This window comes from Amia ocellicauda, chromosome 2 (assembly GCF_036373705.1).
Source record: "Amia ocellicauda isolate fAmiCal2 chromosome 2, fAmiCal2.hap1, whole genome shotgun sequence".
NCBI classification, from domain to species: Eukaryota; Metazoa; Chordata; class Actinopteri; order Amiiformes; family Amiidae; genus Amia; species Amia ocellicauda.
Window position 1 is genome coordinate 54,737,410 of NC_089851.1, and position 72,089 is coordinate 54,809,498.

General features: G+C 42.4%; 1 pseudogene; it reads left to right on the forward strand.

Moving 5' to 3' along the window:
* Nucleotides 1-10,792: 10,792 nt before the first annotated feature.
* LOC136713215 (ADP-ribosylation factor-like protein 13B pseudogene) lies at nt 10,793-44,723 on the forward strand (annotated as a pseudogene).
* Nucleotides 44,724-72,089: the final 27,366 nt, after the last annotated feature.

Genomic DNA, 72,089 nt, shown 5'->3' on the forward strand with positions numbered 1-72,089 from the left:
TCCCCACAAACCTGGGACCAAAGCCAAAAGCCCTAAAAACACTAAAAAGGTAGGAATGATCTACTCTATCAAAGGCCTTCTCCTGATCTAAGGATATAAGACCAGCATTAAAACCGAAGAGACTGGAAGCGGCCAATATATCCCATACTAAAAAAATGCTATAAAAAATGGACCTATCGGGCACACAGTACATCTGATCCGGCTGCACCACAGAAACCAGCATTGTATGCAAGCGATTGGCCAAGGCTTTGGACAGAATCTTAGTCTGAGCATAGGAGACTGATTGGGCGCCAGTTTTTGATGTCAGAGAGCTCCCCTTTCTTGGGGAGTAAAGTCAGCACCGCACGCCGACAGCTCAGAGGCAGTTCACAGTCCTGTACACACTCAGAAAAGACAGCACACAGATCTCCTCCTATCTGTGGCCATACAGTGCGATAAAACTCCACTGGTAGGCCGTCAATGCCTGGTGATTTCCCAGTGTGCAGTCCACTGAGGGCCTCGGAAAGTTCCAGCAGTGTCAGCTCCCCCTCAAGCTTCTGCCTCTCCACCTCAGGAACTACAGGCAGGTCCATGAGAAAACGGCGAGCCTCCACCGACTTGTCCACAGCCTCAGCTGTGAACAGCTCTTTCTAGAACTGGACCGCCAGCCCACGAATCTCCCCAGGCTCCTGCAGCAGCTGGCCAGTTGCAGTCTGTAAACAGTGCATCATCTTACGCTGTGCCGTCTTCTTCTCCAAGGCAAAGAAATACTGCGTAGGTGCATCCATCTGCGACAAACTCAGAAACCGGGAGTGAACCAGCGCCCCCTGTACCTGCGTGCCCAACAGATCCGCTAACCCTTGCTTCTTCAAAGTCAGGTCTTCAAACAGCCTAGTGCTGAAATCAGACTCCAAGGCTCTGTGGAGCTCGGAAATATCAGCCTCCAGTTCTCTCATCGCTGTGCTTATCCTCCGTGTAATATTTTCAGTGTACTGCTGACAGAGCAGTTTTATCTGAATTTTGCCCATGTCCCACCACTCCCTCAGGGAAGGAAAGGTATGTTTTTGCCTCTGCCACCTTTCCCAAAAAAAGGCAAAGCATTTCAAAAGCTTAGTATCATGTAACAACTGAATGTTTAGATGCCAATGAGAGGACTGAGCCCGTGCAGAAGGAAAAACCACTTCTACTGCCACTAAACTATGATCAGAAAACCCAGTAGGAGAGATTTTCGGTTAAATGAAGCTATTTAGTTGGTGTCTAAAAATATACAATCTATCCAGCCTGACCAAGGAGACCCTTCCTACAATGCATTTAGCCCACATATACTGCCTGTCAGTTGTATGCGTCATTCGCCAAACATCCACCACATCATAAGCTGTCAACACTGATTTCAGCTCTCTAACCGACCCGGGGTTGGGCTCCACAGTATTATCAAGCCTACAGTTTTCAGTGCAGTTAAAATCACCACCCAATAAAAGAGTCAGCGGGCTCACACTGATCTAAAACACCAGGAAGACGTTTAAAAAGAGCAATCCTCTCGTTGCCGTCATTAGGTGCATAAATGTTAATTAAATTAAAAGTCGTATTACCAATCACCGCTTTAACCATTAAGACGCGCCCCGGCACAATTTCAGTCACTGTAACTCTCTCAGGCTTAAAGTCCAGAGCAAATAAAATCGCAACTCCGGCCTCCCCCTCCCACTCTGTAGACCAGTCCGATTGATTCAAAGCATCAGTGTGCGTCTCTTGCAGAAATGCTAGAGACACGTTTCTGCACCAAATAATCAAACACTGTAGCTCTCTTCACGACATCTCGCCCCCCATTTATATTCAGTGTGCAAAATATCGGCGCACGCACTGAGGGAGGAAATGAAAACAAAGTGGAAACACAGACTATGACAAACCACAACACAGCGCCAGGGGAAAACAAACGAATGAGCTCATACATTGGTGCCTGTTTTAAGGGACATACGGACTTTAGCCATCCGGTTTTTCAGGCGATCACACTTTTTTTTCCATTCCCAGCCCTTTAGACTCCCGCAGCACCAACGCCGCTGAACTTAAAAAGTTTAAAATCGGGAAAGTGATCAACAATGCTGATCCCACGTCTCCCCTTAACCGACTCCAAAAACTCCCTTATACTCTGTGTGCTGTAGCCCCCTTTGAGCAGCGGACTGGCAGACAGACAGATCAGAGTCACTCCCCTCCTCATCGCTCTCGCCGGCCCCGCTGCCCTCCGCAGTCCCGGCCTCAGCCAGCAACTCCCACCTGCTCGCAGTGCAGACACCGCGCTCCACGTCCTGCTTTTCTGCGACAAAACTGCGTTTCGCATCACTGTCAATGGGTCTACCCTTCTTCTCACGTTTCCGTTTAGGAAGTTTAAACTCCCCTTTCTCAGCCGTCACCTCCCCCTCCATTGCCACCTCTGCTGGCCGAATCTCAAGCGCCGGATCCGCCATAGACCCCTCACGAGCAGCGTCGTGGGAAAAACCTGCCTCCTGCAGAGCAATCTCACTCTCAGGCATCACAGTAGCAACCACAGCCAGAGCCACAGTCTCCCCACTCTCATGTCCCACACACCCCAGTACAGCATGTACTACCTGTACCGGCACCCCGTTCCCACAAAGCACCCCAACACCACAAATCCCAACCTTCGCACCGACACCCGACGGTCCAGCCCGCTCCCCGTCCTGCACACCCGCCGGTCCGGCCCGCTGCCCGTCCTGCACACCCGCCGGTCCGGCCCGCTGCCCGTCCCCGGTCCCTGACCCAGACTCTACGTGCCCTCCTCCACCGCAGCACTGCCACCCCCTTCTTCCCTCGATCTCCTGCAGTTCTTCGCAATATGACCTTCACGGCCGCAGACAAAACACTTCATGAGATCAGACGTAGCGAACACAACATGGTCACAGACATCCAATCGAAAACGAAAGGCAACATTCAACTCCCCGTAGGTATCAGGAAACAACATATACAGCGGCCTACGAAAAGATACACCATGTTTCAGCTCGGGACTTTTACACCCAGCGGTATCATAGTGATATCCGACATAATCTGCCCGTGTCGGCTCAGCTCCGTGATCAAAACGACATTGGAAATATATGGCGGCACATTGGAAATAGTAACTTTCCGAGCTGGGACTGCAAGCGGCAAGACAGACACCAGGACTGCATCGACAACTAAACCCTCCAGAACCACTCTCCGCACTAACGCTTCATTAGCAAGAAAAACAACAGATTTATTCATCCGAGATGCGGATTTAATATTCCCACACCCCACCACTTTCCCCAATTCAATGACGCATCTTTCTACTGGGACGATCGCATCCACAATAAGTTTAATGCCGTGACGGCGAGTCAGGTTACTAAACCCCAGTCTCCCCAACTCGGGTGTAGCCATGGCGATCGCTGACAAAAGTCTGCTTCCCTGCACAAACCCAAACAGTAATACACTTTTGTACCACCCAAACCAACACAAAGAAAGAAAAGGCAAGAAGGAGAGAAGAAAAAACGGGGAAAAACCCCACTCACTCACTCACTCACTCAAGCTCTGCGCACTCCTCCACACTCCCGCCACACATGCACACTCCCGACAGACACCACGGTAGACAGACAGCAACAGACGATAGTCGATAGATAGATAGATTAATAGCATATTAAATAGCCTAATATTGTGTGACCTATAAGACATGGCGCCAAGACAACAGCAAGCCTACGCTCGCTGTCACAGTAAGACATCACTAAAGGTTTGGTCATGTGACTGAGCGAGATGCAGTGCCGATGAGGACAGCACTGCGTGGGTACAGCAGGTTGAAATACCACACGGCCTGTGAAACGGTCATCGGGTGAATTCGGGGAAATGTATCCTGTCCTGGCAATGCTGGGAAAGATTGCCTGCACAATTCCTGCGTCCAGTGTGCCTGCAGAGCGTGACAAGGTGACAAGGTTGATGAGAATTGCAAGTTGTGACAAGGGGTTGCATGGCTTCAACTTTGCACAAGCAGCGGAGCACTTCTATTCAATGAAGTCGCGCCGCAAATAAACGGGAATTTGACAAACGCAGAATTCGGACCGACCAGCCTATTATTTTTTAGACCTAATTTTGTCTTCATTTAGCTTATTTTCAAGTTATTTAATTTGACGGGCTTGGAATGCAAAGAGACGTACATTTAATGTAGGCTAATGTCTTTATTTTATTAACAATAGCAAGGCTATTGGTTTTATTTTATTGTTGTAGCCTATATGCTTGTGAAGAGTTCATTCTGCTGACTAAATAAAATACATTTGTTGGATCATAGTGTTTGTGTTTTATTGCTGTTTAAATGTAAGCTATTATATGGCTATTTAAAACATATGTCCGATAATTGTTCTATATGACCGGAATTCAGGAATGTTATTGGCCATGTTGCCCATAAAAAAAAAAAGGCTAGCACAAACTCTGCTTAGATCACGGTATTCAGATATGAATTCTGTGAGGGAAATTGCAAGAAAACTAATAGTTTTACCTAATGGAATACAATCCTCAATTAATAGATGCAGAGAAAGTGTCAGCTGTGTAAACATGCGGCAGAGGCAGAAAAAGGAACATGCATTACAACACCTTGAAGATCAAAGTACATTTATAAAGATACATGAAATGCATTCCATTTTCAGCTCTTTCGAATAAACAGTATTTGAGATGAAAATCAAATCAGAATTTTACAGTGCCATTAGTAAACGCCAGCAGAACAGCTATTCATCGGGTAAATGAGATCAGCAATGCTGGACTTCAAGATTGTAATGTGTTCTTGACACAAAATACCTTTTACTGGAATCCCATCCCTTTCCAGGGATTGGTAGTGGACAGCTCACAGTGGAATGTGTGTCCAGTGATGAGACAGGACAGACTTGTGCTACCCAGACAATTGGGCTGTGATTTGATCCAGCTTCTGAAGTATTATCTATACTGCCTGTAGTGCTCAATAATTACTATACTACTACTACTACTACTACTACTACTACAACAATTTTACCCAGCATGTGTGCATTTACCTTTTACCCTCAGCCTGCTCCCGCTCCATTTCCAGGTGGGCCAGCAAGGACCTTGCCTTTTTCTGTCTCCTTAAGATTTCAGACCTATCCCCGTTGATCTCATTTAAAGAAGAAGAATTCTGGCATCTTGTAAGATGTTCCCTCATTCATGGATATATTCTGATGGCTCTTCTCAGTCTAGTGCCGAGAGAGAAAAAGATAAATTGAGCAAGAGATGCTGACAATTCAAGTCAAGCAGAAGGTAAAAGACAACACTTTAGGTAGTGGAACAGTGCTCATTATGTAGGCTACAGAAACCTGTTACTGAGCTTGTATTACCTTAGACTTGAAAGAGCAGTCAACCTCGAACCAGGAGCCTGGCCTTTTGGATAATTCTTTTGGATTCTTAACTTACTGACTGTGGCCCATTCATCTTTGGGATTCCCTTCATTGTCGTACACAGACCCTGTGCTAGTCTTTACTCTGACAGGATGAGCACCACATGCCTGCTTTAAGCTGCAAATAGCATTTCAAGCAGTTTTAACACCCCATTATGAGGCCTCATGTTAACAGTTCCTGAGAGGGGACAGCCTTGCAAACTGAAGTGTGTCTTAAGCACATGGACTTGTCGGGCTCAACAGTGTGGCAGGGTTTAATTGATTGTGCATGACAGTGATTAATGCATTAAATGGGCCAAACAATCTTGCAATAATAATTTTGCTCTTGGGACTTCTTTGCATTTTTGGTTTGGAACAACGCAAGACCGAGTTCTCGAATTGCATAATCTCTTAGTAGCTCATTCTTATGTGAGGTGGGATTGCATTGCACAATAATAATATCCCCTCTCAAACTCATTAGATAAGTATTTTCTGATTTACCATGCACAACGGAAGCTTCCCTGGAGACTCATTAGCCTGTCTCATTTATTTATTTATTTTCTACATTTTATTCCCCCCAGTTTCTTAACTATGGAGCAAAAATGACATTTTACAGCCACAAGGGGATCTTTGCTGTTTTTCTAAGATGTCCCATGAGATCTGGAAGGCTCAACTGGCTGATTGGTGCAGTTGTCAATTATTTTCTTTGGAATTAATGCATCAGGTTTTCACATTTGGAAACTTGACTTGCAACCTTTGTATTCTTTATTTAACAATTTATTGCGAAAGCATTGTAAAGTTTTAGCAGTCATTATTATTTAGTTACTTTATCTTCATATGTCTTTTCAATGGTATTTTATTTTAAATCGGAATGCGAATATGATTAGTTTTGGTTTCTCTTGTTTGTAGAACTTAACTGTTACGGTCAGATGGAAAATGCAATTAAAATCCTAAAAAACAGCTTTGGTAAGCTTTGGTCCTGTCTTTTAGGTTAGCTTGTATGTACTGCTTAATAAATATTATAACAAACACAAAGTAAAAACTGCTTTACTGGTCAGACATGTTCCTTTTAGTTATTTATTGATTCCTACCAGTGAAGATTAAAGGACTATTGTACTTGAACCATAACAATGCCATTTCCTGTACTGTTTCTTCAAGGGCAGGGAAGTTAAGATGGGCAGAATGTCAGCTAGATTAAAACGCTCCTTCTTTCAGAGGAGGGCAAGGACACTAAGAAGAGGGTGCATAATTGCAGTGCGACTACTAGTTCCTTATCATCTTCCTGTGTATTTGACATCTAATAGCTATCCTCGTCTCCCCTCTACAGTTCAGATTCTTTAAAGTGTGGCAGGGACTAGATTAATGGATGACTGATTACTGCAGAAGGATAACATTGCTGCAAAGGTAACTAGAAATATGAATAAATAAACTATATCCACGCATGCTCATTTCCCACTCCCTTCCCAGTAGGTATTCTTACACAAATGTCTATATAAATAGTTTAAGTTAATCCTGGACTTCAATGATTCTCCATTTAAAACTGCTATAATCAAACAGGGCAGACTGTAACATTATTGTGGCTGTGAGGCTGAAACCATTTTATTAGAATTGCTTTGTGCAGCTGCTTACCTTGTTGACTGACCATTCACAATTTATAACACTTCACATATGAGGTCCTCCAAAAACATACCTCAATAACTATAATATAATCCTGATTCAAAAATTCAGGAGATTCAGGTGAAGTCTGAATTTCTAAAAAACAATGTTTTATATAGAGAGGACAAAAGAAAAGGTAAGTATTGCATGTAGCACAAAAGTTATTTTAAATATTTAAATAGAAGGTCAGTCTTTCAAACAGCAAACACAACATTGTTCTTTCTAGCAGATACAGATACAATCTGCTCAACATAGCCAACAAAATCATTTCAGATTCTCAGACACAGAAAAATGTACATAAAAGCAACCCAAAAAATAAGCTTCTGCAGCTACTTCTATTCATTAGAAAGAAATGCCCAGAATCTAAAAAAGGATGTACACTTTGTCTGATCAGTGACAGGAATCATGAGTACCGGTTTGTACGTTTGTTTCCGGTTAAGGGGAACTTTGCAATCCTGTCCGGTCTCAAAGTTGCCTGGTGACTATTATTGTTATTATTTATTAGTTGACACCATTTCCCAAGGTGAATTACAGTCACCAAATATACAGCTTTAAAAATAGAGCAAGAGCTATTAAATTACAATGTATTTCTTAGGCAGGGCAATTTAAAAAATGTGACAATATATCACATTATGTTTTACATACAATTTCCCATTTAAACATGTTCTTTTTTTACTGGAACAATCTAGGTGAGGTACCTTGCTGAAGGGAACAATGGCAGTGTCCCGAACCTAGGAATGATCCCACAACTTTCCACCCAGGAGGGAGCCCTGACCACTACTCCACTAGTAATATATTACTTCACTCCCAATAAGAGTAAAATGAACTTGGGGCAGGTTAGCGGTAGTTTATCATGCCATATTATCATGCCATCTTTAAAGGCACACCGACCAATTGTTAAAACCCACTGGGAGCATTGAATTGGTCTCAGACCTCAGGACTACATGTTACAGGCTATATGATTCACCCTGCTTTCCTTGTGTGGATTTTAGCCGCATAAGCCAGGGTGCTGGATCCTGGTCCTCTAGGGCTGTATTGGCTTAAGGTATTCATTGTACGTCAACTCCTAACTGCCTAGTTCAACTGATTATTGGCTTAATTGGACAAATTTGACCACTTTCCTTATTATTAAATTATGGGTGATTGAAGGAAACCTATAAAACCTGCTGGACTGCAGCCTTCCAGGACCAGACATCAGCCAATTAGGAGTCGGTTCTTTGATATTTTGTTAATGTATATTATATTTTCATCTAAGGTGCTGGTGGCAGGTTTTATATTAGAATGGTAGAAAAGTAAGTATTCAGATTCACAATTATCCCAAGTCTGCCATAGTTAGAAAAGGATCTGCACATTCCTGTCAAGCTGAATGTTAACAGGAGATGTACACAGTACATCTGATCCGGCTGCACCACAGAAACCAGCATTGTATGCAAGCGATTGGCCAAGGCTTTGGACAGAATCTTAGTCTGAGCATAGGAGACTGATTGGGCGCCAGTTTTTGATGTCAGAGAGCTCCCCTTTCTTGGGGAGTAAAGTCAGCACCGCACGCCGACAGCTCAGAGGCAGTTCACAGTCCTGTACACACTCAGAAAAGACAGCACACAGATCTCCTCCTATCTGTGGCCATACAGTGCGATAAAACTCCACTGGTAGGCCGTCAATGCCTGGTGATTTCCCAGTGTGCAGTCCACTGAGGGCCTCGGAAAGTTCCAGCAGTGTCAGCTCCCCCTCAAGCTTCTGCCTCTCCACCTCAGGAACTACAGGCAGGTCCATGAGAAAACGGCGAGCCTCCACCGACTTGTCCACAGCCTCAGCTGTGAACAGCTCTTTCTAGAACTGGACCGCCAGCCCACGAATCTCCCCAGGCTCCTGCAGCAGCTGGCCAGTTGCAGTCTGTAAACAGTGCATCATCTTACGCTGTGCCGTCTTCTTCTCCAAGGCAAAGAAATACTGCGTAGGTGCATCCATCTGCGACAAACTCAGAAACCGGGAGTGAACCAGCGCCCCCTGTACCTGCGTGCCCAACAGATCCGCTAACCCTTGCTTCTTCAAAGTCAGGTCTTCAAACAGCCTAGTGCTGAAATCAGACTCCAAGGCTCTGTGGAGCTCGGAAATATCAGCCTCCAGTTCTCTCATCGCTGTGCTTATCCTCCGTGTAATATTTTCAGTGTACTGCTGACAGAGCAGTTTTATCTGAATTTTGCCCATGTCCCACCACTCCCTCAGGGAAGGAAAGGTATGTTTTTGCCTCTGCCACCTTTCCCAAAAAAAGGCAAAGCATTTCAAAAGCTTAGTATCATGTAACAACTGAATGTTTAGATGCCAATGAGAGGACTGAGCCCGTGCAGAAGGAAAAACCACTTCTACTGCCACTAAACTATGATCAGAAAACCCAGTAGGAGAGATTTTCGGTTAAATGAAGCTATTTAGTTGGTGTCTAAAAATATACAATCTATCCAGCCTGACCAAGGAGACCCTTCCTACAATGCATTTAGCCCACATATACTGCCTGTCAGTTGTATGCGTCATTCGCCAAACATCCACCACATCATAAGCTGTCAACACTGATTTCAGCTCTCTAACCGACCCGGGGTTGGGCTCCACAGTATTATCAAGCCTACAGTTTTCAGTGCAGTTAAAATCACCACCCAATAAAAGAGTCAGCGGGCTCACACTGATCTAAAACACCAGGAAGACGTTTAAAAAGAGCAATCCTCTCGTTGCCGTCATTAGGTGCATAAATGTTAATTAAATTAAAAGTCGTATTACCAATCACCGCTTTAACCATTAAGACGCGCCCCGGCACAATTTCAGTCACTGTAACTCTCTCAGGCTTAAAGTCCAGAGCAAATAAAATCGCAACTCCGGCCTCCCCCTCCCACTCTGTAGACCAGTCCGATTGATTCAAAGCATCAGTGTGCGTCTCTTGCAGAAATGCTAGAGACACGTTTCTGCACCAAATAATCAAACACTGTAGCTCTCTTCACGACATCTCGCCCCCCATTTATATTCAGTGTGCAAAATATCGGCGCACGCACTGAGGGAGGAAATGAAAACAAAGTGGAAACACAGACTATGACAAACCACAACACAGCGCCAGGGGAAAACAAACGAATGAGCTCATACATTGGTGCCTGTTTTAAGGGACATACGGACTTTAGCCATCCGGTTTTTCAGGCGATCACACTTTTTTTTCCATTCCCAGCCCTTTAGACTCCCGCAGCACCAACGCCGCTGAACTTAAAAAGTTTAAAATCGGGAAAGTGATCAACAATGCTGATCCCACGTCTCCCCTTAACCGACTCCAAAAACTCCCTTATACTCTGTGTGCTGTAGCCCCCTTTGAGCAGCGGACTGGCAGACAGACAGATCAGAGTCACTCCCCTCCTCATCGCTCTCGCCGGCCCCGCTGCCCTCCGCAGTCCCGGCCTCAGCCAGCAACTCCCACCTGCTCGCAGTGCAGACACCGCGCTCCACGTCCTGCTTTTCTGCGACAAAACTGCGTTTCGCATCACTGTCAATGGGTCTACCCTTCTTCTCACGTTTCCGTTTAGGAAGTTTAAACTCCCCTTTCTCAGCCGTCACCTCCCCCTCCATTGCCACCTCTGCTGGCCGAATCTCAAGCGCCGGATCCGCCATAGACCCCTCACGAGCAGCGTCGTGGGAAAAACCTGCCTCCTGCAGAGCAATCTCACTCTCAGGCATCACAGTAGCAACCACAGCCAGAGCCACAGTCTCCCCACTCTCATGTCCCACACACCCCAGTACAGCATGTACTACCTGTACCGGCACCCCGTTCCCACAAAGCACCCCAACACCACAAATCCCAACCTTCGCACCGACACCCGACGGTCCAGCCCGCTCCCCGTCCTGCACACCCGCCGGTCCGGCCCGCTGCCCGTCCTGCACACCCGCCGGTCCGGCCCGCTGCCCGTCCCCGGTCCCTGACCCAGACTCTACGTGCCCTCCTCCACCGCAGCACTGCCACCCCCTTCTTCCCTCGATCTCCTGCAGTTCTTCGCAATATGACCTTCACGGCCGCAGACAAAACACTTCATGAGATCAGACGTAGCGAACACAACATGGTCACAGACATCCAATCGAAAACGAAAGGCAACATTCAACTCCCCGTAGGTATCAGGAAACAACATATACAGCGGCCTACGAAAAGATACACCATGTTTCAGCTCGGGACTTTTACACCCAGCGGTATCATAGTGATATCCGACATAATCTGCCCGTGTCGGCTCAGCTCCGTGATCAAAACGACATTGGAAATATATGGCGGCACATTGGAAATAGTAACTTTCCGAGCTGGGACTGCAAGCGGCAAGACAGACACCAGGACTGCATCGACAACTAAACCCTCCAGAACCACTCTCCGCACTAACGCTTCATTAGCAAGAAAAACAACAGATTTATTCATCCGAGATGCGGATTTAATATTCCCACACCCCACCACTTTCCCCAATTCAATGACGCATCTTTCTACTGGGACGATCGCATCCACAATAAGTTTAATGCCGTGACGGCGAGTCAGGTTACTAAACCCCAGTCTCCCCAACTCGGGTGTAGCCATGGCGATCGCTGACAAAAGTCTGCTTCCCTGCACAAACCCAAACAGTAATACACTTTTGTACCACCCAAACCAACACAAAGAAAGAAAAGGCAAGAAGGAGAGAAGAAAAAACGGGGAAAAACCCCACTCACTCACTCACTCACTCAAGCTCTGCGCACTCCTCCACACTCCCGCCACACATGCACACTCCCGACAGACACCACGGTAGACAGACAGCAACAGACGATAGTCGATAGATAGATAGATTAATAGCATATTAAATAGCCTAATATTGTGTGACCTATAAGACATGGCGCCAAGACAACAGCAAGCCTACGCTCGCTGTCACAGTAAGACATCACTAAAGGTTTGGTCATGTGACTGAGCGAGATGCAGTGCCGATGAGGACAGCACTGCGTGGGTACAGCAGGTTGAAATACCACACGGCCTGTGAAACGGTCATCGGGTGAATTCGGGGAAATGTATCCTGTCCTGGCAATGCTGGGAAAGATTGCCTGCACAATTCCTGCGTCCAGTGTGCCTGCAGAGCGTGACAAGGTGACAAGGTTGATGAGAATTGCAAGTTGTGACAAGGGGTTGCATGGCTTCAACTTTGCACAAGCAGCGGAGCACTTCTATTCAATGAAGTCGCGCCGCAAATAAACGGGAATTTGACAAACGCAGAATTCGGACCGACCAGCCTATTATTTTTTAGACCTAATTTTGTCTTCATTTAGCTTATTTTCAAGTTATTTAATTTGACGGGCTTGGAATGCAAAGAGACGTACATTTAATGTAGGCTAATGTCTTTATTTTATTAACAATAGCAAGGCTATTGGTTTTATTTTATTGTTGTAGCCTATATGCTTGTGAAGAGTTCATTCTGCTGACTAAATAAAATACATTTGTTGGATCATAGTGTTTGTGTTTTATTGCTGTTTAAATGTAAGCTATTATATGGCTATTTAAAACATATGTCCGATAATTGTTCTATATGACCGGAATTCAGGAATGTTATTGGCCATGTTGCCCATAAAAAAAAAAAGGCTAGCACAAACTCTGCTTAGATCACGGTATTCAGATATGAATTCTGTGAGGGAAATTGCAAGAAAACTAATAGTTTTACCTAATGGAATACAATCCTCAATTAATAGATGCAGAGAAAGTGTCAGCTGTGTAAACATGCGGCAGAGGCAGAAAAAGGAACATGCATTACAACACCTTGAAGATCAAAGTACATTTATAAAGATACATGAAATGCATTCCATTTTCAGCTCTTTCGAATAAACAGTATTTGAGATGAAAATCAAATCAGAATTTTACAGTGCCATTAGTAAACGCCAGCAGAACAGCTATTCATCGGGTAAATGAGATCAGCAATGCTGGACTTCAAGATTGTAATGTGTTCTTGACACAAAATACCTTTTACTGGAATCCCATCCCTTTCCAGGGATTGGTAGTGGACAGCTCACAGTGGAATGTGTGTCCAGTGATGAGACAGGACAGACTTGTGCTACCCAGACAATTGGGCTGTGATTTGATCCAGCTTCTGAAGTATTATCTATACTGCCTGTAGTGCTCAATAATTACTATACTACTACTACTACTACTACTACTACTACAACAATTTTACCCAGCATGTGTGCATTTACCTTTTACCCTCAGCCTGCTCCCGCTCCATTTCCAGGTGGGCCAGCAAGGACCTTGCCTTTTTCTGTCTCCTTAAGATTTCAGACCTATCCCCGTTGATCTCATTTAAAGAAGAAGAATTCTGGCATCTTGTAAGATGTTCCCTCATTCATGGATATATTCTGATGGCTCTTCTCAGTCTAGTGCCGAGAGAGAAAAAGATAAATTGAGCAAGAGATGCTGACAATTCAAGTCAAGCAGAAGGTAAAAGACAACACTTTAGGTAGTGGAACAGTGCTCATTATGTAGGCTACAGAAACCTGTTACTGAGCTTGTATTACCTTAGACTTGAAAGAGCAGTCAACCTCGAACCAGGAGCCTGGCCTTTTGGATAATTCTTTTGGATTCTTAACTTACTGACTGTGGCCCATTCATCTTTGGGATTCCCTTCATTGTCGTACACAGACCCTGTGCTAGTCTTTACTCTGACAGGATGAGCACCACATGCCTGCTTTAAGCTGCAAATAGCATTTCAAGCAGTTTTAACACCCCATTATGAGGCCTCATGTTAACAGTTCCTGAGAGGGGACAGCCTTGCAAACTGAAGTGTGTCTTAAGCACATGGACTTGTCGGGCTCAACAGTGTGGCAGGGTTTAATTGATTGTGCATGACAGTGATTAATGCATTAAATGGGCCAAACAATCTTGCAATAATAATTTTGCTCTTGGGACTTCTTTGCATTTTTGGTTTGGAACAACGCAAGACCGAGTTCTCGAATTGCATAATCTCTTAGTAGCTCATTCTTATGTGAGGTGGGATTGCATTGCACAATAATAATATCCCCTCTCAAACTCATTAGATAAGTATTTTCTGATTTACCATGCACAACGGAAGCTTCCCTGGAGACTCATTAGCCTGTCTCATTTATTTATTTATTTTCTACATTTTATTCCCCCCAGTTTCTTAACTATGGAGCAAAAATGACATTTTACAGCCACAAGGGGATCTTTGCTGTTTTTCTAAGATGTCCCATGAGATCTGGAAGGCTCAACTGGCTGATTGGTGCAGTTGTCAATTATTTTCTTTGGAATTAATGCATCAGGTTTTCACATTTGGAAACTTGACTTGCAACCTTTGTATTCTTTATTTAACAATTTATTGCGAAAGCATTGTAAAGTTTTAGCAGTCATTATTATTTAGTTACTTTATCTTCATATGTCTTTTCAATGGTATTTTATTTTAAATCGGAATGCGAATATGATTAGTTTTGGTTTCTCTTGTTTGTAGAACTTAACTGTTACGGTCAGATGGAAAATGCAATTAAAATCCTAAAAAACAGCTTTGGTAAGCTTTGGTCCTGTCTTTTAGGTTAGCTTGTATGTACTGCTTAATAAATATTATAACAAACACAAAGTAAAAACTGCTTTACTGGTCAGACATGTTCCTTTTAGTTATTTATTGATTCCTACCAGTGAAGATTAAAGGACTATTGTACTTGAACCATAACAATGCCATTTCCTGTACTGTTTCTTCAAGGGCAGGGAAGTTAAGATGGGCAGAATGTCAGCTAGATTAAAACGCTCCTTCTTTCAGAGGAGGGCAAGGACACTAAGAAGAGGGTGCATAATTGCAGTGCGACTACTAGTTCCTTATCATCTTCCTGTGTATTTGACATCTAATAGCTATCCTCGTCTCCCCTCTACAGTTCAGATTCTTTAAAGTGTGGCAGGGACTAGATTAATGGATGACTGATTACTGCAGAAGGATAACATTGCTGCAAAGGTAACTAGAAATATGAATAAATAAACTATATCCACGCATGCTCATTTCCCACTCCCTTCCCAGTAGGTATTCTTACACAAATGTCTATATAAATAGTTTAAGTTAATCCTGGACTTCAATGATTCTCCATTTAAAACTGCTATAATCAAACAGGGCAGACTGTAACATTATTGTGGCTGTGAGGCTGAAACCATTTTATTAGAATTGCTTTGTGCAGCTGCTTACCTTGTTGACTGACCATTCACAATTTATAACACTTCACATATGAGGTCCTCCAAAAACATACCTCAATAACTATAATATAATCCTGATTCAAAAATTCAGGAGATTCAGGTGAAGTCTGAATTTCTAAAAAACAATGTTTTATATAGAGAGGACAAAAGAAAAGGTAAGTATTGCATGTAGCACAAAAGTTATTTTAAATATTTAAATAGAAGGTCAGTCTTTCAAACAGCAAACACAACATTGTTCTTTCTAGCAGATACAGATACAATCTGCTCAACATAGCCAACAAAATCATTTCAGATTCTCAGACACAGAAAAATGTACATAAAAGCAACCCAAAAAATAAGCTTCTGCAGCTACTTCTATTCATTAGAAAGAAATGCCCAGAATCTAAAAAAGGATGTACACTTTGTCTGATCAGTGACAGGAATCATGAGTACCGGTTTGTACGTTTGTTTCCGGTTAAGGGGAACTTTGCAATCCTGTCCGGTCTCAAAGTTGCCTGGTGACTATTATTGTTATTATTTATTAGTTGACACCATTTCCCAAGGTGAATTACAGTCACCAAATATACAGCTTTAAAAATAGAGCAAGAGCTATTAAATTACAATGTATTTCTTAGGCAGGGCAATTTAAAAAATGTGACAATATATCACATTATGTTTTACATACAATTTCCCATTTAAACATGTTCTTTTTTTACTGGAACAATCTAGGTGAGGTACCTTGCTGAAGGGAACAATGGCAGTGTCCCGAACCTAGGAATGATCCCACAACTTTCCACCCAGGAGGGAGCCCTGACCACTACTCCACTAGTAATATATTACTTCACTCCCAATAAGAGTAAAATGAACTTGGGGCAGGTTAGCGGTAGTTTATCATGCCATATTATCATGCCATCTTTAAAGGCACACCGACCAATTGTTAAAACCCACTGGGAGCATTGAATTGGTCTCAGACCTCAGGACTACATGTTACAGGCTATATGATTCACCCTGCTTTCCTTGTGTGGATTTTAGCCGCATAAGCCAGGGTGCTGGATCCTGGTCCTCTAGGGCTGTATTGGCTTAAGGTATTCATTGTACGTCAACTCCTAACTGCCTAGTTCAACTGATTATTGGCTTAATTGGACAAATTTGACCACTTTCCTTATTATTAAATTATGGGTGATTGAAGGAAACCTATAAAACCTGCTGGACTGCAGCCTTCCAGGACCAGACATCAGCCAATTAGGAGTCGGTTCTTTGATATTTTGTTAATGTATATTATATTTTCATCTAAGGTGCTGGTGGCAGGTTTTATATTAGAATGGTAGAAAAGTAAGTATTCAGATTCACAATTATCCCAAGTCTGCCATAGTTAGAAAAGGATCTGCACATTCCTGTCAAGCTGAATGTTAACAGGAGATGCCTATACTTCAGTAGGGCTGCGTTTTTCATGAGAGCATGGATTCCATTTAAAGTCTTTCTCATGCAAACATTTATTTCAGTCGAGAACTTTAGGGCTTTAATAGCCTTCTTCATCTTCAACGACACCACAGCCAGCTAGAAGTGAACTGGGAATTTCATGAAAAAGGACAATTATAGTACCCAAAGAAGTGCTTCCTTGCTGTGCTACTCTGCAGAAGAAAGTAGCAGTCCCTCTATCTGAAGAACTGCTAATGAAATGGCCCAAGAAGAGAAAACATCAAGCTTTATGTAAGGTACTCCTCCAGACTGCTGGAGTGTGTCTGAAGAAAGCTGGAGAACTGCCACAATAGCCACTCCTAGAGCTGTTGAACCTCTGATAGAAGAAGCAACAGTAATTAACACTTCTCCATAGGAAATCTCTCAACGTAGGGAATTAATCTATGTCTCACTCCAAGTAAATTAGGATTCTTGTCAAGTCTTGTTTGGCAGCCCTAATTTATTCTCCTTTAGTTGTCTGTGATAACGGGCAAAATCTAAGCCTGTTCTCCTCATTCAAGAACTGCAAATACGCACAATCAGTGTTTAGCATCTAGAGTCCATTTCACACTAGCATCCTCAACCCGTGTCAACCTGGTCACATGACATTACTGCGAAACAAAGACCACACCGACATCACTGTGAATCCTATTACAGTGATGACAATAAAAGTGCATGCCAACAGTAACAGCACCAGTCCTACAAAGAGCATCCCTGTCACAACGTATTATAGACCCAGCTACTTTATTTAAGCCTACTCTTTATTATTGGATAATATTGATAATAATACATTCTTGTTGAATTTGTGTCATGTTAGATGCTGTTTGTTTTGTTTTACAGAAGATGCTTTTAACCTGCATGTTGTGTTGCATAGCAAAGTGATATCTGGAGTAAGTACAATAAAAACATTACTGTTAAAAGAGTAGAATGTGAGTGTTTGAATACATTAAATAACCCTCAGGCTAGATTTTATCTATAACTTATCATGTTCTCTATGAAGGCATCTTTTCTGCACACTTTTTCAATAAAGGCCTCCACATGCGCAATTGTTGTTCATTGCCATTTTCATTTCTAGTTACCGGATCCTCAGATTAGTTAAACCAATAACTGCTCAGGTGAATCAAACCTTTTTAAAAAGTAAAGAAAAAGAGTGCAATCAATATAACTCGCTTACACGTTCTGTGCATTCCTATATACATTTATATCGAGATTTTATACTGCCCCTCAAATAAATAAATAGATACAAACAGCCAGACACTAATCACCACTACATTGATCCAAAGTGTATGATACTGAAGTAAATAGAAAAAATCCACATCTTGTTCATTAAACAATCCTTATACATTTCTTTAATTTACTTGTATTCTTCCCGAAATAGAAAAAAAAAAACACATTACTTCTGGGGCAAAGACAAGAGAGAATTATAAGAAGTTTGTTTGGTGAATAATTATCCAGCTGCTACAACCACTTGTGTTTCGATATGACAGTAAAAAGAAGCTGCATTGAAATTAATTGAGCGATTTTTTAAATGTCATTTTTCAAGCATTATAATACTTTTTAATTTTAAAGTGAGCACTGAGGTTTATATATATATTTATATACATGCCCTGCATATATATTTATATTTAAAAACTGTGATTTCTGCTAACAAGTGTATATGAATATAAAAGGTTTGTTTCAACCAAGCTGTAATTAGTTTAACTGTTCTGAGGATCAACTGAGATTTGCATTTCACTCGGCAAAGAGTTTGAAAAAGCAATTTAAAGACTAACAATCCAAAGTATAACATGGCTGAATAGGAATGTATTATTATTATTCAATAAAAATGAAAATATCGAGTTCTTGGGTCTTAAAGGGGTTAATGCAGTGTAATGGTTGGCGCAGGGATGGAGCTCTTACTTGGATAGGTGCTATGTGTTGCTAATTTACCCAGCTGGACTTTAAGCTTGCTTTGAGATACAGAAAAAGCCAGACTTCTGTCAAGTCATCCTGAAAGGTATCTGGTTAACTGGCAGATCAGAAGACTAAGGGCCGAATTAAAATCAAAACTCTGACCCACCCGCTAATAACAAACTACAAACCTGTACATCATAGTGGTTACATTTGTGATTAGAAGAAAGTGGCATCTAATTGAAAATGAAGCCACAACTGAGTACAGCAGTAGTTTTCTATTAGCGGATGGGTCAAAGTTAATAATGTACATTGTATAAAAATGTACCAGATTAATTAATCAGTCTTATTAAACAGTAAGAGAAATCTAGTTTTAGTTAGCTAAGGTTAGCAAACTTAGATATCAGTACTGTTATATTAACTATAGCTTCTTACTAAATAATGTTACTCTTCTGCCTTGAGTGATTCAGCATGTTATTCGTATGATGTATAAGTTATTTAAATGTAGCCTAAGTTATTTAAAGGTTGGTGTACTGGTGCCTCCATGCAATTTTAAGTTATTCAAATCTAAATTAATTTTAAATTGTCAATGGCTTGGTGTTGCCACAATATACATCTATACGTTTTTAGTACATTTTCTTGTTATTTTCATTATTACTGTATCATAATCTTATTTTTTATTGGATGGGTTTGCGACACACACACAAATATGGAAATGAATCTTTCTCCACTTGGTTTTCACTTAAACTGAATTAAGGATGTCTGCAAAGAAATAAATAATAATAGCAATGATAATACTGTATGAGAGTCTCTGGTTTGCTCAGTCCTGGAATTGTTTACCTCAGTGAGTGAGTGACATCTACATTCGCCATCAATAAGAGCACAGTCCCATCAAGCTCCAGGCCTGGACATAGCAGTTCTAACCACTGGTACAGCTGTGACTGTGATGATGTTTCATATGGATTGAGTAACAGGAGGGGTTGGTTGACTCATATGAAAAAATAAAAGGGGAGAAAATATTCCCATCTTTTTTCAAAATACAGGAGACTAGTAATCCAAGGAAGAATTATACCATTATCTACAATTCTACAGACAATGTTGGAAATGGGTTGCAAATCCAAGGGTAATTTGTGTGAAATTCTGCTACCTGATGTTTTACAGCCAATTGGTCTCATGTTAGATGGTATGTTTGCAAATCAGGCAAAGCTTTATTGTAAACATGTTTTGTTCAAGAATTAATCCAATACACAATGAAGTCATATATGAAAGAAAAAAAACACTTATCATTGATTTGATCATGGCAGTGGTGGGTAACCTAAATTAAGCAATGGGCCGCAAGTCCAGGTGTCAAATAACTGCCTGTGCAACAAGACCCCTTTACCACAATTACAAGCCACAAATGCTACATTTAAAAAATAAAATAGCAATATCATGCAATAAATTCATATCAACAATCTATTAAAGAAGTAACACTGATACAAAATAAACAGTTGTCATACATATACTACTTTATTCTTAATTTATTTTTTGGGGGGTGGAAGTGGATGTACTTTGGGCTACATTAGGCCTGCAAACCACAGAGGGACATGGGGGGTTCAAAGTGGGGGGAGGTTAGCAGTGCATGCAGGTGGCAGGAGGGTGGATGCAGGGGTTCCATCTGTCCATAGTGTTTTGGATTATTCTGTATTGTAGATTGTGATTTGTTTTGTTGGCATGTTTGCTTAATTACCACAAAAAATAAATATAAATATTGTTTAAAGAAATTGCTGTTTAATCCTGAATTAATCATTGGCACCCTTGGCACTTAGTGAATTGAACAAACCAGACTATGGGCACTCCAGCCTAACAAAGGTTCGCCATCCCTGCTCTAGAACTGAGCTTCTGGACACGTGATTCAATTATGACCATCTAAGGCCTGATGCCCTGCCTTTTCCTTCAATTATGACATTAGCAGCAGCTTTAATCAGTGGATGATTAACAGCTTGAGTGCTGCCTCCGGTCCCAGTTATGACATCATAAGCGACAGACGCGTCACATCCCCACATGCTACAGGGTCAGGACACACTTGCAAGTGCAACAGCGCCAGTGGATACACCGAGCTCAGGATTTGCATCATCCTTCCAGTTGTTTTCATTTGTATCACCCATCTCAGCGTGTAGAGGAGCGAATGGAGTAGCTAGCAGTCAGTGAAGAGTAGTCAGTGACATTTTCATTCAGTATGATGGTGAACTGTGGCAAATGGGTGAAACGGTTGTGCCAGCCGGCAAGGAAAGTGACCTTAGTGATGCTGGGTCTGGACAAAGCTGGGAAAACAGTGACTCTGAAAGGAATTTTGGGAGAAAATCCAGAAGACGTGGCCCCCACCGTGGGCTTCTCCAAAATCGACCTGAAGCAGGGGGACTCCGAGGTGACCATTTTTGACTTGGGTGGGGGCAAGTCGATCCGGGGCATCTGTCAAAATTACTACACCGAGTCGCACGGCGTGGTGTTCCTGGTGGACTCCAGCGATGTGGAACGCATGAGTGAGAACAGGGACACCCTGGCCGAGGTCCTGAGACACCCGCGCATCGCCGGGAAGCCCGTGCTTGTCCTGGGCAACAAGCAGGACCGCGACGGGGCCTTGAACTCGTCCAGTCTCTCTCCCTGGAGAAGCTAGTGGACAAGTGTCACTGTACAATCGAGACGTGCTGCGCTGTGATGGACAACAGCATGAATCGGGAGCACCCCGTCAAGAGGGGGCTGGGCTGGCTGCTCCGCATCATCCACTGCGAATACGCGGCCATGAACGGAAGGACACGGCCGAGCAGAGGGCCCTGGAGGAGCAGGACAAGCGCGACAGAGCGGAGCGAGTGCGCCGGGTCCGAGAGGAGCGGGAGCGGAGAGAGAGGGAGGAGGCCGAGCGAGAGGGGAGGGCCGCGCCGGAGGAGCAGGCGGAGGATGAGGACGGCATCATGTCCAATCCTTTCCAGCCCATCGCTGATGTCATCACTGGCAACGAGGCCAAGCAGAGGACGGAGGCCAAGGAGAGGAAACGGTGCAGGCGACGGCAGTTCACCTGGCTCCCGGGCCGGCAGACGACGGGGGCAGAGGAGGGGAGCCGTGAGAAGGAGGACAAGCGGAGGAGAGAGGAGGAGAGGGAGAGGAAGCCGAGGCGGTTCCCCTGGCGCTGGGGCTGGCGCAGGACATGCCCAATGATGACGGGCGAGGCGGAGGAGAGCAGCCCCCGGGAGGCCGACAGCGCTGTGTACAGTAACTTCACAGCGACTGAGAGTAGACTACAGCAACACGCACCTAAACCAGACCCTGTGGCTGTACATTCAGGAACGTCATAGCATGCAATTATTACACATCAACATAAAGAAAGTCTGGAGCTCCGGTTCTGCACAAACTTGAGAAACAAACCCGGTTTTCACACAGCCGGCGTCTTACTCACGCAGGCGATGTCTATTTGGGTGCTTTATCGCCGGGAACAAAAACGCTCCTGCTGTTGTTTTGGGAGCCACACGGATCCTGTTCACAGCGCTTCTGAATCCGTGTGTAAAGTATAGCGCCAGTTCATGCGCGTTTCCCCACGACGTTTCCGTTTCGCTCTCCATCTTCCCCCTCACTTCCTGCTCTCGCTGCCACTTCCCGCCAACAAAACCTTGCATGTCTCTCTAGCTCCGCCGCCCGCCCTTTCACCCGCCAGGCGCTCCGATACATATATCAGCATCAATTAAATAACACTTCCCACAGTGCTTCATTTAGTTATCCATCAGGAGCCCATCTGAACACTAGTCCAATTATGATTGCCAGGCTGCCCTACATGACCCCCTGGAAAATAAAACTGCAATCAAGTCCTGAAAAAACATCATTAAACATAGTTTTAAGTGTAATATGGATTTAGTGTTATTGGATTTAATAATATTCAGATTTACAAAGAGTATAACCAAAGTGCACATCCATCGCTTCCCTTTTGTATGCCAATATACATATATTATGCAACAAATCGTGCATATGTGTATGTGTATCATATATGCAAGTTAATGTGTGTGTGTATAATATATATATATATATATATATATATATATATATATATATATTACACAGTGTAAATAAGCATAGTGTGTTGTCAGTACTGAAGTGTTTTAGGCTTGGAACAATCCCTTCAAGTGTTGTCAGATCCAGATTTAAACACAGAATGCATTGTATCGATTTCACAATTTTTATATCACTGTTAAAAGATACCTACGTTACTATGTCCAAACAGAGGGGAATGTAGAGCAGAGTAGATTTTATTTAGATTGTTTTTGACATGCCCGGGTTAATTGCTGCATACAGTCTAGTCTTTCTACCACCGACCAATACATCTAACTTCTGTACATTGTGTGTTTTGTTTTTGTTCTGTGAAAAGTAGGTAGCCAATCTGGACATACAATCCCCGGATAGAGCACCATTATATCAGTGGCCCCAGGCAGCCCCTCCTCCGCCTCCCCATCAGCAGATTGCCGAATCTCTGCTCAAGCATCTCGGGCTCAGTCTACTGCACAATCTCGTGGCAGTGGAACGACAGCGACCTCCGGCACAGAGGTTACAGCTGAGTCGTGGGAGCTTGCAGATGTGGTCGTGCTGCTCCAGCTGTATAGTGAAGAGAGCAGACAGAGGGAAGAGGAAAGGCAAAGGAAGGAGGATGAGAAATTTGAATGGCTGCTGGCAGTGTTGCAAAGGCAGCATGACGAGAAGATGGAGTTAATGAAAGCATGTCTTAGACATTTTAAATAATAATAAGTAGTACACATTTATCCATTTGGTCATATATATTGCAGGTAACCAAGCGTACAATTTTATTGGGGAGCTGCACCACTTTCTTTTTTTAATCTTAATTCTGTTAGCTGTATATATTGTTTTAAATTGAAAACCTTTCCACCCTGTTTCTGATGAAGAGATTAAGGTTTTCATGGCCATTCAAATCCTCATGGGCATTAAACAAATCCCCATCATATCACGATCACTGGTCTTCCCATGAAGAGCGGAGAGAAAAATAGCGCAGGCTGCTCTGGCACTGATGCTGATGTCCCCATTGTCAATGCAAAATCCTGTTCAACCAGCAATTTCCACATGATAATTTCCTTTTTCTTAGGATGCGCATTATATCTATTTATTTATTCAATGGTAATTTAACACACACAGCCACTTATTATAAAGTCCTACCTTCTTGTCTGTCACTTATATTATTAAGTAATCTTATTCTGAAACAAAGCCATAACACGTTTGGAGCTGAAAATGTGTTAAAGGCCTTATTTATCTCCTACTGTTTTCAATGTAATACTTTTATTTCATCATTGTAATGTGTGTTGGGGCAGATATTGCTCAGGCCTAGTATTATTATTTATTTTGTCTTATTTATTTCTTGGCCGATGCCCTTATCCAGTATTGTGTAAAGACCAAAAGCCAGCTGTTTCCTACAAAAACCTAGTTGGAGAGTATCAGAATGCCTCATTATAACGGACAGGAAACAGTATTGTTACTACCCAATAGGATCTGGCATGGCTGAGGCTACTACCAGCATGGCCAATCTTTGCCATCCTACTCCAAATTGTGTTTGATTAATAATTGTTGTGTATCTGTTTGTTCACATTTCTGGAAAAGTAATGCTTTGAAGTTAAGTTCCCATATTGATGCTGACAGGACAAGTCCTCTCCCACATAAATACCCAATATGTTTTTCATTCAGGGCAATTAAAAACACCTATATGGTAGGCAAGTTGTAGTGAGGTAATCACACAGGGTGAACCCAGGACAATAGTATGAAAGAGCCCTGTGTTATCCCAGGCTTCTCTGGATGTGCAATAGGAAGCTGGGTCTCAGTCGTTCTCCTCCTTCCAGCTGGTCAGTCGGGACACCATGTGGCCTCCAGAGCGCCACTGCTCATTGAACCGGCTGCCCGGGTGGCCGAGTGTCAGCCTGAATTCCCCCAAACCCATCAGAAAAGACCAACCGGTGTTTCTAAATATAAATGCAGCTAGAACACTGCCTAAGACAAACAAATAAATGATACACAATAACAAATACCGAGATACAGACAGAACAAGAACTAAAAAAGAACTGTTCTGAACATTTACAACGTGTTTGTTTCCTTTCAGTCTTTCCCCTCAGTTGGACAGATTCCTTTCTAAGACCTACAGTCATGTGTGGCTCTACACACAGAAGTTCATGTACATACAAATTACTTGGCTCTCAGTACAAGACTTGAAGATATCAATCTGGCCCCTCAGTCAAAACTGATATGTAGATAATTATGAATTAGACCCTAATAAAACACATAAGTGATGTGTCTAATGTAAAATGCAAATATGCTCAACAGACCCTGAAAGGGACTCATGGATCTGATGAGGCTGTATCATTGAAATGAATAAAAAATTCTGTAGTTATTGAATTTTACTTTAAAGCTTTTACAGCTCTGATGTCAGGTATGGTTGATCCCAAAATTATGACATTGCTAATACCTTTTGTTTTAATATTAATATGAATTAATATTCCACTTAGGCAATTAGTTAGGCAATGTACCCTGATTATATTAAAAAACAATATTTAATTTTTTACTGGCTGTTAGATATCACCTGTTGCAGGGCAGCACCACTCATCCCATTGGGATGGCTAATGGGAAAGAATGAGTTACAGTGGCAGTTTTAGGGTTAAATGTTAAATTATGGGATAATATCGAAATGCCCTTATAGCATATACCTGCATTTAAAATAACAAAACTGTTTTTATGTTCTGGTATGATTTGTATTTTGTATTACAGCTATTTAGAAATAAACAAATACATTTTGTCTCCAGGGGTAGGGACCTGGGTGGTCCACAGAAATGTTTGTACTGTATTTGGAAAACACTTAGTAGAATGGAATTGGCAGGAAATAGGTCACAAACGCTGTCATGTTCCTTAAATAACTGTAACAATACATATTATTGAATGTTATAGTATCCTGTATTAAAGTTTGTGTTGGAATTCTGGTATATTCTATGTGAATTTGAGGGAAAACATACAGTAAATTATATCAGTTGATCCTTCAGGGTGGAAGAAAATCAGGACAATAATTTCTTCTTGTGTACAAGACACTCAATTTGTAAGTTGAGTATTACATGTACACTTTCATGAATACTCACACATATAGGCCAGTGTGTTCCTAATCCATTTTCCATGTTGATCATATTTGATGGGCATGAATCACGCAGAATGGTTTTATTAAATTACCCATAAGTCTCCCTTATTATACCTCATTTTGCCCTTGCACAAAGGTGTGTTTTGTGTTGCAATGTTCAGGAATACGTACAAGAATCTGTCTAGAGAACAACAGTCAAGCATTGTAGTAAGTTTGAATTAATAATGACTTGTAAAATGCCTAGTGTCACTTCTGCTGTGTCCTTGGTGGTCATGTAAGAGGGACAATTGTGCATTTCAGAAGGAACCCTTCTTTCAGGATAGTTGGTGTTGGTAGTTGTGTGTCGTTTGTGCTTTCCCTGCCCCTGTGTTCTCTGATTAGGGAGGGATGTGTTTTAGCACACTGCCAACACTGAGATCAGCTGCAGCTAGCCAGCCCACATCAGCATTTCCAGTTGCAATATTTAGGTCTGTTTCAAGGCCCTCCAAGCAATGCAGTGGGAACAAACATGCAGAAGTGACTCCTTTACCAGAGACATTTCCTCTTGAATAAGTCACGGAAATCTGAAAAACCCTGTTGTGTAATACCAAGGCATAGAGCTGTGAATTTCAGCAGCCCTGCACCCCCCTTCCACAGGCTTTCCCTTTGGTGGTAACAGTAAATAATGGACCATGAAAAACAAAACAAAAAAATCCCCCATTACATTTTTCAGGAGAAAACATATGTTGCATTGTGTGTATTTCGTTGTTCTCCATGTGAACCTCTCTGGTAGTTTATTTTAAGGCTATTTTAAGTGACATTTCTCCCAAGTCAAACGTGCCCCTGAAAAGTATCTCGCAAAACCTTAATGATAAGAAAGAGAGTAATGTAGTGCATACTAATGGGCGTCGTGACACTGGACTGTAATAACTTGCTTCCAATGCCATTAGTAACCAAGTTAAAAATAACAAGAGATACATATTGATCAGGGACACATACAGCAGAGATTGAACAGGCTACAGTGGGGGAAAAACGTATTTGATCCCCTGCTGATTTTGTACGTTTGCCCACTGACAAAGAAATGATCAGTCTATAATTTTAATGGTAGGTGTATTTTAACAGTGAGAGACAGAATAACAACAAAAAAATCCAGAAAAACGCATTTCAAATAAGTTATAAATTGATTTGCATGTTAATGAGGGAAATAAGTATTTGACCCCTTCGACTTGTACTTGTACTTGGTGGCAAAACCCTTGTTGGCAATCACAGAGGTCAAATGTTTCTTGTAGTTGGCCACCAGATTTGCACACATCTCAGGAGGGATTTTGTCCCACTCCTCTTTGCAGATCCTCTCCAAGTCATTAAGGTTTCGAGGCTGACGTTTGGCAACTCGAACCTTCAGCTCCCTCCACAGATTTTCTATGGGATTAAGGTCTGGAGACTGGCTAGGCCACTCCAGGACCTTAATGTGCTTCTTCTTGAGCCACTCCTTTGTTGCCTTGGCTGTGTGTTTTGGGTCATTGTCATGCTGGAATACCCATCCACGACCCATTTTCAATGCCCTGGCTGAGGGAAGGAGCTTCTCACCCACGATTTGACGGTACATGGCCCCGTCCATCGTCCCTTTGATGCGGTGCAGTTGTCCTGTCCCCTTAGCAGAAAAACACCCCCAAAGCATAATGTTTCCACCTCCATGTTTGACGGTGGGGATGGTGTTCTTGGGGTCATTCCTCCTCCTCCAAACACGGCGAGTTGAGTTGATGCCAAAGAGCTCGATTTTGGTCTCATCTGACCACAACATTCAGATGTTCATTGGCAAACTTCAGACAGGCCTGTACATGTGCTTTCTTGAGCAGGGGGACCTTGCGAGCACTGCAGGATTTCAGTCCTTCACGGCGTAGTGTGTTACCAATTGTTTTCTTGGGGACTATGGTCCCAGCTGCCTTGAGATCATTAACAAGATCCTCCCGTGTACTTCTGGGCTGATTCCTCACCGTTCTCATGATCATTGAAACTCCACAAGGTGAGATCTTGCATGGAGCCCCAGACCGAGGGAGACTGACAGTTATTTTGTGTTTCTTCCATTTGCGAATAATCGCACCAACTGTTGTCACCTTCTCACCAAGCTGCTTGGCGACGGTCTTGTAGCCCATTCCAGCCTTGTGTAGGTCTACAATCTTGTCCCTGACATCCTTGGACAGCTCTTTGGTCTTGGCCATGGTGGAGAGTTTGGAATTTGATTGATTGATTGCTTCTGTGGACAGGTGTCTTTTATACAGGTAACGAGCTGAGATTAGGAGCACTCCCTTTAAGAGTGTGCTCCTAATCTCAGCTCGTTACCTGTATAAAAGACACCTGGGAGCCAGAATTCTTGCTGATTGATAGGGGATCAAATACTTATTTCCCTCATTAACATGCAAATCAATTTATAACTTATTTGAAATGCGTTTTTCTGGATTTTTTTGTTGTTATTCTGTCTCTCACTGTTAAAATACACCTACCATTAAAATTATAGACTGATCATTTCTTTGTCAGTGGGCAAACGTACAAAATCAGCAGGGGATCAAATACTTTTATCCCTCACTGTATGTAATGGAAATAAATGCAGTATAAAAACCCAAGGAAAACGGAGATGAGATGAATCACACATTAAACTTCAATCTGCAAATAACTGAGACCCAGCGAAGGGCAGTGGTCATGGATGATCAACACTCTTGAGCAAACACAAAGCAAAAAGATCAATATGACTTATTCTCTGTGCATCTCTAGGTAGGATTAGACTTGTATTTTATAAAGGCAAATGCTGATGTTGTTGTTGGAGTATAAATACATAATTGTATGCTCTGGGTCAACATTGACAGCTCTAGGATATGTTATATGTAAGACCCATGCATTTCACTGCTCCTTTGAACTGTAGTTCAATTCATAAACTTTCAATCCAGTTAAATCAATCTTATTATTAATTCAGCAAAGCATTACATTCTGTGATATTAGAAAATACCTCTCAATTATTAGAAAACAGTTTTTATGCTGTTATTATCCAGATCAGTTACATCCCTGTATTACTATACTATAATGTGACAGCTCCAAACAATGCAACAATTACTTTAATTACTGTAATAGAAAATAATAATCCTCTCAAATGAAAACTTTCTCAGCAATAAAAATTGCTCATGAAACAAACAGAAAATTCGAAGAATGCAAGATAAATACAATAAACAAAACACATGTAAATGGCCAAGCTGACAAAAGTCCAACAGTCAACTGTACACAGATATAAAGTAGTAAAGGTAAGCTCCACTTCTTAGGTTAAAAAAACTAAATACAGCTTACACAGAAGGTAGTACAAACACATTCCACCTGCAAAGCGTCTTAGTAACAGCAACTTTTCATATCCTCGAACTAGGGTCTACTAAGGAAGACCAAGAGCAAAGAGAGGAGAGGTGGGTACACACTTAACACTATGAAACTGAAACCTTTTTTGTGTTTTATAATTCAGTATGTTATGTATATACACAATTGTATACTTCCTATGATAACATCTCAATCAACATACAAAGATTTATGATAAACACATTCAAGTTACACCTAGATATAAGCTAGAATGTGACCCAATGCATCGGCTACAGAATGTCATTACAGCCCCCCCCACATAATTTGCAACTATTTGTCATATATATTGCACACATGCAGTACTGTGCAAAAGTTTTAGGCAGCTCTGAAAAAATGCTGTAAAGTAAGAATGCTTTCAAAAAAAGACATGTTAATACAGACGTGCTCAAATTTGTTGGTACCCTTACAGCTCATTGAAATAATGCTAATAATTCCTCCTGAAAAGTGATGAAATTAAAAGCTATTGCATTATGTATGCTTGCATGTCTTTGGTATGTCATAGAATAAAGCAAAGAAGCTGTGAAAAGAGATAAATTATTGCTCATTCTACAAAGATATTCTAAAAAGGCCTGGACACATTTGTTTGTACCCCTTAGAAAAGATCATAAATAATTGGATTATAGTGATATTCCAAACTAATTCATTTTTTTTAATTAGTATCACACATGTCTCCAATCTTGTAATCAGTCATTCAGTCTAGTTAAATGGAGGAAAGTAGTCACTGTGCCGTTTGGTATCATTGTGTGCACCACACTGAATATGGACTAGAGAAAGCAAAGGAGAGAGTTGTCTGAGGAGATCAGAAAGAAAATAACAGACAAGCATGGTAAAGGTACAGGCTACAAGACCATCTCCAAGCAGCTTCATATTCCTGTGACAACAGTTGCAAATATTATTCAGAAGTTCAAGGTCCATGGAACTGAGCCAACCTCCCAGGGCACGGCCGCAAGAGGAACATCGACCCCAGATTGAACAGAAGGATAGTGCAAATGGCACCCATCAAACCTGAGAGCTGGAGCAGTTTGCTCAGGAAGATTGGGCCAAACTACCTGTTAACAGGTGCAGAAGTCTCATTGAGAGCTACAGAAAATGTTTGATTGCAGTAATTTGCCTCTAAAGGTTGTGCAACAAAATATTAGGTTGAGGGTCCCATCATTTTTGTCCATGCCATTTTCATTTGTTTTATTTACAATATTATGTTGAAAAACTAAATCAAAAGCAGTCTGATTTCTATTAAATATGGAATAAACACTGGTGGATGCCAATTACTTTTGTCAGTTTCAAGTTATTTCAGAGGAAATTGTGCATTCTTTGTTTGTTTGTGGAGGGGTGAAGAACCCACTCTTGATGTACAGAGGATAAAGTATTTATTTAACATGCCTGGCCTGAAAGGCCCTGACATGGAAGCTCTCCACATGAGCGGAGTCTCTCTTGGATATACTGGGAGAGGTCCGGTCCTGTGGTCATCATAGCAACTGGCTCTGTTGATATATTGGTTTTTCAAACATTAATATAAAACATTAATACTGGCTCAAGGGGTACCAACAAATTTGAGCATGTCTGTAGATTATTTTTATCAATTAACTAAATGCGAAGTGAGTGAACAGGAGAAAAATCTAAATCAAATCCATACTTGGTGTGACTACACTTTGCCTTCAAAACAACATAAATTCTTTTAAATACACTTTCACAAAAGTCAGGGATTTTGTAGGTATATAGTCAGGTGTATGATTAAACAATTATACCAAACAGGTGTTAATGATGGGCAGCATGGTGGCGTGGTTGTTAGCGCTGCTCCCTCACAGCTCTAGGGGTCCTGGGTTTGAGTCTTGGCTCAGGGTGCCTGTCTGTGTGGAGTTTGCATGTTCTCCCTGTGTCTGTGTGGGTTTCCTCCCACTGTCCAAAGATATGCAGGTTAGGTTAATTGGCCACTCTAAATTCCCCAGTAGGTATGTGTGTTGCCCAGCGATGGCCTGGTATCCCATCCTGGGTGTATTCCGGCCTTGTGCCCTATGCCTGCCGGGATTGGCTCTGGTGTCCCTGTGACCCTTACCAGGATAAGCGGTTTTGAAAATGGATGGAGGTGCTAATGATCATCAATTCAATATGTAGGTTGAAACACAATCATTAACTGAAACAGTAACAGCTGTGTAGGAGGAATAAAACTGGGTGAGGAACAACCAAACTCAGCTAACAAGGTGAGGTTGCTGAAGATAAGTCATACACCATGGCAAGGCTGAGCACAGCAGCAAGACACAAGGTAGTTATACTGCATCTGCAAGATCTCTCCCCGGCAGAAACTTCAAGGCAGATGGGGGTTTTCAGATGAAGAAGCAAAAAGAATTGGGCAACGTTGAGGACTGTAGATGCAGTAGTCAGCCAAGAAAACATACTGCAGTAGATGAAAGACACATCATGCTTACTTCCCTTCGCATATTAATAAATATAAATAATATTACTCTATCTGGGCTTAGTTAAAACTTCAACTCTTTGCCTTAAGGGAGCCAGTTAAAACAAATGTGATGTGATGAATGCTGACACAAGCAGTGCATGTAATATTCAAAATGTAAAAAATGAGCAAAGGAAGAATAAAAACATACATCTGTGTGGTTCCCAGAAAATGGATTACCCAATGATTATTATCCATGGGATAGATTCATAAAGTAGAAGTACATACATACAGAACAAAATGTGAAAACTGTATTAGCTTTTTACATTTTTTGTATATATTTTTTGCAGGGAAAGCTTTAATGGTAGTTTCATTATTGTGGCAAGGAGTTGAATTAAGTTGCAGTGGTTTTTTTTGAGTCCGTGTGTCAGCACTTTTACAAAAGGCTTCCCATTTGAAACAAGACTCCACCCTGTGCACAGCAGCAGAGGGACACAGTTGTTTTAGTAGGAGGGGTGTCAGTTTGACTCCAGTGTGTATATTGTGCAGTGCTATTTAGATTTCAATTTTCAGGAATTTCAGGAGTGGCAGGTAACCAGAAAGAGGTGGGCTTGAAATAGGATGATGTTCTTTCTTTCAGAAAAATCACTTTAAATATGCTGAAGGGGGAATTCATTATTATTATTATGATTTATTTGTTTTTGAATTGGCAGTTTCTAGAATCTTTTTGAATTTTGAAATTATGACAGAAATGTAATTTAAGTTGAATTAAGTTAAGATACTCTTCTATCGTTTACACACCAGCAAGATAATAGTTACAATCAATGCCAATGTGTTCAGTGTGGACATTTGCGGTTTATTTTACCCATCCAACTTCCAACTTCCAGCTATAAAGAAGTCCTGACGAAGGTGTGAGCAGCAGCGAAACATAGATTTTTTTCTATTCAGATGACTTTCTAAACAAAGCAACTGGCTTAATTATTTTTTGATGAACTGGTATAATAATAAATATAGACAGTTGGTCCTCCATGCACGTTGTTCCAATTGACGTCTTTTCGAAAGAATATCACTGTTGGATTACGGCACAGTTGAAAGGGAGAAATCGACTCCCTCAACAGAGAGTCAAGGAACACTCAGGGCCCAATTTAATTAGAAAAATAATAAAGCTTATAGTTTATTCAACTATAATAAATTGCTCCAGAGATGGCCAGTCAGGAAACCTCGTCTAAAGTTTTTCTAATTAATATAATATAGAAGATTACTCATTTGGTTGCTAAGCAACTATATTGATGTCAGTTAGAACATAAGAAAGTTAACAAACGAGAGGAGGCCATTCGACCCATCATGCTGGTTTAGTGTCCATTAATACCTGAGTGATCCAAGGAAACTATCCAGTCTATTTTTAAATGTTCCCAAATTTTCAGCTTCTACCACATCGCTGGGGAGTTTGTTCCAGATTGTGACAACTCTCTGTGTGAAGAAGTGTCTCCTGTTTTCCATCTTTAATGCCTTGAAGCCCAATTTCCATTTGTGTCCCCGGGTCCGTGTGTCCCTGCTAATCTGGAAAAGCTCCTCTGGTTTGATGTGGTTGATGCCTTTCATGATTTTGAAGACTTGAATCAAGTCCCCATGTAGTCTCATCTGTTCCAGGGTGAAAAGGTTCAGTTCCTCAGTCTCTCAGTAGGACATTCCCTTCAGACCTGGAATAAGTCTGGTTGCTCTCCTCTGAACTGCCTCTAGAGCAGCGATATCTTTCTTGAAGTGTGGACCCCAGAACTGTCCACAGTATCCAGATGAGCTCTAACTAGTGCATTGTACAGTCTGAACATTACTGCCCTTGTTCTCTATTCTACACTTTTGACAATATACCCTAACACTCTGTTTGCCTTTTTTATTGCTTCCCCACATTGTTTGGATGGAGAAAGTGAGGAGTCCACATAGACTCCTAGGTCTTTCTCATGCGATACTTCATCTAGTTCTATTCCTCCCATAGTGTATTTGTCCACATTGAATTTCATCTGCCAGGTGTCAGCCCACAACTGAATATTATCTAAATCCCTTTGAATAGCCTGTGCTGCCGAGATTATATCTGCTGAGCCACCTATTTTAGCATCATCTGCAAATTTGACAAGTTTGCTAACTATCCCAGAGTCCAGATCATTAATATAGATTAAAAAAGCAAAGGCCCTAGTACTGATCCCTGTGGAACTCCACTAACAACCTAACTCCAGTTAGAAGCAACTCCTCTAATCGACACCCTCTGTTTCCTATACATCAACCAGTTCATAATCCATCTACTTACATTACCCTGAATGCCTACAGCTTCCAATTTGAGGATCAGTCTTTGGTGTGGAACCTTATTAAAGCTTCCTGAAAATCTAAGTATATCATATCATATGCTTTCACATGATCTACAGCTGCAGTTGCATGTTCAAATAATTCTAATAAATTAGTAAGACATGATCTGCCTCGTCTAAACCCATGTTGACTATCTCCAATAATATGGTTTTCATCAAGATGCTCCTCTTTTTTCTGTCTAATATTTTTTTCCAACATTTTACAGGTGATGCAGGTGAGACTGATTGGTCTGTAATTTCTTGGCTCAGTTTTGTCCCCTTTCTTGTGGATTGGTATGAGATTTGCTGTCTTCCAGTCAGTTGGCACATCCCCTGTTCTAAGTGTCATTTGGAATATTTGAGTTAGCGGCCTATAAATTATTTCCCTAATTTCTTTAAGTACCATTGGAAATATCCCATCTGGCCCAGGTGATTTGTTTGTTTTTAATTCTGCTAGTCCCTTTAGTACCTCCTCCTCATTTATCCAGGTTTCACTGGACTGATTGTTAACCTGTGGCATGTTATCAATTTTTTCTTTTGTGAAAACCTCTGTGAAATACTCATTTAGAACTTTTGACACATCTTGTTCGTTTTCCATGATACTTCCATTTGTGCCCTTTATCTGTTTCACTTCCTCCTTTATTGTCCTCTTGCTGTTGTAATATTGAAAAAAGCTCTTTGCATTAGTTTTAGCTCCTAAAAGAGCTATGTTTCTTTCTATTTCCCTCTTTGCTTTCCTGATCTCTTTCTTAAGGTCTCTTTGCAGCTCAACATATTCTATGTATTTTGTTTTGTCTCCATCCCTTTTGTATGCGCTATACAACATTTTCATTCTCTTGATATTTTTTGCATTCTTCTATTAAACCATTTTGGGCAATATTTGTTGGTCCTCAATTTGCTATGTTTTGGTACAAATTTCTCCTGAGCCTCAAGTAGTATAATCTTAAAATATACCCATCAATTTTCAACTGAATCTGTATCCAGTGTGCTCAGTCTAAGTGCTGCCTCATGCCTTCAAGATTTGCTTTTCTAAAATTGTAGACCATTGTTTTAGACTTGGTCCTTGATTTTTGAAAGAATGCCTCAAAGCTAACCATATTGTGATCACAGTTTGCCATTGGTTCTCTAACTAGTGTCCCTCTGACTCTATCTTGGTCATTTGAAAAGATCAAGTCAATGCATGCACTCTTCCTGATTGGTTCCCTGACAAAGTCCCGAGAAACTGCTGATTTCCAATGAACATGATGTCATTCCAGATGTTCTGCGTGTGCGTCACTGCCAACGCCCCTTTAGCTATTTCCATAACCGGTGGAGTTCTAGAATCGGGGGAAAGGAATAGCCAGTTTATATGTGATGGCAAACTAATTAGAAGTGCTTACAGTGGAGTCGACAGTCAACATGTGGGCAAACAATCTCGCCCGCCCCCGATTTTCTCTAATATTTATTAATGTATCAGCAGACGCCATCATCCAGAGTGACCTACAGTTTACACAAACATTTCACAAAGTACAAAGTGCAGTAATAAGAACCAGTACGACATACAATAAGCAACCCCCAGCAGACTGAGGATCATTGGGTGTCCAACGACACAAGGTTACAAATGTTTTGCAATTGAATGTAACTTTCACTTTTTCAAAAGTAACTCTATCCCTTTATGTGAATAAAATTACAAATTAAACAGTACTGTAACATTAAACCTTTGTAATTGTTAGGCCTACAGCTTAAATGTGAGTGTCATGTGCCCAGAAACCATGTGACAACCAATGTTAGAAGCTGCCTATTGAAGTTGCACTTTGCTTAAAATACATGATTTCCAGTAAATAGTTTTCATTACAGTCTTGTAACAAGGGAATTGCTTCATTCCCATACAAACATTCAGACAAAGATAACCACCCACAACTGATTTCCAAGATGTTTGCATCCAAAGGAACAATAGGAGGAAATGGTCATGAGAATTGTTCCTTGCTAAGACTACTTCCGTTAATTATGGGAGGAGAAGTTCCAGAAGTTGATAAATCTTGGGAAATTCTAATGGATCTAAAAGAGATAGTTGAACTTGCATCATCGCCTAGGTTCACGGATGAAACTATCCAGTACTTGGAATGCAAAATCTCTGATCACAAACAACTGCTGAAATAAGTCTTTCCTGACTTTAGATTACGTCCAAAGCACCACTATATTGAACACTACCCTCACTACTACTAGGACAATGCGCTTTGAAGGAAAACATACATTTTTCAAAAAAGTTGTTCTTGAAATTCTCAAAATGTTAAGAACATATTAAAGACCCTAGCAACGAGACACCAGAAAATGATTGCATTCCACCTCAGCTCACCATCTTTCTTCAGACCAGCAGTGCAAGCTTCTAGCATCACTGCAGTATACACCGATCAGCCATAACACTATGACCACTGACAGGTGAATTAATAAAACTGATAATCTTGTTATCATGGCACCTGTCAGTGGGTGGGATATATTACGCAGCAAGTGAACATTTTGTCCTCAAAGTTGATGTGTTAGAAGTAGGAAAAATGGCAAGTGTAATGATCTGAGCGACTTTGACAAGGGCCAAATTGTGATGGCTAGACAACTGGGTCAGAGCATCTCCAAAAATGCAGCCCTTGTGGGGTGATCCCAGTCTGCAATGGTCAGTACCTAACAAAAGTGGTCCAAGGAAGGAAAAACGGTGAACCGGCGACAGGGTCATGGGCGGCCATGGCTCATTGATGCACATGGGGAGTGAAGGCTGGCTCGTGTGGTCCAATCCAAGAGACGAGCTACTGTAGCTCAAACATAGCCACATAGCTGCAGACCAGTCAGGGTGCCCATGCTGACCCCTGTTCACTGCCAAAAAGCACCTACAATGGACACGTGAGCATCAGAACTGGACCACGGAGCAATGGAAGAAGGTGGCCTAGTCTGATGAATCACGTTTTTTTTTACATCATGTGGATGGCCAGGTGCGTGTGCGTCGCTTACCTGGAGAACACATGGCACCAGGATGCACTATGGGAAGAAGCCAAGCCGGCTTAAGCAGAAACACATTAAAACACAGAAATACATAATAAAACTGTGACAGTGCTAATAATCATGCAACATATCACGGAGAGAAAAATATAAAGGAATAAAATCTATCAAGCAATAAGAAACTTATAATTATAATGAGAATTATCCAGTGTAAGGAGAATTATTCAGCATACCACACTCTCCCCCTCAAAATAAGATGTCGTCCCAACATCAAATTGCTTAGTCAGTAACAGTAATACTCACTTTACAGTATTTCAAGTCTTTGAACTTTACCCAGCAGTTGTTGTCTACAACATCTGATATTACAGCACTGTCATCAACATTTTCCTTGTACAACTTTAGATGCAAAGTGTGGGTAGTGGTTATCACCCACCATCTGCACATTGTACCATGATGGGGTCCCAAGATTGTCATATGTAAACTTATTTGGTGGCCGTCGCTTCCTCCTGATGAACTGGTACCCGTTTTCCTCCTCTGAGGTCCTGTTCCTGGACCCAAGCGCTTCAGTTGTTTCATTAACAGGCAAGTATCGTTCCATTGGGTCAGTAGTTGGTTCATTTTCATGAAGTTCTTGTCTTATGGCCGTTGTATGGGCAGGTTCTAGAAGATCCATCTCTGACTCGGCTGAAGGTGACTGTGGCCTTGGTTCCGACACTGTCGAGCTAGATCGAGGCCCACAAGGTACTAACTGTGGTGGTAACATATCCCTTTTTCCTAGGAGATCACTGCTTTCTAGTGATCTTCTCTGATAAGGCTCCACTTGAAAGTAGTGCTCATCCTCTTCGCTTGCACTATCACACTCTGGCTCACATTCTCTCCCCCTGTTGGGCCGAGTTCTGCTGTTTCTTGGTTGATGTCCTTGCTTTGGTTTGGTACTTTGAGTTGATGTGGTGTTAAGAGGTAAATGGTCACATGGATGGAGAAGATTGCGATGTAAAACTCTTTACTCTGCTCAGGTTTTACTTCGTAGATTGGTCCATCATCTGCCACCTGGCGTGTGACAACGTGAACTTCATCCTCCCAGTAATTCTGCAGTTTCCCGGGCCCACCTCTTGGAGTCAGATTTTTCACGAGGACCCTGCTTCCCAGGAATAGGTCAGTGCACCTCACTTTTTGGTCGTAATTCCTTTTGTTCCATTCAGCAGACTTGGTTGCCTGTTCTCTCGCTATCTCACAAGCTTCTTGCATCCCTTTCGTCCATCGTTCCATGTACTCACTATAACTCTGAGAGTTGTTTTTCTGAGTTTAGCCCAAAGAGCATCGATGGGCAGCTTTGGTGAGCGGCTGAACAGCAGATGGAAAGGTGAAAAGCCAGTCACGTCACATCTAGTACAGTTGTATGCAAATATTAATTTGTTGAGTGCATTCTTCCAATCAGATTTTTGTCTTTCAGTCAGGGTTTTCAGCATCTGCAGTAATGTCCGGTTAAATCTTTCCATCTGCCCATTCCCTTGGGGGTGGTAGGGGGTGGTCCTTGACGCCACTGTACTTTTCAAGTCTCCCCCTTGGTCGTGGTGAATTCTGGATGGAAACCCAAACTTGAGGGCGAAATCATTGAATAACCGGTCAGCCACTGTTTTTGCTGATTTTGAGGTTGTGGCATAGGCCTGTGCAAACCGGGTGAAGTGGTCAACGATTACCAAAATGTACTCGTAGTCCCCCTTGCATTTGTCCAGATGAAGAAAGTCAATGTACACTAATTTGAATGGGTGGGTTGTTTTGATGCTTTTAAAGGGCGCTCTTGTGTCACGGCATGTTTTTTTTTGTTTGATGCAGGAGCAGGTTCTCAGGGCATAGTTTTCAATGTCTTTCTGCATGTAGGGCCAGAAGAACCGATCCCTAAGGAGGCTCGTGGTGCGGTCGAGGCCCTCATGACCCATCTCATTATGCAGTTCCCTTAGAACAGTTCTTTTGAATTGAGTTGGTAATAGCAGCTGTGTCCTTTGAGATGTGTGGTGTAACAGAATGCCATGTTCATCCAGTTTCAGCTGATCTCATTCTCTCAGAAGAACTTTGGATAGAGAGTTGACAGAGCGCCACTGCTGAGGGGGCCTAGATCCTGTTTGTAAGTGCTCAACGATTACTCTAATGTCCTTGTCATTCTTTTGTGCTTGTCTAATTTCTTCTTTTGACAGGGGTTTGAGGAGTCCCTCATTTTCCTCCACACATGCTGATACACTCGGACAGGCTACAGCCAGGGACACATCTGGATTATTCTGGATCTCCAATGCTTGCACTACAGCTCCCACACAGTCAGATGAGAACTCCTCAGTACATTCTCTCATTGTCATTTCCAGATCCGCTGGCATCCTGGAGAGTGAGTCTGCATCTATGTTTTCTTTACCTGGACAGTAGCGGATGGTAAAGTGGAAGTCTGCGAGCTCTGACACCCGTGTACACCAGGTGGTGTTCAACTTTGCAGAGGTCAGAACATAGGTCAATGGGTTATTGTCGCTGAACACTGTAAAGGTTGGTGCGTAATAGAGATAGTCTCTGAATTTTTCAGTTACAGCCCATTTCAAAGCTAAAAATTCCAACTTCCCACTGTGCAGGTGGTAATTTTTCTCTGCCTTTGTCAAAGTTCGGGAACCATAGGTAATTACTCTCAGCTTGCCATTCTGATTCTGGTATAGAATGGCTCCCAACCCTTGGTTGGATGCATCTGTATGGAGGATGAACGGTTGGGAGAAGTCTGGAAATCCTAAGATTGGAGGCTGAACCAAGCAGTTAATCAACTTCTCAAGTATCTGCTGATGGTGTTCTGTCCACTCAATTGATTTACTTGATGGCACCACTTGATTCCGTTTGTTGTTTCTTACTTTGTGGTTTTCTTTTCTCTGTGGCTCATCACCGCCAGTGTTACATTTTAGCAGATCGTAGAGGGGACTGGTAATACGGGAGAAGTCTTTGATATATTGCCGATAATAGCTGAGCAGGCCCAGAATCTTGTGTAGCTCTCCCACCGTGCTTGGTGTCTGTTCCTTAAGCGCCGTTACAGCGGCTGTGTCCACGGGATCAACACGACTGCCTTCAGCTGAGACAATTCTGCCCAGATAGCGCACCTCCCTCTTAAAGAGCTCACATTTTCTTGGTTTTAACTTGACTCCATGGGATTGCAACCTTTGCAGCACTCGCCTTACTGCTTCCACCTGTTCGTTTAAGGACTCCGTGAAGACCAGGATGTCATTTAAATAGGGTATGCAAATTTTATCCCTCAATCCTTCTAGGCATTCCTCCATAAACCGATGGAACGCGGCACAAGCATTCATAAGGCTGAAAGGGATACGAATCCATTCGTAGAGGCCCCACAGTGTTGTGAATGCAGTCTGGGGACATGAAGCCTTGGTGGTATGCCTTTCTCTGGTCCAGCAGAGAGAGCCACACATTGCCCCCCAGGCCATTGAGAATATCCTGCACCCTGGGTATTGGCTGGCGATCGGGGATTGTTTTGCTGTTCAGGCCCCTATGCACAGCCTGAGACTGCCATCCTTTTTACAGACGCAGACAATTGGGGAAAAGTAAGGGGAATGAGACTTGGCCACCCATCCTTGAGCAATCAGGTCATGTAAATAGTCCTTAATTTCCTGGTATAACGGTTTAGGGACTTGAAGACTCTGTATAGGATGTTGAAGAAAGTGTTTTGTGATAATTATATAATGTTTTATATTAATACTAGCATTAGAAATAGTTTTGTATACAGACTGAGCAGATTAGATTTAGCAGGACAAGTAAAGGGTCAACAAGGTCGATTTGTTAGAAACTCCTGTCAGTAATGAAAGATTACACAGTGCTGAAATAGCCTACAGATGTCTGCTGAGAATTTGTTTATGACTTAATCGTTTCTCAAGATAGGCAGAAATTGTTTCTGTTAATGAGCACAGGAATGATTAACTCTTTCTCATTGGTTACAGGGGATGCCAGCTTGAAGGTCATCTCCAACCATCCTGTGTATGGCATGTTTGTTCCATTGGCTGCCAACAGACGCACACTGTCTGGTGCTTCTGTTGCCTCTGAAATGTTTCTCAGTGTCACCTCAGGTGCGTATTTGGCTTTCCACTGCTCATCAATACTGCATACTTGGGAGCCTGTGTCCCATAATGCTTCTGTCTTTTGCATTGTTTACCCACTAAAGACGTGATGGCAGAATGCTGGTTAACTTGACAAGTGGCAGTTAAAATACTATTAAGTGACTGGAACTCAAGCTGTTTCTGATTGCTCATGCTATCATGTTTTTAGGCCTTCTCTACTGGTCGGGTCACGCCCTGTCCCTTGGGGGCAACCCGCTCCGGTTTAACGCAGCTCCTGGCTGAGGCCTGGGGCCTTTACTCCTACAGCCAGCTGAGAAGTGTTCACTGCTACCACAGTGGTAACAATGGGTGCAAGGTTCCTCTGCTTTACGCTGCTGGCAATGGAAACATTGTCTGGCTCGCCAAGGACGGGGTTGGCGAAACTGATAAAGGTGCTGTTGTGGTGGCACCATATACTGCTGGGGATAATACTGTGGTGCTGCAAAACTTGAAGGCTGAGTTGCATAATTGATGGACATGGGATGCTGCTGAGGGGAAGGATATACAAACGGCCGTCCATGGTGAGTAGAATGTTCTTGTGGAACAGTTGACAACTGAACTAGGTTTGCTGGTGGAAGAGGTATTTTCTGGTCCTTCACCTGTTGTTGGCTTTGTGAGAACTGGTGTGGAGACATGTACGGACCTGCCTGCTGTTGATATGTAGCTGTATCTGGTTTCCAGGTCTGATGCTCTTGGGCTTGGGTCCATCTTGATGTCTGTCGGGAACCCAGAGATGAGATCTGATGCTGTGGGGACACTGCTGCTGCTGGTTCTTTGTTATAGACTGCGAAACACTGCTGAGGAACAGATAAGGGTTGTTGGATTGTCTTTTTAATCTGCATGATATCATCACTCAGGCTTTTCAGTTGTGACATTAAATCGAACTTTTTAAATTTTAAATCGAGACTGTTTGGCCTGGAATTGTTGTTCAGGGGCAGGCTTGTTTAGCTGCACAGCATGAACACTACCACTCTTATCATATTTTCGTTTGTTCTGTGTTTCAGATTCATTGGAACAAGCCACGAGTTTTTCCAGCAACACGGTGGGATCTGACAGGTATGGTTAAAGGTCACTTTGGATGTGGTCGTTTTGCAATCCGGTCAAAACTGTGTGCAAGAACATTTTGTGGACCAGAGCATGATCATATTTTAACCCTGAGTCATCCTCCTGAATTTTCTGTCTAAGATTAAGGGCTCGTAGGAAGCTTTGTGGAGTTTCTCTAGGGCGCTGAGCTTCTGTGGTGAGCTGCTTATATAGTTCAGTAGCATTTTTCTCCTGATAATGAGAGTGAAGTATCCATCTCAGCATTGGGAGTGTCATCCCTGCCTTTCCCTCAAGATAGCTCCGCAGCTGAAGCACTGGTGTGATAGCTCTGATGACAGAATCTATTAATTCCTGTTTTAGATAGCCCTTATGGAGTCCACTTTCTATCTGCCATGCCAGACTGGAGAATGAGAGCCGATCCTTTTGTCCTCAGTCTCCTATTAGACCAGAAATTCTTTCTAGCATGCTGAGGTAACTGGTCTCTTTAATATGGGTGGAGAATAAACTGGGCCATGGTCTACATATGTCTGTCCGTTTCCTGCATGCTGTGGTGCGGCTGGACTAATGTGCATGGCAGAAAACAGTTCAGCTGCATTTCTTTTACTCTCTGACATCGTTCTCTGGACTGTGTTAACATCTCCAGGTTTATTTTCCTCTCTTTCTGTCCCTGGTTCAGATGTATTAATTGTGATTCCCATGAGCTGACTCAGTTTATCATTAATCATTAAGAGTTCAGCCATGCCGCCATCTTCTAACTCATCTAGCTCATTTCTCAGAAGATGGTTACTAAGGTGGCTCAACAGAGACAAATGAGTCACATGTGTCTCATCCTCTCGTGTTAGGTGAAGAAAGACACTGAGTTCTGCCAGCTTTTTGCGTGATAGTGTGCATAATTTCTCACCAATTTCATCCTGAAGCGGTTTAAGCTCATCCATTTTTAGCTGCCATGTAGACACACCGTTGAGAGTGGCGTTTACCTTACTGACTTGACCTTGCTGCCGCTGGTAACAAACTGAACCTCCAGCACAGGCACTGCTCACTCAGTCTTTCCCACCACTTGCCCTGAATGTCTCACACTTCTGCTCCTCTGGATCACTAATAAGGGGATGATGTTGCTAATCTCAACATAAATGAATACAAATTATGTACATTAACACATGTGCATAGTCTCAACACAACTTTGAATTACATGCTGTTAATGTTAACACTTTCACAATTTCATTCATGCCATGTATGTAAGAAGTTCACTAGACTACATAGCCTACGCCATATACATACTCACACTATCAGTGAATCAGCACGAAATAAACTCACAACACAGAATTAATGAATGAAGGAAAACATGAAACACATACAATGACACTACATATATACCGTCTGTAATTCAGTCATCTCATTCACCAGCATGCACGCTAATTGCGGCACATCTGCTAACCATGTGTTCAGCACCGATCGTTAACATTAAACAGAGTTTACAGACATAACACTCATACACATCTCGTAAAACAATCAATATAGAAAACAGTCTTTCTTATAAAGCGATTAGAACAATGATGGTGTGCATTTTGTACATTTTATACCTGTTAAGGATGATATTAAATGAATACACGTTAAAGTGATGCTTCTTCACCGATGCTTTATCATGAATTAAGCGTATGGCGAGAACTCCCTCTACAAATGTACACAACGACGTGCACATGCACGTATAACCAATCACACATGAAAACACAGAAATACGAAAACTGTGACAGTGCTAATAATCATGCAACATATCATGGGGAGAAAAATATAAAGGAATAAAATCTATCAAGGAATAAGAAACTGTTATAATTATATTGAGAATTATCCAATGTAAGGAGAATTATTCAGCATACCACACTCTCCCCCTCAAAATAAGATGTCGTCCCAACATCAAATTGCTTAGTCAGTAACAGTAATACTCACTTTACAGTATTTCAAGTCTTTGAACTTTACCCAGCAGTTGTTGTCTACAACATCTGATATTACAGCACTGTCATCAACATTTTCCTTGTACAACTTTAGATGCAAAGTGTGGGTAGTGGTTATCACCCACCATCTGCACATTGTACCATGATGGGGTCCCAAGATTGTCATATGTAAACGTATTTGGTGGCCGTCGCTTCCTCCTGATGAACTGGTACCCGTTTTCCTCCTCTGAGGTCCTGTTCCTGGACCCAAGCGCTTCAGTTGTTTCATTAACAGGCAAGTATCGTTCCATTGGGTCAGTAGTTGGTTCATTTTCATGAAGTTCTTGTCTTATGGCCGTTGTATGGGCAGGTTCTAGAAGATCCATCTCTGACTCGGCTGAAGGTGACTGTGGCCTTGGTTCCGACACTGTCGAGCTAGATCGAGGCCCACAAGGTACTAACTGTGGTGGTAACATATCCCTTTTTCCTAGGAGATCACTGCTTTCTAGTGATCTTCTCTGATAAGGCTCCACTTGAAAGTAGTGCTCATCCTCTTCGCTTGCACTATCACACTCTGGCTCACATTCTCTCCCCCTGTTGGGCCGAGTTCTGCTGTTTCTTGGTTGATGTCCTTGCTTTGGTTTGGTACTTTGAGTTGATGTGGTGTTAAGAGGTAAATGGTCACATGGATGGAGAAGATTGCGATGTAAAACTCTTTACTCTGCTCAGGTTTTACTTCGTAGATTGGTCCATCATCTGCCACCTGGCGTGTGACAACGTGAACTTCATCCTCCCAGTAATTCTGCAGTTTCCCGGGCCCACCTCTTGGAGTCAGATTTTTCACGAGGACCCTGCTTCCCAGGAATAGGTCAGTGCACCTCACTTTTTGGTCGTAATTCCTTTTGTTCCATTCAGCAGACTTGGTTGCCTGTTCTCTCGCTATCTCACAAGCTTCTTGCATCCCTTTCGTCCATCGTTCCATGTACTCACTATAACTCTGAGAGTTGTTTTCTGAGTTTAGCCCAAAGAGCATCGATGGGCAGCTTTGGTGAGCGGCTGAACAGCAGATGGAAAGGTGAAAAGCCAGTCACGTCACATCTAGTACAGTTGTATGCAAATATTAATTTGTTGAGTGCATTCTTCCAATCAGATTTTTGTCTTTCAGTCAGGATTTTCAGCATCTGCAGTAATGTCCGGTTAAATCTTTCCACCTGCCCATTCCCTTGGGGGTGGTAGGGGGTGGTCCTTGACGCCACTGTACTTTTCAAGTCTCCCCCTTGGTCGTGGTGAATTCTGGATGGAAACCCAAACTTGAGGGCGAAATCATTGAATAACCGGTCAGCCACTGTTTTTGCTGATTTTGAGGTTGTGGCATAGGCCTGTGCAAACCGGGTGAAGTGGTCAACGATTACCAAAATGTACTCGTAGTCCCCCTTGCATTTGTCCAGATGAAGAAAGTCAATGTACACTAATTTGAATGGGTGGGTTGTTTTGATGCTTTTAAAGGGCGCTCTTGTGTCACGGCATGTTTTTTTTTGTTTGATGCAGGAGCAGGTTCTCAGGGCATAGTTTTCAATGTCTTTCTGCATGTAGGGCCAGAAGAACCGATCCCTAAGGAGGCTCGTGGTGCGGTCGAGGCCCTCATGACCCATCTCATTATGCAGTTCCCTTAGAACAGTTCTTTTGAATTGAGTTGGTAATAGCAGCTGTGTCCTTTGAGATGTGTGGTGTAACAGAATGCCATGTTCATCCAGTTTCAGCTGATCTCATTCTCTCAGAAGAACTTTGGATAGAGAGTTGACAGAGCGCCACTGCTGAGGGGGCCTAGATCCTGTTTGTAAGTGCTCAACGATTACTCTAATGTCCTTGTCATTCTTTTGTGCTTGTCTAATTTCTTCTTTTGACAGGGGTTTGAGGAGTCCCTCATTTTCCTCCACACATGCTGATACACTCGGACAGGCTACAGCCAGGGACACATCTGGATTATTCTGGATCTCCAATGCTTGCACTACAGCTCCCACACAGTCAGATGAGAACTCCTCAGTACATTCTCTCATTGTCATTTCCAGATCCGCTGGCATCCTGGAGAGTGAGTCTGCATCTATGTTTTCTTTACCTGGACAGTAGCGGATGGTAAAGTGGAAGTCTGCGAGCTCTGACACCCGTGTACACCAGGTGGTGTTCAACTTTGCAGAGGTCAGAACATAGGTCAATGGGTTATTGTCGCTGAACACTGTAAAGGTTGGTGCGTAATAGAGATAGTCTCTGAATTTTTCAGTTACAGCCCATTTCAAAGCTAAAAATTCCAACTTCCCACTGTGCAGGTGGTAATTTTTCTCTGCCTTTGTCAAAGTTCGGGAACCATAGGTAATTACTCTCAGCTTGCCATTCTGATTCTGGTATAGAATGGCTCCCAACCCTTGGTTGGATGCATCTGTATGGAGGATGAACGGTTGGGAGAAGTCTGGAAATCCTAAGATTGGAGGCTGAACCAAGCAGTTAATCAACTTCTCAAGTATCTGCTGATGGTGTTCTGTCCACTCAATTGATTTACTTGATGGCACCACTTGATTCCGTTTGTTGTTTCTTACTTTGTGGTTTTCTTTTCTCTGTGGCTCATCACCGCCAGTGTTACATTTTAGCAGATCGTAGAGGGGACTGGTAATACGGGAGAAGTCTTTGATATATTGCCGATAATAGCTGAGCAGGCCCAGAATCTTGTGTAGCTCTCCCACCGTGCTTGGTGTCTGTTCCTTAAGCGCCGTTACAGCGGCTGTGTCCACGGGATCAACACGACTGCCTTCAGCTGAGACAATTCTGCCCAGATAGCGCACCTCCCTCTTAAAGAGCTCACATTTTCTTGGTTTTAACTTGACTCCATGGGATTGCAACCTTTGCAGCACTCGCCTTACTGCTTCCACCTGTTCGTTTAAGGACTCCGTGAAGACCAGGATGTCATTTAAATAGGGTATGCAAATTTTATCCCTCAATCCTTCTAGGCATTCCTCCATAAACCGATGGAACGCGGCACAAGCATTCATAAGGCTGAAAGGGATACGAATCCATTCGTAGAGGCCCCACAGTGTTGTGAATGCAGTCTGGGGACATGAAGCCTTGGTGGTATACCTTTCTCTGGTCCAGCAGAGAGAGCCACACATTGCCCCCCAGGCCATTGAGAATATCCTGCACCCTGGGTATTGGCTGGCGATCGGGGATTGTTTTGCTGTTCAGGCCCCTATGCACAGCCTGAGACTGCCATCCTTTTTACAGACGCAGACAATTGGGGAAAAGTAAGGGGAATGAGACTTGGCCACCCATCCTTGAGCAATCAGGTCATGTAAATAGTCCTTAATTTCCTGGTATAACGGTTTAGGGACTTGAAGACTCTGTATAGGATGTTGAAGAAAGTGTTTTGTGATAATTATATAATGTTTTATATTAATACTAGCATTAGAAATAGTTTTGTATACAGACTGAGCAGATTAGATTTAGCAGGACAAGTAAAGGGTCAACAAGGTCGATTTGTTAGAAACTCCTGTCAGTAATGAAAGATTACACAGTGCTGAAATAGCCTACAGATGTCTGCTGAGAATTTGTTTATGACTTAATCGTTTCTCAAGATAGGCAGAAATTGTTTCTGTTAATGAGCACAGGAATGATTAACTCTTTCTCATTGGTTACAGGGGATGCCAGCTTGAAGGTCATCTCCAACCATCCTGTGTATGGCATGTTTGTTCCATTGGCTGCCAACAGACGCACACTGTCTGGTGCTTCTGTTGCCTCTGAAATGTTTCTCAGTGTCACCTCAGGTGCGTATTTGGCTTTCCACTGCTCATCAATACTGCATACTTGGGAGCCTGTGTCCCATAATGCTTCTGTCTTTTGCATTGTTTACCCACTAAAGACGTGATGGCAGAATGCTGGTTAACTTGACAAGTGGCAGTTAAAATACTATTAAGTGACTGGAACTCAAGCTGTTTCTGATTGCTCATGCTATCATGTTTTTAGGCCTTCTCTACTGGTCGGGTCACGCCCTGTCCCTTGGGGGCAACCCGCTCCGGTTTAACGCAGCTCCTGGCTGAGGCCTGGGGCCTTTACTCCTACAGCCAGCTGAGAAGTGTTCACTGCTACCACAGTGGTAACAATGGGTGCAAGGTTCCTCTGCTTTACGCTGCTGGCAATGGAAACATTGTCTGGCTCGCCAAGGACGGGGTTGGCGAAACTGATAAAGGTGCTGTTGTGGTGGCACCATATACTGCTGGGGATAATACTGTGGTGCTGCAAAACTTGAAGGCTGAGTTGCATAATTGATGGACATGGGATGCTGCTGAGGGGAAGGATATACAAACGGCCGTCCATGGTGAGTAGAATGTTCTTGTGGAACAGTTGACAACTGAACTAGGTTTGCTGGTGGAAGAGGTATTTTCTGGTCCTTCACCTGTTGTTGGCTTTGTGAGAACTGGTGTGGAGACATGTACGGACCTGCCTGCTGTTGATATGTAGCTGTATCTGGTTTCCAGGTCTGATGCTCTTGGGCTTGGGTCCATCTTGATGTCTGTCGGGAACCCAGAGATGAGATCTGATGCTGTGGGGACACTGCTGCTGCTGGTTCTTTGTTATAGACTGCGAAACACTGCTGAGGAACAGATAAGGGTTGTTGGATTGTCTTTTTAATCTGCATGATATCATCACTCAGGCTTTTCAGTTGTGACATTAAATCGAACTTTTTAAATTTTAAATCGAGACTGTTTGGCCTGGAATTGTTGTTCAGGGGCAGGCTTGTTTAGCTGCACAGCATGAACACTACCACTCTTATCATATTTTCGTTTGTTCTGTGTTTCAGATTCATTGGAACAAGCCACGAGTTTTTCCAGCAACACGGTGGGATCTGACAGGTATGGTTAAAGGTCACTTTGGATGTGGTCGTTTTGCAATCCGGTCAAAACTGTGTGCAAGAACATTTTGTGGACCAGAGCATGATCATATTTTAACCCTGAGTCATCCTCCTGAATTTTCTGTCTAAGATTAAGGGCTCGTAGGAAGCTTTGTGGAGTTTCTCTAGGGCGCTGAGCTTCTGTGGTGAGCTGCTTATATAGTTCAGTAGCATTTTTCTCCTGATAATGAGAGTGAAGTATCCATCTCAGCATTGGGAGTGTCATCCCTGCCTTTCCCTCAAGATAGCTCCGCAGCTGAAGCACTGGTGTGATAGCTCTGATGACAGAATCTATTAATTCCTGTTTTAGATAGCCCTTATGGAGTCCACTTTCTATCTGCCATGCCAGACTGGAGAATGAGAGCCGATCCTTTTGTCCTCAGTCTCCTATTAGACCAGAAATTCTTTCTAGCATGCTGAGGTAACTGGTCTCTTTAATATGGGTGGAGAATAAACTGGGCCATGGTCTACATATGTCTGTCCGTTTCCTGCATGCTGTGGTGCGGCTGGACTAATGTGCATGGCAGAAAACAGTTCAGCTGCATTTCTTTTACTCTCTGACATCGTTCTCTGGACTGTGTTAACATCTCCAGGTTTATTTTCCTCTCTTTCTGTCCCTGGTTCAGATGTATTAATTGTGATTCCCATGAGCTGACTCAGTTTATCATTAATCATTAAGAGTTCAGCCATGCCGCCATCTTCTAACTCATCTAGCTCATTTCTCAGAAGATGGTTACTAAGGTGGCTCAACAGAGACAAATGAGTCACATGTGTCTCATCCTCTCGTGTTAGGTGAAGAAAGACACTGAGTTCTGCCAGCTTTTTGCGTGATAGTGTGCATAATTTCTCACCAATTTCATCCTGAAGCGGTTTAAGCTCATCCATTTTTAGCTGCCATGTAGACACACCGTTGAGAGTGGCGTTTACCTTACTGACTTGACCTTGCTGCCGCTGGTAACAAACTGAACCTCCAGCACAGGCACTGCTCACTCAGTCTTTCCCACCACTTGCCCTGAATGTCTCACACTTCTGCTCCTCTGGATCACTAATAAGGGGATGATGTTGCTAATCTCAACATAAATGAATACAAATTATGTACATTAACACATGTGCATAGTCTCAACACAACTTTGAATTACATGCTGTTAATGTTAACACTTTCACAATTTCATTCATGCCATGTATGTAAGAAGTTCACTAGACTACATAGCCTACGCCATATACATACTCACACTATCAGTGAATCAGCACGAAATAAACTCACAACACAGAATTAATGAATGAAGGAAAACATGAAACACATACAATGACACTACATATATACCGTCTGTAATTCAGTCATCTCATTCACCAGCATGCACGCTAATTGCGGCACATCTGCTAACCATGTGTTCAGCACCGATCGTTAACATTAAACAGAGTTTACAGACATAACACTCATACACATCTCGTAAAACAATCAATATAGAAAACAGTCTTTCTTATAAAGCGATTAGAACAATGATGGTGTGCATTTTGTACATTTTATACCTGTTAAGGATGATATTAAATGAATACACGTTAAAGTGATGCTTCTTCACCGATGCTTTATCATGAATTAAGCGTATGGCGAGAACTCCCTCTACAAATGTACACAACGACGTGCACATGCACGTATAACCAATCACACATGAAAACACAGAAATACGAAAACTGTGACAGTGCTAATAATCATGCAACATATCATGGGGAGAAAAATATAAAGGAATAAAATCTATCAAGGAATAAGAAACTGTTATAATTATATTGAGAATTATCCAATGTAAGGAGAATTATTCAGCATACCACACTTGCTCCTAGCTGCACTAGTAGAGCAGCCGGCCTTGCTATTCTAAGCAGAGGGTGTAAGAGTTGAGCTCTGCTGATTGCATACAGTTCCCGGTAAGAGCGTGACTGCCGTCCTTGCTCTTGGGCGGCCTAGGTGTGGCCTTGCGCGGCCCCTGAGATTACTGTCTGGAGTTGTGTTGTCAAGGTCCCCTAGCGGTTCACCTCGGGGCAGGCTCCCTTATCAGCTCACTGCCTCCTCCCTTGCAACGGTTTTGTTTGACAGTAACCCCTCCCCCTTGGGCAGTGCTTCTGACGTTAAAGATAACAAACGGTTGCAAATGCAACCCCGGTTTTCTGAAAAAGGAAGCACTGCCCAAGGGTTGCAAGGATGAACCTGCGACAGACGTCACGCTAAATAGAACAGGAAGTGGGAAGGGACCTGTTCTGAGTGACGCACGCAGGGGCCAATGGCAAATTCGATAGTGACCCAACTTATCATTCTGTGCTGCAATTTATTAAATAAATATTAAATATTAAATATTAAACTACATAAATTATTATTATTATTATCATTTAGCTGACACTCTTATCCAGGGCAACTTACATTTGTACCCATTTATACAGCTGGGCATTTTACTGGAGCAATCTAAGTTAAGTATCTTGCTCAAGGGTACAACAGCACTGCCCCACCCGGGATTTGAACCCACAACCTTCCAGTCATGAGTCCAGAGCCCTAACCACTGCCTCCACCGTCCACCTGCACTGCCAAGGCCTCAGGTGACCCGCCCATGGGCAAACACACCTCCACCTCATCCTCATTCTGCAAAAAAATGGCTCCCTTCCTTCCCTGTGTCTCCTGCTGAATTGGAAGCGGCTCTAATGAGGATCCCTGCTGTGTGAGTCGAAAGGGATGCCCAGTGATCAGTTTCCCATGAATAATTGAGGACAGCTTCCCAGTGTCTCTGTTGCAGCCGCCCGGCCTCAGGTAGGGCTGAGTGTGTCTGTGGCTATGACTCTGGCTGGGGCTGTAGATGGGGCCGGGGCTCTGTCTTTGGCTCGGGCCCCTACGGAGAGCGTGTTGTCCCCTCTCTCCCTGAGGACTCCGCTGGGGAAGGTGAGAGCAGGCAGTCGCATGGTGTGTGCCTCGTGCCCGTAGCCCATCTCCGTCCCTGTCCCATGTCCGGTAACAGCGGCTGTGTGGACCTGCCGGAGCCCGTGCTGCTGGTGGTTTCTGCTGGGCTCGAGGACGAACTGTTCACCGCAAAGACATGGTGATCTGCGGACTGCTGTGGAATTACAGCACTGATCACTTAACGTCAGAGTGACTAGATTTTTATATTCCTGGTGAGAGAGTGTGTGGATGATGTTGTTAGATAGGTGAATCTGCGTGTTTTCTTCGCTGACTCCTCCACCTGTAAGTGAACGCCTTTCTGCACAGCTGTTAACCCCTTGTGCCCTGACAATAATAACGAGAGGGTGAAGGGGGGGCCCAATTAAATAATGATGATGATTATGTTGCACATCTGGCTGATATTCAGAAGTAAAGGTAAACACTGATAGTGCAGACAGGTCGTGTTGAGCAGTACAGAGAAAAAGAGCAGCGAAAAACGTTTTAATGCAAATATTGAACATTGACAGAGGTTTTTAGATTTGTACAATATCTGTAGAACAGGTGTGGGATCAGCTGCATAACTATGAAGTGCATGGAGAGAGTGGGGGGACAGTGTCAGAGGCCTGAGAGGCCAGAGCATCTGAACTTCACAGCAACACAAACACACAGACTGACTGTCCTGGAAGTAAACGAGACGCCGGAAAGCACGATTCAGCCAAAGGCACATTTATCCACCCAGTGTTTAAATATCACCGTTAATTCAAGGAAGTTTAATTCCCTCCTTAATTAGGAAGACAGTATGTTAGCTCCCTATGTTAGGACCACTGCTTTTGTAAAATGCCCCGTTCTGGGAGTATTTGATGGGCTTTAATGCAATGAAACAATGAGTCCTGCCCAGAAGTCAGAGGCAGCGTCTGTGTTTACGCAGTGCTCTGGTCAGAAACAGCCTCCTGGTCGAGTCGTGTTTGATCTGACTGAGAGTTAAAAGCTTGCAGGAGAGATTGTGTTGTTTCCACGTTACTGGTCTTGAGCTCCACCCGGTTCCACAGAGCGCTGGAGGTGACAAACCAGGGCGGCTTGTCCAGTAATTCAGCCCAACGGTACTTGCTGTGTAATCTGTAGCACTTTGCAGTGTGTGTGCGTATGATCACATTACCACTCTACTCTCTGTGAGCCCAGCTGGTCTGGGTGGCTGAGTCACTGGGAAGGCAGAGGAGTCGGATAATTTCCTCCAGACTCTGGGAGTCGGCGTCGGCCCTGGGTGGCAACTACGCATTGTGGGATTTGGAGAAACGTGTTTACAAAATGTAATGAGTTTCTCACTCATCTTACAAGACTTAAACCTGGGTCTCGACTGATCAACGCAGTCTTTGAAACAAGTGGAGCTCTTCAGTTTATCTTCATTTGGTTGTGTCTCCTTCACACCCAGCGTCTCTGTCTCTTACTGCAGCGTTGTAGTGATTCTGTGTGACCTCTCGGTGACCTGGTCATCCCTGTGTTTTTAACAGAAAGCACTTCCACATAAACGGTTGTGCATTAAATCGCTCTTCTAATAGAAATATCAGCTCAGGGTCAGAACCACTGGGCTGTAAGTCAGCAGAACAAGAGTGGAAGCCCCTTCCAGCTAAGTTTTGATTTGAAAGATCTTGCTGCAGTTAATAGTTATACTGTGTTTGGTTTGTTTGACTCTTCTAGGTAACGAGGTTCCCGACCCCTGAGCTACAGGTGCTAAGGACTTCAAATATGGTTCTGCATTGAGGTCCGTAAACTCTGCTTCTCTTATCGTCCTGTAATGGGCCTTGCAGTGCAACTGGGGGGAGATCCCAGTAGCATGAGAGTCAATCTGCTGTGTAATCCCTCTGGGGCAGATTTGGACAAAGATACCCCACTGTGTGGTATATATGTTGGTTCCAGAAGTGCTGCGATTGGGTTTGAAAGCTTATAGATTGTTTTATGTTTGATCTGGTGTGGGTCTACAAAAAATGCCACATCCACGCCGTGCACATGAAAGTGGGCAGGGGGTTCTTCTTTAATTATTGCCCTCAACTAAACCCTCGGGGCAGCATTGTAGTCCCACCTCCGAGCTCTAGACACGGACAGGTGATTGGTTCCCCTGTCTGCCTTGTTTGACGGCTGTTTTCCTTGTCATTCCAAAGCTGTTGTTTGAAGGATTGCATGAGTTCCCCTTGTCACTTTGTAATGTCATTATTATTGTTTTGTTTTATTTTAAATTGTTATTAATACCTTTTGTTTGTGATTCAGGTTGAATTACATCTCAAATCCTGCCATCATCAGGCGTGAATCACTGGTCATATCGATGTGTGTTGATTGTGATCAAACAATTGAATTATAAAAGTGTTATTTTTAAATGGTGAATCACGCAGTTTATTATTGCAGACCTTTTTCACATGTTTTATTAGCAGACACCTATATCCAATATACGCAGAGCTCATATATTTGAAGTATCTCATGAAACTGGAATAAATGGATCACATTTCATCACTAGCGATGTTTGTCTCCTTCCGCTTGTGGAAAGTCTCCCTTCTGACTTCAACCGACCCACAGCCCTCACACCTCTGCTGATCTCCTCCGTGACCGACTGGCTCATCCAGCGCTCAAACAGACGTGTGGTCGTCCGCGCAGAGGTCCGGTTGTGCGGCAGAAACGTCCCGCTGATCATGAAGGCAGAGACCTGTTTTCACAGTGTGGATCGGCTCAGAGAGGAGCTGGGCTTCTGTTTTGGGTTTTCTCTCATTTGTTTGGCACTATAAATCAACCTGCACTGATTTCACCACAGACTCCCTGTTTCTGTGTCTATTTCCTGAGGGCAAGGCAGGGTCAATACTAGTATTCTTCATAAAACATGAGAGAGATGAGATTGAATAAAATGCATCGTTCTTCTTCTTCTTATTATTATTATTGTAATTATTTACTTCTTAACAGACACCCTTATCCGGGGGAGTGAATCAAAAGAGCAAAAATACAAATCGGGCATAACACAAACTAAAGGTCCAAAATGAATGAGGTTTATTATTAATTCCTTAATTCATTCTTACTATTACATATTTAATTCATTTTGCCACGTGATCATTCCATTTTATTTGAGAAACAGACTTTTTTGATGCTTGTCAATCTTCCTTCCTGTGTGGAAGCACTAAACCACTAAACCAGCACATACGCATGAAATGTGAAGTGGTTTTAAGTGGCCTACTAACGCAGCCAACTGTCCTGATTAGGTGTCATCTATATCAGGGGTTCCCAGCCCCGGTCCTGCAGGAGCTCCAACCCTGCTGGTTAATTGAACCCTTAATTGAACTAATTGACTTTCTAAATTGTGTAACAGATAAAAAGCTGGTTCCTTAGGAAAATAAGTTCCTTATACAATTGTAAACTGAAAAGCCCTAATGTTTAAATTATTTAAAAGGAAATTATTAGTTGAATTAAGGGTTCAATTAAGTAATTGAGAGCTCCCCCAGAAGCAGGGCTGGGAACCCCTGATCTATATGACTGAAGTATTGGAATTAGTTTAAAATAAATGTATACATTGAGACAAAGGTGTGTGTGTGTGTGTGTGGGGGGGGTTACAGAACTCTATTGCATATGTTTTTTGTACATTAATAATGCAGCACTTATGAGACTTTAAAGTAGCTGTCACAGGTCAAAACAGACTCTGTGAAATATTCTCAAAACGAATTGTCCCTCCTCACCAGCACAAAAGCCCTGCTACACAATCACAATCACACTAAATTAAAGCAAGACATTTTATTGGGCAAAGAGAAAAAGAAATCCACCAATGATTTGGATAGGAAGCCTTCATCAGGGCATAATGTATGGAGCATTGTAAGGCTCAAAATTAAATCTTAAAGATATATAAAGTTAAATAAAGTTTTTTTAATTTAGTGCTTGAAAAGCTGTGGGGCTTTCTATTTTCTGCTCTTTAAAATACAGCTCTGCAGGATCTCTTTTCCAAACGTCCATGACGGCCAACCCTAACACCCGTCCGTGATGAAATCAAAGTGTTTGAAGAGGTCCTGCTCCTCCGGGCTGAGGACCCTGGGCTGGCGGGGCAGGGTGAGGGCTGTGGCTGCTGCGGTATGGAGCTCCTCATGCTCTTCGATGGCGGGAATGAAGGGAGGCCTCACATTCTTCTCTAGCAGCCCAGGCCAATCCACGCCCTGGAACGAGAGAGGAGAGAAGAAGGACGGTCAACATGAGGTGGTCCCGCCTCCATGGGAAAGAGCGGCCTTGAAACGGTTGTGTGCCCCACGTAACCTGAAGAAAGACTTCTCCTTCACCTCCACCACGCCTTGTGCACCGCTGCCCAGGCGGTACTCCGGGTCTTTCTCCAGAAGCTGCAGGTGACTCGGAACAAGAGGGAGACGCAAGTTATTCTCCATCAATGGACTTAAAGTTGAAACAGGATGCTAGAGATGTGTTGTTCCTGTGACCCTCACTGCTCTGCCACACTGTCACAGGGTCTTTCTCCAGTTCCGTAACATTTAAATCACAGTGACATTATTTCATTTGGGTTGGCCGGCAGGATAGCAAGGGACAAACTTTTTAAAACAACCCGGCAAACAAACCTCTGTCACGATGCAGATGGCCTCTATTGACAGGAAGCGGGGGACTGGCATCCTGTCGTGGATGATGCTGTGGTACAGCCTCTCCAGGCTTTCTCCGGAGAAAGGATGCTATGGCAACAATGAGAAAGAGAGGAGAGAGCATTAAAGGGTCACTCCGGACCGAACCTCTGAATTATTCACCAGGAGCCCAGGAATGCAAAAGCCACACAGACACAAATATTGTAGAAGTTGTGTTGAGAACACCCACCTGGCCAACCAGCATCTGGAAGAGCAGCACCCCCAATGCCCACCAATCCACGGCCCTGGTGTATGGAGTCTTGGTCAGGATTTCAGGAGCCATGAATGCTGGAGTCCCGCAAAACGTCGTGGTCCGATCATTTGCACCCATGCCTAGCAAGAGCAATTAAGGACAGTTGGGGAAAAAACGCATTGTAGTCAAAATGCAAATTATACATAAAGAAATCAATTCTATTTTTTTTAAATGTACCTTCTTTACACAGACCAAAGTCTGCGATTTTCACGAAGCCTTCTCTATCTAGCAGAAGGTTCTGCAGCTTTAAATCCCTGAAATAAAAATAAAGAAGAATCACTTGGACTGCAGAATACAGAGAATATAGTATGTCTACACTGATTTTAGGACAGGGCTTCACGCACTTGAAATGAAACAATCTAAGAAATGACATGAAACGGGTGAATAGTTGAGGTGGGGTTTGATCTCGGTGAGACTGTAGATTTGTCCTTCTTTGTATGTTGTAAGAACGGCTGTCGAGTGATACCTGTGTGCAATGCTTCGACTTTGAAGGTACTCCAAGCCGAGCACCACGCAGGCTGCAGAAAATCTGTTCAAGAATAGAGACCAAGAATTAAAAAGCACAGTTAAAATATGTGTCCTGTTTAAGGTTTTTAAGCTCCCGTCATGCAACTCAGTATTTCACTCACACGGCCCGGGACTCCGGAAAGGCAACTCCATCGCTGTCCATTGTGAGCTCCCCCCCTGCAGCGAACTCCATGACAAAACAGATGTGGTCTTTGGTCTGGAAATAGCCAAAGCCGTTCACCAGAAAGGGATGGCTGTTCACCGCCTCCAGGATCCTCTTTTCACAAATGACACTGAGGTGAGACAAGAGGCAGACAGCGTGTGAATGTACGTTTAGAGACAGCTTGAGTAGGTTTATGTGTCTTTGCTCTGCCTTCAAACCTAGAAGCCTGACTAGAACAGAAACTAAAACATACCTGTCAATCCCACCACGGTCTATGATTTCTCCTTTTTTCAAGGCCTTGATGGCGACCTTTTCCTTGCTGTTCTTATCCTCGGCAAGCAGCACCTGTCAAAGCAAGACAGATTCAAAATGAGCCAACTCCACTCTCAACCCCAGGGTCTTCTTTCACATCATGAGCATTTAGTCATATGTCCTCACTATTGCTACATCTAAATACGTTGCAGACAATGTTTGTGTTCAAGTTTAAAAAAACGGAAGTCATTTCAAGTATTCACAAATCTGTTTTAGGAAAAGTGGTATTGAGCAAATATCTCATCACCACATCCTCGGCTGAATGACTGATCGATTGGAGCTGCCCCCCCACCAGAACCATATACCGACTACTCGATTGTGGAGAAGCGACTCATATAACTGGGATATACCTTTCCAAACCCACCTCGGCCAAGGACAGCCACACGTTCAAAGTCATTGAGGCTTTCAGGAAAGTGACGCTGCGCCCTGCAGGAGAGAGAGCGAGGCACAAAGTCAGTTAATCAAGAATGTTAAATTCAGCCTTTGCTCAAGTACATGACAATTCACTTGAATAATCCCAAGGGTTTCTATGTTGTTACTCCTGACCTTGTGTTTTGACATTCAGAATTTGCTTTAAAATCACAGGAACATCTGGAATGTATTTGGACTATTAGAATGTCTTTCCTTCGAGGAGCTCTTGCCAAACCCATGAGGTGTGCTGCACTCCATTCACTATTTTAAGTAAAGCTGAAGAGATTGAAGTGCTAATTCATTTTAACATACAAGATATTAATATTAACATATATATTAAGATATTAATATATAATATCCTGACATTCTTGTGATATTAGAAAGTGTCAGAATGGAGTTAAAACACTTCAAAAGTACCTTGGAGGTGTCTGCGGGACATTGCCCTCCTCTGGACGTTCAGGGTCATTCGGCTGCGGGACAATGAGCTTGTCTGGAGGTCCGGAGTCATTCGGCTCCACTCCGGCACCATCCCCCGTGCCACGGTTGGCATTTTTCTTCTGAGACTTGCACCAATACAAGCTCATCAGCGCCATCACTGTAGGAAACACGTAGGCTTTCCGCAAGCTCCTACTCAAAAACGACTTCAGTTGCATCTTCTCTGTATCTCTCTCTCTCAATGGGTATAGTCCTTACCACAGTGTCAAACCTCGCAGCTGAGAGATTGAACGAATGTGTAGTGTCTTCCAGGTGTGCTCAATAATGAGCCTGGCATAAGAAGGTTGGCATAGAACTCGGGAGCCAGGTGACGTCACAGTGCTGCAATGGCAATGCCTGCAACTTAAATGTCCGTTGGACTGCTCGCGTTTCTTCACATGATCACATGACCTCCACATGCACAGGACACATGTGGCCCAAAGCCGCCTTAACACATATGTGACCGATCGAAAACTTACACACGTTTTTCAAGGCGGTCGAGGGCGGCCTGTCTGTCAATGTGATCGCCGTGATGGCACTCAAGACCCAGACTCAAACTGTGCGGGTTCAAAGGAAACGCCGCTGCTCGCAATGCATAGAAAATACAGGCACCAATAATAGCCCAGACGTGTATTTAAACGATGTGTTCAGCAGGCAGAATTCTCAACGGTTCAATTCAAACAGCTTCAAATTAAAATTATATGTGATGTGTATATGAGGTGTAAAAGAGTGATATTTGTTAAGGTTTAGTCAATGCAAATATGAATGTACGCATACAATGTGATCTTTAATATGAATACATTACAGAATCTACCCATACTTTCCACATGCCTGTCAGTAGCCATAATAATGGCTGAAAATAACGCACCCCACCCTGCCTTCCTTTTGATTAATAAAGTATTAATAATACATGCAATGGCATAGAACATCTTATGGTATTTAATACATGTAACTAACGGTGAATCTAAATTATTTTCTCGATTTAAATGTATCACTATCGTTAATTTAATAAAGGATGTTTTACATTGGCCACATTTCTATAAATTCTGATGCTGTATTATGCAACGTAATCCTTGTTGTTATGTACAAATAAATATATGATCGATTTTTGTAATTTCTGTATTTGATATAAAGTCCACATATCACTGCATAGAATAGTACAGCGTTGTACAGAGTATTTGAGTATTGACTCTTTATTCTTATAAATGAAATGCATCATCAGGGATCCGCTGTAAATGTACAGAATGGCTTGATATGGTATTAAGGAACACAGGATTAAAGATTGCGGAAGAGTTCTTCTCACACAAAAGTACGAAAATTCCCGCTGGGAAACAGACGTGTCTTGTATTTCGCTGTGCAGACATGAGTTTAACACAGACTATTATTATAAATCTCCTTCAAGTACTCCAGATTATTCCCGAAGTTTTGTATCCTACACCGAGAAGCAAACAGCATTTGTTTTTAGACGAAAAAGCCTGCTTTGTAAGGAGCAGACGAAACTTTGGAGAGAATGTGTCAGCCGTAAAATTAACTGAAACATCAATTAAATTACATACATTAAATACAAAAAAGATGTTCAAGCAAAAACTGCACAATCGCAGTAGGGGTTGTAGCATTTTGTGGTCCGAGGTGCAGTGGTCCGGACCAGGCCGCAGAGCAGAGCAGTGCAGTGCAGTGCGGACCTCGGAAATTGTACGCAGACGAAGGCATAACATATCAATTTTCAAGCAGCACAGCTGTACTCTGTGGTTAACAGACATAATCCCACTCGTGTATTGTGCGGAAGTCTAAGAACAGAAAGCATGTGTACCGGTGTGATGACAGGACAATATGAACATGTGTGTGATTATTATCACTGTAGTCTGGATAGTTTTTAGGAGTTTAGAAAACTAAAGCAATGGCAGCGCAGTGACAGTGTCGGGGCTGCAGCACTAGAGCTCTCGGCGCTCCGGACCGGACACTGTGCGCATGTGACCACTTTCTCATTTTGTTTCTGATTTGTGTTTTTGTTTTTAAAAGGCATAACTATATCGGCTACTTAGTGGTTAACATACTTAATGCCTTCCCCGTTATTGCACGGGATAATAACAGTAAACATTATTATTATTATTATTATTATTATTATTATTATTATTATTATTATTATACAGTAGGGTTGATAACTATAATATTATATGTTTATGATTTGTATTATTATGTTTGTAGTTTCCACATATGTCGACCACGTATTTTACAGTAAACGGGTTTTAGGCGATATGTCCAAAGAAAAGAAAAGAAAAAAACATCCCAGTTTGCGCTACGTGATCTGGACCACTCCGCGGACCACTGTGCCGAAGTCCAGACCACTACTTGGACCACTGTGCCGAGGTACGCAATACTCGAGAGTGCCCTCGCTGTAGCCTTTGTAAGACCATTAGATGCTCTTCCACTATGGAAGTGGTGGCACTAGATTATTTTTTCTAAGCTTGCCCGAATGATTCTAAGCCTTGTGTGCTAGTGATGCCTGATTTATTTTCTAGATTCACATGTGCTGTTCCCACACGAGATCAGACGGCGCTCACCACAGCCAGAGTTTTGTGGCATACTCTCATCCTGCCCTTTGTCCAGAGAGGATATTGACTGGCGCTGGGTTTGAGTCTGCCTTGGTAAAGAATCTGTGTGGGCTCTACGGCTGTACTTAAAGCTGTACTACTGGCTATCACCCCCAAGGGAATGGGATGTGTGAACGCTTTATAAAACACTTTGGAGGAAGAAAAGCAGCATAAGTGGGAGGAACACTTATCAGAAGTAGTACATGCCTACAATAATGTTGGCCATAGTAGTACTGGTTATGCTCCATTTTTTGTCAAGTTTGGTAGACGTTCACGCCTCCCAGTAGACATGATGATGGCGACCGTTCCTGCTTCGCAGAATGGTGCTGGTGGTTGGGGAGTGCAGAATTGGGTACATACTCACTATAAGAGATTAGCTTGGGCCTACGAATAAGTTGAGAAGGCTTCTAGACAGTCAAGAAAAAGGAAAGTGACTGTATGACCATCAGAGTAAAGAGGCCCCCTTATTACCAGGTGCACGAGACCTTGTCCATAACTTTCAGAGAAGCAACAAAGTTGCCCCCCTACTGCCCCTTTACCCAATCACCCTGTTTACAAGATCAGGCCAAAAGGGAAAGATGGTCCTATTCGGACCATACACCGAAATAACCTGAAAGTATGTAGGTTTTCTCTCCCCCAATCTGTACAGGTGGAAGCCCCTCCAGAGAGAGTTGCTGAAACTGAGATTTGGCGATCCCTTGTGTGGAGGCCCGTACTGGCCCCACAGCCAGCACCTAACCCCACTCTTGCCCTAGAACCAGCCCCTGAACCCGCTCTAGCCCCACAGCTAGCCCTAGTTCCCGAACTTGATCAAGAGGATGGTTTGAGGCGCTCAACTCGAGAGAATAGAGGAATACCCCGTTTGAGGTTTCGTGAGTAAAAGTGATATTGTTGGATATGACAATTTATTTGGCTGCCACCCATGGGACATTGATACTTAATTTGCCTTTTTTATTGGGTTTATATTTATTACACATATTTGTTTATATACATATATACATTTAAATACATACACTTGCTTGTTTGATTTATTTATTTTTGACACTTGATTTTGTGATTTATACACTTATGATTTTTGGGTTTTGCTCAAATGTATTGTTTTTTTTTTTACAACTGATTATCTAGCTAATGAGCATTGAGCACCTGTAGCGTAAGGTACACTTATAAAATTCAATTAAAGAAGTGAATTTATAGTATCACCTTATCACGAATCCTGGAATCTTGTAGAACTCAATTTCTGTAATAATTGGACGCAGACACCAATTCCAAATATATAAATTGTCAAATTTATTCAAAACAAAGACTAAATGTAGCACTACACTAATTATACAAAAGGGAAAAACTAATTAAAATTCAACTCTAGATCAATAAATCAAAGACAAATCACTTCCATGACCAAATCAAAGACCATGGGATCGCATATGATAACACAAATCGTTAAACAAAAAAAAGGTTATAAACACATTGACTACAATACCGGTTAGTAAGATGAAGGGGAGTCTCTCATTAGTATTATTAGTCAGACATTAAATAACTACGCAGGTTAGTATTTATGTCAGGTAACTTCTCGTTATATATATATCAGTCTCATTTACGTTTAGGTGCCGAGAAAGATCCTATCATTGCTTGTTACCACAATTTCCCTTAACTGATTATTATTCAATGATTAAGGATAGGCAGGGCCACCAATAATCTAATGTCTATTAACTTGTGTCAATTTCAGACTAAACAGTTAAATAGAAATGAGAAGATATTTCTCGGCGTTGGCAGATTTTATTTCTAAAATTATCAACAAAACAGTTTAATGCAACACACATTTATATTTAAGAAAACTAAATGATATTACACATTCTAGAGTTATGAATCACAGATTAACATTTCTAATTGATTTCTCAAATGTCATGAATCATGAACTCCAAACTGTTAAACTTATCTGAACTTCGTCGCAGAGAGGCCTCTCTGTCTTCGGGCTCAGATAACAGCACATGGCACGAGGTCCGTGTGGTTTGGAACAAAGGCAGTCCGGTTCGGCTTTGTCCAAGAACTTCCACTCAGTCGATGCACCTGGAAGTTGGGGTGTCGCGAAAGTAGAGTAGTTTCCAAACAGATTTTCCACTGGTTTGAAGGCTCCAAGGTTGTGTACAAAATCTTCTTGGCAAGCAGGGTCTCTCACCGTACTTATTTGAAGACAAAGTCTTTGAGGAAAGCAGGGCCCTGTTCGTTCCAAGGATCAAGTTTCTTAAGACTCAAATAGCTATTTAAACGACTGACACTTTCGTATACAGTCGACTTAGTCAATTGTCCAGCTGTAAAACTCCACTGATCAGGTGGGCACAGGCGGGCAGCGCAGTCTGTAAAGTTCTTTATTTAATAAAGTCCTTTAAAAGAATTCTTCGTACGGCTCAATCTCCTTCTCCCAGTTTAACTCTTCTGTTGCCGGCAAAGACTTGGTTGGTTTCTGGTTCCGGTTCTGGCAACAGAGCTACAGGTTGAGCTGTGGCAGCGAGTTACTGGTTCAGGAGAGAGAGAGAGAGAGAGAGAGAGAGAGAGAGACTGTCTGCTGTTCCTTATAGTCTGTCAGAGCAATAGGTGATTGGTCCCTGAGTTCTTGAGATTGGATTTCGGTTTCAGCCCCCCAGTGTCCTATTGGAGGGGGGCTTGATTTATGACTGATGTCAATCCATGCCATCTTTTGGAAATGCCGGTTGGCCTGGGTTCGTAGCTCTATGTCGGGATTTCGACTCTCATCCACTTCAAGAGTTTTTATCACCTACAGGCCCCTTTCTCCAGACATTTCACAGCAGGACTCTAAACCATTCGGCCCATTCTCGGTGCCATCCTGCCCAAAACTGTCACTTTGATGCAAACCAGTTCCAAGCTGATGAGCTAAGGAAATCTGATAACTTTGGGGGGGAGAGGTCTTCTTTAGATCAGTGCTTCAGCTCAGAGCCCAAATGCTCTTATCCAAATACACCCAACATAACGCTACACACCGCATTCCATTCCAAGCATTCTCATGTCTTTAATGATAGATTGTAATTACTGACAAAAAAATAAGGCTTGTATAACTGAAACGAGAGGACGGGGATCAGAACTGAAAGAGTGAGTAGCAGAGAGCAGGAAAGGGAAAAACAGAGAAATGAGAGGGGAAGAGATGAGAGAAAGGAAGAACGAATGAAAGAAAGAAAGAGAAACTGAAAATAAGACATATAAAGGGACTTTATCCCTGCAAGAATGCACATTTGTGTACTTTAATTTGTATCTTTTGTGTGTGTTTTTTATATCTCCCGGCTGCTGCTGTATTTATTATAAACTGGATTTGAACTTTGTTCTCTTTTAAGAACTTTTTAAGCTCTCCATGAACACTGGATGCACTTTTGGACTACTAGTTTTAAAGACTGCATCTATACCTGGATACCAGTCAACTCTACAGACATCGCTCTAGCAGTGGATTGGACAAGCTTTTATGTTTTGCTGCAGAGACTAAGTTTCTTTCTGACAAGGTTGTGGATTTTAACTTTTTTTTAATTGCCTTGGCTTTTTGAGCCAGGAAATTACAGATCAATCAGTCTCACCTGCATCACTTATACATTTTTGTAAAAAATGATTAGACAGAAAATAGAGGGGCATCTTAACGAAAACCATATTCTATGGAGGCAGATCGTGTCTTACTAATTTATTCAAATTTTTTGAACACGCAACTGCAGCTGTAGATCATGTGAAAGCATATATGATATACTTCAATTTTCTGAAAGCTTTTGATAAGTTTCCACACCAAAGACCACCTCAAATTGGAAGCTGTAGGCATTCAGGGTAATGTAAATAGATGGATTATGAACTGGTTGATGTATAGGAAACGGAGGGTGTCGATTAGAGGAGTTGCTTCTAACTGGAGTGAGGTTGTTAGTGGAGTTCCACAGGGATCAGTACTAGGGTCTGTGCTTTTTCTAATCTATATTAATGATCTGGACTCTGGGATAGTTAGCAAACTTGTCAAATTTGCAGATGATACTAAAATAGGTGGCTCAGCAGATACAATCTCGGCAGCACAGGCTATTCAAAGAGACTTAGATAATATTCAGTTGTGGGCTGACACCTGGCAAATGAAATTCAATGTGGAAAAGTGCAAGGTATTACATGCAGGTAACAAAAAGTTCCACTATAATTACACTATGGGAGGAATAGAACTAGATGAAGTAACGCATGAGAAAGACCTAGGAGTCTATGTGGACTCTTCACTTTCTCCATCCAAACAATGTGGGGAAGCAATAAAAAAGGCAAACAGAATGTTAGGGTATATTGTCAAAAGTGTACAAGGGGAGTAATTTTCAGACTGTACAACGCACTAGTTAGAGCTGGATCTGGATACTGTGGACAGTTCTGGGATCCACACTTCAAGATAGATATCGCTGCTCTAGAGGCAGTTCAGAGGAAAGCAACCAGACTTATTCCAGGTCTGAAGGGAATGTCCTACTGAGAGACTGAGGGACCTGAACCTTTTCACCCTGGAACAGAGGAGACTATGTGGGGACTTGATCCAAGTCTTCAAAATCACATCTTCACAGAGAGTTGTCACAATCTGGAACAAACTCCCCAGTGATGTGGTAGAAGCTGAAAGTTTGGGAACATTTATAAATAGACTGGATAGGATCCTTGGCTCACTCAAACGAAATCAAATGAGCACGATGGGTCAAATGGCCTCCTCTCATTTGTAAACTTTCTTATGTTCTTCTTCATATGTTCCTATGTTCTTAACTTTTCTTAACTAAGTTCTTAATATTTGTTTTAAAACTTGTTTTAGAGTTTTTAGCCAATAGGAACTCTTTAAATAAAATAATTGTGCCCCCATGTCAGTCTCCGTGTTGTAAACTTATGCTGTGGACCACAGGTAAAAGAACCTGTGATTCATCTTTGTATAAGTATTGGAGGTTTGAGTCCTAGTGCTCAATTAAAACACTAGGTGGTGTAGTGGTATGAAATTTACCCCTTCACACAAACACATTGATTTGTATGTTCTGTAAAAGCCACCAGTCTTGGACAGCCCTAATGTAAATTATATTAAATTACAATGATACAGTTTATGGTATGTTTCTGTAAAAAAAAAAAAAAAAAACTAGGGAACTTTTCCTACAAATGTGGGATTGTATTTTATATCTGGTGAGATTTGAATTGACCTTTTGATATTTCAAATGTAAACAAAGAAAGAGATATGTAGGTCATGCCCCTGACCAGCTTTGCATAATACAGCATGGAGGAACAGCCTGAAGGAGAGTCACAGCGTTCGTCACATGTTCGTGTTGTGCAGATTTCCTCAGGTTTGCAGAATCCTCACCGCCTGCAGCAGCACAAGCAACAGACAAATTGCAACTAGCACCTAAATGAAAAAGAGTTTGATATTATTTTGATTTAAAACAAAAAGTATATATATATGAAAAAAGAGAACCAATTGATTTGTCTGGCTTATAAAAATAAAATGTCATCGAAAACTGGAAGCACAGCAAGCATGATGATGATGATGACGACCACTTAATATGTATTTAATTTGCATTGTCTACATTATTATATGTTGTACATCCATTACCTTAATACATTTTCACAGCTAGGACAGGGTTTCCTGAAGTACAATCGGGGGACTGGGTAAAACCTGGAACGCTGGGACAGTGGAAAGATTTACAAAGATGTCCAAAACAAAAATACTTATTCTGGGCTTTCAGAAACATGTGTTTTAATGGAAAATATTGTATTACATAGTGTAAATAATATTAATAATGAACTTTAATACTATTTAATACTATTTCTGGAACTGGGAATAGACACCCAAACTGGTGACCTCCATCCCACAATGTCATATTTTGAAGTGCATTGTGAGCGTTCCGAGGCTGGCTTTCTCTCATTTAAGAGAATGGGCCCAAAATATTTTCTGGTTCAATTGATAGAATTAAGGGTCCCCTTTCAACCTACAGTAGTGTTATACTGGGGCACTGTCTGTGGGAGTTTGTGTCTTAGATTAAGTTGTTAGCTTTCCAAGGGTTGCTTTTTAAAATAAAGTCCCCAGAACCATTTTAGGTCCAATTGATAGCAGAAAGGGGTCCCCTTCTAAAGTAAAATAGTGTTAACCGGGGGAACTATTTGTGAAACGACTGCTTCTCACCCAAATTGTTGTCCCCTATGCCACAAATGTGTGTCTTAAATTGCATTAGGGGTCCTCTGCCTCTACAAGGTTGTTTCAAGTAACATACCCATGAAAGTATGCAGAAGTATACAGGGACCTCCGTGCATCTGGTCCATTTGAAACTCTGCATTGAATTTAAAGTGCAGTTTTTACTAGAGCCAAGAAGAGATGTTGTACCCTGGTAACCTGTCAGAGGAACCTGTCAGCATAGGTAAATTTGGTTTATTTCTTAATAAAGGCTTAACATAAAAGCATTTTAAAATATCAACTGTATGTATAGTCATACATTTGCAACATTGATGGAGCTGTCCGTCTCGCCTCACTGAAGCGGAGAGGAAGTGATCGGTGGAGCTAAACCCATCCAACCAGCAGGACTCTGACAGCATCGAGGGCGAGTTGTAAACAGCAGTGTGTGAAAGGCAGCTCTGAAGATGGCTGAAGAGGTCCTGCAGACATTCACACACACACTCCACGGCTCTTCCTCTAGCAACCCCCACTCCCCCTGCGGTGGCTATGCAGGTCACTCGGTGTTCCCCTCTCTCCCCCTGTGCAGGTCCAGCCCGGCTCTCTCCGTCACTCTGTATACTGCGGAGGGGGGGTCTTGGGAAAAGCGTCCTGCTCTGTGTCCGGTGCCAGCTGGTAGCCCGGGGCACCGCTGGGCTGTGTTGCTGGTTGAGGGTTGGCCCCACACTGGATGAAAATCACAGGCTGAGGAATAGTGAGAGGGAGAGAGAATCACTGTGTGTCAAGAAGTGAAAAATACAGCTCACTGTAAACATTTTTGGAACTGGAGAAATAACTCATTGAAAGATATGTAATGTAGAAAAAGTACACTGATATTAAAAATAGATTTGAATTGGAATTTATGGACGTTTTTTTTTTTTTAATCCTGGTTTTAATTAACTTTGTCAAATTCTGCACATAACAAATTGTAATTAGAATTGTAATTCTAATTTAAATAAATATTAAAAACCTATCAATAAAAATTAATAACTTACAAACATTCAGTTACATGGGAATGTCTAGGTAAAAAGTCAGTGATTGGCAATACGTGTCAGCAATGCTTGGACAATTGTACAACTTGTGCTCCTGCATTTGTAATAAGCAGTTGGAGTCCAGACACCAGTACAGGACAGTAAGAGTCTGTGTGACTCGTTTATCACCTCAGTGCTGGCAATGCACACAGCTTTGCACCCAAAGACCGACACAGAGATGGCCACGCAGAACTCCAGGGCCGAGAAAATCATCTGAATCCTAACTGGATGTAATTACAATCATTAAACATACATTTTCATTTTGTGCACCCACAATTCCTAATGTGAGGGGAAAAGCAAACCAGAGCCCATCTGCGCTTCTGCCCCTCCATCCCAACAGGTTTCACTGTATTTTCGTATAGCATAGTGATGCAACATTATACAACATTCCGGTTTTGGATCCATATTTTTCAAGTTTGATTGTAATAAATGAGAGTATATTTTTGTTAAAGTTACTACACACTGGCAAATTATTTAATGCAGGATTTACATTGCATTATGGTAAGAATAATATTTATATACAGTGAGGGGAAAAAGTATTTGATCCCCTGCTGATTTTGTACGTTTTCCCACTGACAAAGAAATGATCAGTCTATAATTTTAATGGTAGGTGTATTTTAACAGTGAGAGACAGAATAACAACAAAAAAATCCAGAAAAACGCATTTCAAAAAAATTATAAATTGATTTGCATGTTAATGAGGGAAATAAGTATTTGACCCCTTCAGCTTAGTACTTAGTGGCAAAACCCTTGTTGGCAATCACAGAGGTCAGACGTTTCTTGTAGTTGGCCACCAGGTTTGCACACATCTCAGGAGGGATTTTGTCCCACTTCTCTTTGCAGATCCTCTCCAAGTCATTAAGGTTTCGAGGCTAATGTTTGGCAACTCGAACCTTCAGCTCCCTCCACAGATTTTCTATGGGATTAAGGTCTGGACACTGGCTAGGCCACTCCAGGACCTTAATGTGCTTCTTCTTGAGCCACTCCTTTGTTGCCTTGGCTGTGTGTTTTGGGTCATTGTCATGCTGGAATACCCATCCACAACCCATTTTCAATGCCCTGGCTGAGGGAAGGAGGTTCTCACCTTTAAGAGAGTGCTCCTAATCTCAGCTTGTTACCTGTATAAAAGAGACCTGGGAGCCAGAAATCTTGCTGATTGATAGGGGATCAAATACTTATTTCCCTCATTAACATGCAAATCAATTTATAACATTTTTGAAATGCATTTTTCTGGAATTTGTTGTTGTTATTCTGTCTCTCACTGTTAAAATACACCTACCATTAAAATTATAGACTGATCATTTCTTTGTCAGCGGGCAAACGTACAAAATCAGCAGGGGATCAAATACTTTTTTCCCCCACTGTACGTCACAAGCCAACAACGTGTGCCCTGGACCCTCTCCCTTCTCGTCTCTTCCAAGCAACCGCTCCTGATCTTCTCCCCTTCATCTCCTCCCTCCTCAACTCCTCACTCCTCTCTGGCTGTTTCCCCTCTGCATTTAAACATGCTGCTGTTATCCCACTGCTCAAGAAACCAACCCTACTCCCCTTCCTCTCCAAGACTCTCGAGCGGGCGGTCCACCGTCAGCTCTCGGACTTTCTGTCCAAACCCCCACTCCTTGATCCTCTGCAATCCGGCTTCCGCACAGCTCACTCCACTGAGACGGCTCTCCTGGCAGTCACTGACTCCCTCAGCTGTGCTCGGGCGGCCTCCCTCTCCTCAGTCCTCATCCTCCTTGACCTCTCCGCAGCATTTGACACCCTCCATACATTCCCTCCAGACCACTGCGTTCCTCCAGTGCCAGAAGACTAACTCTGCCTCCTCTCCACTCTCCTTCCTCCAGAGCCCATTCCTTCTCATCCCTTGCCCCTAATTGGTGGAACGACCTGCCCACCAAAGTCAAAACAGCAGAGTCCTTGACCTCATTCCGGCGCTTACTCAAGACACATCTTTTCCGACAGTGCTTGTAATATTAGTCCTCTATCCCTGCTAGATAGCACTTCAGCTTATTATGCTCCTCACGTTCTTGATTGTTTTCCTCCTTGCTCCCTTTCCCGTAGCCCTTGTCTGTGACCCTACATCTTGACAGCACTTAGCTTTCACCGTCCAGGATGTTGAAGTCACTTACTGTACTTATGTAAATTGTAAATTGGAATTTGTAAAATGTATGTTTCAGGGGGTTTTGCGGCACAGTCGCAGGCAGCTCAATAAAAAATGTGGCTCTATGCCGGAACGGAGACAGTTCTTTTGCGGTGGAAAAGCAAAAAATGGTTCCAAATTAGGCACCGGCTCCAAACTAACACTGGCTCCTTGTCGGTGGAAAAGCGCTAATAGTGCTCCACAGAAAGTGATTTGTCTGGAAGTGCTGCGTGTCTGGCAACAGGAACAATGTAACAGTGATTTGGGGCCATCATCACAGACTTCATCAATAAGCACAATTTCCCATGAAACCATTAACATCACCTGAGATCGTCCAACAGTTTATTGATCTGTCCACGACTGCGCCGCAAATACCCCCAAAACAGCCGCATCCATAATCAATAGACTAGCCTATTGTTTTTTAAACAAGAATAATAGTAAAAATACGCCACAAAATGAATGAAAATGTATCCACTCATACAAAGTATATTCATAATGAACTGTGTGCGCGGTGACGAATGCATGTTAACTCTAACTTGTATTTTATTCAATACAGTAAAAGTGTCTGAAATAGCAAATCGGTGTAAATCCCTTAATGCATCAATAAAAATCAATACAAATAAAAGGCTGAGTTATCTTAGAACAAGCACTGCTTCAGAGAGAGTGTTCAGTACGGCTCACAACATTGTCACCCCAGTTAGATTAGACTTAAACCAGACAGTGAACCTGTTAGTGCTCCTTGCACGGAATCTCACCACTGGGAAGGAGTAGCAGAGGTAAAGATTGTGAAAGTCTGAGATCTGGTCAATTCTGGCTGTCGCACATGTTCCCCATGTGCAATTTATTTTGGTTTAGTAGGACTTAAAAGCAGGCACTTAATTTTATTTAAGTATATTATTTGTCTATAAATTACCATTCCTTAAATCTGTATGCATCTGTGTGTTATACTTTAATGTAGTATAAAAGTTATGAAAATAAATAAATGGATAATTTAATCGTTAATAATGGCAATATTTGTATAATAAAATGTAATGATCATGACAGCCCTGTAGCGTAAGGTACACTTATAAATTTCAGTTAAAAAAGTGAATTTAAGTATCACCTTATCAAGAATCCTAGAATCTTGTAGAACTCAATTTCTGCAATAATTGGACGCAGACACCAATTCCAAAGATATAAATTCTCAAATGTATTAAAAACAAAGATAAAATGTAGCACCACACTAGTTATACAAAAAGGGAAAAACTAATTAAAATTCACTCAAGATCAACAAATCAAAGACCAATCACTTCCGTGACCAAATCAAAGACCATGGAATGGCATATGATGACACACAAAACGTTACACAAAATTACAAACACATTGACTACAATACGTTAGTAAGATGAAGGTGAGTCTCTCATTAGTATTGTTAGTCGGACATTAAATAACTAATCCAGGTTAGTATTTAAGTCAAATAACTTCTCCTTATATATATATCAGTCTCATTTACATTTGGGTGCCGAGAAAGATTCATTTCTTGTTACCACAATTCTCCCTAATTGATTACTGTTCAATGATTAAGGATAGGCAGGGCCACTTATAATCTAGTGTCTATTAACTTGTGTCAATTTCAGACTAAACAATTAATCAGGAATGAGAAGATATTTCTCGGCGTGGACAGATTTTATTTCTAAAATTGTCAAAC